The sequence below is a fragment of the Chenopodium album genome, chromosome 25 (assembly GCF_948465745.1).
Source record: "Chenopodium album chromosome 25, dcCheAlbu1.1, whole genome shotgun sequence".
NCBI classification, from domain to species: Eukaryota; Viridiplantae; Streptophyta; class Magnoliopsida; order Caryophyllales; family Amaranthaceae; genus Chenopodium; species Chenopodium album.
This window is the reverse complement of record NC_137858.1, coordinates 16,227,507-16,299,595: the sequence shown is the minus strand read 5'-3', so window position 1 is coordinate 16,299,595 and position 72,089 is coordinate 16,227,507. Positions and strand designations below refer to the sequence as shown.

General features: G+C 34.0%; 4 protein-coding genes, 1 long non-coding RNA gene and 1 pseudogene across 5 annotated transcripts; 2 read left to right on the top strand and 4 right to left on the bottom strand.

Moving 5' to 3' along the window:
- Window positions 1–21,481: 21,481 nt before the first annotated feature.
- On the top strand, window positions 21,482–26,497 carry LOC145614800 (uncharacterized). The gene is made up of 4 exons (XM_081669866.1): window positions 21,482–21,889; window positions 23,833–24,464; window positions 24,543–25,058; window positions 26,293–26,497. The coding sequence occupies exons 1-4, from the start codon at window positions 21,646–21,648 to the stop codon at window positions 26,431–26,433; spliced, it is 1,533 nt and encodes a 510-aa protein (XP_081525992.1). The 5' UTR covers window positions 21,482–21,645; the 3' UTR covers window positions 26,434–26,497.
- A 1,440-nt stretch (window positions 26,498–27,937) lies between these two features.
- On the bottom strand, window positions 27,938–28,351 carry LOC145613797 (putative 12-oxophytodienoate reductase 11 pseudogene; annotated as a pseudogene).
- A 5,625-nt stretch (window positions 28,352–33,976) lies between these two features.
- LOC145615541 (uncharacterized) lies at window positions 33,977–35,112 on the bottom strand. Its single transcript, XR_014107293.1, has 2 exons — window positions 35,026–35,112; window positions 33,977–34,022 (listed from the first exon to the last, which is right to left on the bottom strand). It is a non-coding gene; the product is annotated as an uncharacterized LOC145615541 (long non-coding RNA).
- Window positions 35,113–38,093: 2,981 nt separating this feature from the next.
- On the bottom strand, window positions 38,094–42,256 carry LOC145615539 (putative 12-oxophytodienoate reductase 11). The gene is made up of 5 exons (XM_081670611.1): window positions 41,958–42,256; window positions 40,731–40,871; window positions 40,506–40,636; window positions 39,753–39,929; window positions 38,094–38,969 (listed from the first exon to the last, which is right to left on the bottom strand). The coding sequence occupies exons 1-5, from the start codon at window positions 42,026–42,028 to the stop codon at window positions 38,377–38,379; spliced, it is 1,113 nt and encodes a 370-aa protein (XP_081526737.1). The 5' UTR covers window positions 42,029–42,256; the 3' UTR covers window positions 38,094–38,376.
- A 2,907-nt stretch (window positions 42,257–45,163) lies between these two features.
- Window positions 45,164–49,994, bottom strand: LOC145614404 (12-oxophytodienoate reductase 1-like). The gene is made up of 5 exons (XM_081669454.1): window positions 49,768–49,994; window positions 48,173–48,313; window positions 47,962–48,092; window positions 46,159–46,335; window positions 45,164–45,917 (listed from the first exon to the last, which is right to left on the bottom strand). The coding sequence occupies exons 1-5, from the start codon at window positions 49,842–49,844 to the stop codon at window positions 45,325–45,327; spliced, it is 1,119 nt and encodes a 372-aa protein (XP_081525580.1). The 5' UTR covers window positions 49,845–49,994; the 3' UTR covers window positions 45,164–45,324.
- An 8,058-nt stretch (window positions 49,995–58,052) lies between these two features.
- LOC145614911 (putative 12-oxophytodienoate reductase 11) lies at window positions 58,053–65,097 on the top strand. Its single transcript, XM_081669985.1, has 5 exons — window positions 58,053–58,123; window positions 59,415–59,555; window positions 59,659–59,789; window positions 62,873–63,049; window positions 64,505–65,097. Exons 1-5 carry the CDS (start codon window positions 58,053–58,055, stop codon window positions 65,095–65,097), a joined length of 1,113 nt encoding a protein of 370 aa, XP_081526111.1.
- Window positions 65,098–72,089: the final 6,992 nt, after the last annotated feature.

Here is a 72,089-nt window from a genome sequence, read left to right as displayed (position 1 = left end):
GAAACTTCTAGAAAGTTATAATTAATCCTAACAATTTTAGGAATAATAATTAACATTGGGCCCTCCTCTAGATCATTGGGCCGTATGTAAATAACGAACCGGACTCAGTTTAGTATTTCGGCCACGACTTCCTCAATATTCATCGGGATTGGGCTTATAATATATCGTTGGAAAGGTCTTTTCGAACCCCATCCAATTACACTATTATTGGACTCTTATTATGGACCAAACCAAACTGGATTGGCTATTTTTAATAAATAGAGTTGTTTTCAAAAACAGAGAGAAGAGAATTTTAAATAAAACTAAACTGCAACACTTGACTTTTCCACACTTTCACCTTATTCGATTATGGTTCGACGTGAAAGGCATTCATCACTGGATTTGGTTTTGGGGAGACAAAAATAGGTGTCTACAGCAGCGAGCTCTTGCTTTACAAAAAGCGAGGGACTTAATTAAACTCGAGTCAAAATTAAGGGTGGAGTTGGATGAAGTTATTGCTCAAGAGGAACTATTTTGGTACCAAAAATCTAGGGTGGAATGGATTAGGGATGGTGACCGTAACACCACTTTATTTCATTTAAGCACAATTGCCCGTCGTTGGAGGGACAAAATCTCGGCAATTAAGGATAGCATTGATGGAAATTGGCTAAATGACAAGCAGGATTGATAGGTTGTCGTACACCTGTTAAAACTAAATTCCTGACAAAATCAACTAACAATGTAGTAGGGTAAGTAGGGTCGAATCCACAGGGAGATGGTATTAATCTAACCTCTAAGAAATTGGAGAAACTAACCTATGTCACGAAATTGGGAAAGAGAAGTAGTCTAAATTAAAAAAAAGAAATAAATCAATTAATAAAAGGACCTAGGGTTATGGTTCACCATGTTTATAGTTTTAAATCTATCAAAAATCAATAACAATTCAATCAATCAATTATCTAAAGCAATTGCTAAGCCTACGGTCGGGTCTTAACGCTCTCAATTCAGCATATGTAGTTTGGTCGCTAACATAATCAGAATTGCTAATTGTAGGTAAGCCTCTAAAAGTAAGATCTTTCGATTCAAACTCTTATTAACATGAATTAATCATACAATGAGGTTGCATGATTAACAATAAAACACTATCAATTAGAGAAATCAATAATCAAAATATTAATAATATCAATCAAGATTCATAGTATAAATATGGATTCCCAAACCCTAGAAATAAACTATTCAAACATGAAATAAATAATAAAAACTAGATCTAATAAAGAAAGCATAATTGAAAGCAAGAAATAGGAATAAAAATACCTTAATGAATTAAAATAATAAACCCAAGAATCATCCATGGAAGAATCTATGGAGATGCCATGAGAAACTAGGGTTCAAGCGAAAACTCAAAAGAACGTAAACTGAGAAAAAACATTAAAAGGCATAAGGGAAAATAATTATCCCTTGAGTATTTATATTATCCTAAAACTAATCCAAAAATAAATAAAGAAAAGAAATAAGAAAATAATATGTACATAAGTTGCAATACTATTGGACCATAGACGATGACGTGGCACGTAGATGATCGATGCAAGAGGGACGAGTGAAGACGTGACAGCGACAAAGCCTCGTGGCTGCTGTTCACTCGCCAAAACCTGCGGGCGTAGGTCAGCCCCGCGGCCTGGCAGTAGCGCTGGGAAGTCGCGTGGGCGCGGGGTTTGGTCGCATGGTACATAACACGGATTAAAATGACCATAACTTCTGTTCTAGAAGGCTTCTTAGGGCGTGTGACCAATCATTGGAAAGCTCTTTAAGTCTAGTTTCCAATGCAATTTGAATCGCATCAATCAAATCTGTAGAACTTAAGTTATGATCAAAAGAGTGGACAAAGGTCAGTTTTGACACTTTGCAAACCTTCGTTTTTTCTTCGTTTCTAACTCAAATTCATTTCCGTAAAGTTCATAAGGACCCTTGTGGATTCTATATTCATTCTTCACGCATATTGATCTCATACTAAGCTTCCACAAACACATATACTTCATTGAGCGACCTCGATTCTTCGACGTTTCATCCTTTTAATGTCTGATTCTTCCATAACTACTCCGAAAGCGTCCAAATAGTTATAGAAACTACCTGAAACATTAAGAAAACACAAACGGAGTGTAACAGAGTATAAAAAAAAAAACTTATGCATTTGCGACCTACAAAGCAACAAAAGACTCAAAAGGCAACTATAAAACTAGCATAAACATGCCTATAAACTCTATATAAATATGACTCATCAAGGATGTGCAAAATAATATAGTTAGCTATTTTCAAAATTTATTCGACAATGATGAAGTTCAGCCACATAAGGACCTCCCTCGGGATATTTTCCCTGAATTTACAACCCGAGACTGGAATAGCTTGACTAGGTCGTTTCTCCAATGTGAAATTGGCAGAGTAGTGAAGGAGATGGGTGCTCTAAAGGCTTCGGGTCCGGATGGTTTTCAAGTATTATTTTTCCAGAAAATTGGGATTTAGTGGCAAAGAATGTCTACAAATTGGTTCTTGATGTGCTTAATGGGAAGGGGATGCCGCAAAGCTTGAATGACACCTTCCTTGTCTTGATTCCAAAAGTTGACAATCCGGAGGTAGCTTCTCAATTTTGACCTATTAGTTTGTGTAATGTTGCTTATAAAATAATTACAAAAGCTATTGTGAACCGAATTAAACCTATGATGCCTCATCTCACTTCGAATAAACAAACAAGCTTTGTACCGGGGTGTCAAATTACTGATAACATAGTTATTGTTCAAGAGGTTATTCACACTATGAAGTCAAAACAAGGTGCTACGGGTTTTATGGCTATCAAAATTGATTTTGAAAAAGCGTATGATCGATTACGATGGGATTTTATTCGGAATGCCCTTATGGAAATTAGATTTCCTACCCTCTTAGTAGATGTTATAATGGAGTGTATTACTACTTCTTCTATGAAGGTATTGTGGAATGGAGACCCTACCCAAGCTTTTTCTCCTAAACGTGGTGTTAGACAAGGGGATCCATTATAACCTTATATTTTTGTGCTTTGTATGGAGAGGCTAAATCAAATAATTAAAGAATCCATCATTGGAAATCGATAAGAGCTAGTAGGAATGGGCCTCAACTTTCAAACCTAGCCTTCGCGGATGACATTATATTATTTGTCGAGGCTACGGTTGAACAAGCAGGATGGATAAAGCATTGTCTAGATAGGTATTGTGCTGCTTCAGGTCAAAGGGTGAGTTATCCAAAGTCAAGGGTGTACTTTTCAGGGAACACTGATGATACACAACGACAAAGTATTACAAATTACTTGGGGATTGAGCAAACTGACAACCTTGGCACCTACTTGGGGATGCCTACTTTATCGGGTAGAGTGACCAAGGATACCTTTCGTTATTTATGCGAGAAAATTTATAGGAGACTATCGGGGTACGATGGAAGTCGAAATATGTCTCTCTAGCAGGAAGAGTCACCTTAGCAAAATCGACAGTGTCCACAATGGCTTCCTATGTTATGCAAACGGCTAGAATACCAAGAACTATATGTGATGATATTGATAAAAGGACAAGAAGATTTATTTGGGGAGGAGATGAAGAGAGGAGAAAATTCATCTTATTTCTTGGGAAAAATTGCAGCAGACGAGAGAATTTGGTGGCTTGGGGATCCGATCATCGAGACAAACTAATTCGGCTTTTTTAGCTAAGCTTGGTTGGAGGTTGCTCACCGAACCTCATGCTTTGTGGGCTTGTGTTCTTAGGAGTAAGTATTGTAAGGGGAGATGTGATGTAGACATGTTTGAGCCAAAAGCAGACATGTCTAATATTTGGAAGGGGATTATACAGAATGCTAATATAATCTCAAAGGGTGCGCAAGTGGCAGTGAGTGATGGCACAAAGACGCTCTTTTGGGACCATAGGTGGGTGTGTTCGAAGCCTCTAAGGGAGCTAGTTGTTGGAAATATTCCATTAAATATTGAAGGAGCTACAGTTGCTGAGATGTGGGATGAAATTTTGGGTTGGAAGTGGGCTGCATTCGCTGATATCCTACCTCAAGACACGCTGTGAGAAATTAAATCCCATAGCTTGATCAAAAATCCGGTAAGGGGGATCTTCTTTACTGGAAAAAGGGGCTAAAGGGAAGTTCACAATCAAATCAGTGTTGCAAATTATACGTAATGATGAAAATGAACATGATGATGGTTCGTGGGAACTTGTTTGGCGTCTCAGAGTGCAGCAACGCATAAGGTAATCTTATGGCTAGTGCTTCATGATAAGGTGATGACAATTGCAAATACGTTCAAGCGTGCTTTGACCGATGATCCGTGCTGTAAGCTATGTGAAAATGTTGAAGAAAGCACCCTTCACTTGCTGCGTGATTGCAAGGCAGCAAGGGAGGTCTGGCGCCAGGTGGGAGGGCCATCCAATGCACCTGACTTGCGCAATGTCTCCTTGCAGCAGTGGCTTATCCGCAACATCAAGGTACAATACCACAATAATTTATCTCCTGAAATTTATCCCACGTATTTTGCTATTGTATTATGGTGGATATGGAGATGGAGATGTGCAGTAGCCTTTGGTAAATCACATGAAATTCCGATTGATGTGAAGCAATTTTTACTAGAAAGGTTTGAAGAAGTTTGGAGAGTTTTGGGTGATAGTACTACTGACAACTCCCAAGTGACCCCTTGTAGGGAGGCATATATTAAATGGATTGCTCCCCCCTTTGGTTGGATGCCCTTGAACTTCGATGGAGCAGCAAAAGGAGCTCCTAGGCCTGCTGGTGGGGTGGGGGGTAGTATCAGAGATTCAACAGGTAAGCTTGCTTATGCTTATTAACTGAAGTTGGGGAACTGTAGTGCTTTCAAAGCTGAGGTCTTAGCTGCAGAGTATGGTCTTGAATTGGCTTGGAAGATGGGGATAAAAAAATTGCAAGTTCAATTGGATAACAAGTCTGTGGTGCAAATCCTAAATAATGAAGATGACTATAGTGGGAAAAGCACACATGATATCCTCCATTGTAAGAATCTAATCAAGAAGCGAGATTGGGAAGTTAACATGAAGCACATCTATAGAGAAGCGAACCAAGCAGCGGATTGGCTAGCCAACCAAGGAGTAACCCAGAACAACAAATTTCAGTTGATTCAAGTCCCCCCTTAGCTTTAGGGCGTATTATGCATAATGATGTAGTAGGTGTGGCTCTGCCACAGTTTGTACCCCCTTAGTTTCTTTGTTTTGTTTTTATTTCCCGAGGCTTAGCCTCTCATGCGCACTAAAAAAAAGGATGGAGTACGTAGCTTTTTTTTTTTGAGCCAGAGTACGTAGCTTTTAGGGGAGATAGTTTTTAGTTTCTTTTCTTTTAGTTTAGTTTTCTTTTCTTTTCAACTTTTTCACATGTTTTATTATTTTGTTTTCTTATTACTTTAATATTATTATTCTCTTTATCTCAATTCTTGTTTTTATACCGTGCTTTATTTAATTGCTTTGATTAGTTTAATTTTAATTATGTACGGGTAGTTTTATTTCTAGGGTTGTGGATATTAATGAATAATATGAAGGGGTAATTTATTATTGTTAATTGTCAATGCTTAATTAATTTCCTATTGATTGATTTAATTTCATGCAATTAGATTTGGCCAGATGTAATTTGTATGAGTTTAGTAATATTGATTCGAGATTCAAGAGATGAGAATTGATATTTAGGCATAGTTTCAATAGACAGGTTAATTTATAAACGGTTAAGTCAAGATTCAAGAGATGCGATTTAATATCGGTGGATTAATTCTGTGATTGTAATATGTAGTGAAAGCCCTTTATGATCAGATTAATTGAGGCATTGATGATTGATTGTTATTTTTTACCCTAGAGTATTATTATTGGTGAACCTATACCCTAGGCTTTTATTAATTGATTTCTCCTTACTTTTTTTCTTCTTTACTTTTATTCTTTTCGACTTTTGTTCTCCTTAGTTTAATTCCTTTTACAACAACAAATTTGATTACTTGATAATCTAGATTATATTAATTAATTAGGAATAGAAAGACTCGTTTCCCTGTGGATTCTACCCTACTTCTCTATCTATCATTAGTTAGTGGTTTTAGAATTACTTTTGACTCGGTGATACGACTTTAGCCTGTCACCTGGCATGTTAGATTTATAAACACGAAAATATTATTAACACAAATATATAAACACAAATCGTGGAATAGGAGGATTTTTTTTAATTTGGTTCAACTTAATGAGTCACTTGCCAAGTACGTGACGGTCAACGTTGGACTCCAGCGTTGACTTGTCTGAAAATTGGACTTGGTCCCTCTCCGGTCTCCACCAGACTACAACCCAAAGTGTCTTATATAGTCCTTTTAAACAATCTTTTACCTATTAGGTCTTTCTAAACAAAAGAGATCACTTAAGTGGTCCTTATAAACAAATTTTCCTCAAGAGTATTTGTTTTAGTACGTTTTACCAATTTTATACGTAAGTTTTGAATTAGAAAAATTGCTAAAAATAATACAACCTTTGATCCATTCTTTTTTAATAATAAAACCTTTTGATTATTTTGTAATAATACAACCTTTAGGGGGTGTTTATTTTAAACAAAACAAAATCGAATTTTCGATAGGTTTTGGGGTGGGAGAAGGGGAGGGGATATACTCCCCTTCCTCATCCCCACCACCAAAAATGATCCTCTTCCCTTTTCTAACCTCAAAATCCACTGAAAATTTGACGTTATCTTGTTTATAATGAACACCCCCTAAATGTTGTATTATTATAAAATAATCCAAAGGTTGTTTTATCTATCATGCTTATCAATTCATAAAGCTATTCATCAATATCTTTAATTCTTATTAATGTGTCGATCGTGAGGTTCATACGGAAATTTGAACATCACATGAAATTGTAATCAATATTTTTGGGAATTTCATAATAACAATGACGGAATTCTGCTTCTACAATAGGAAAAGGGGAATCTGGATTAGATCGACCTTTTCATGGAAATTTCTACTTTCTACTTTTTATTTTTTATTATTTATTTATTTTTTATTTATAGCCCTAAATAAAAATTATAACAATTAAATATTATGATAGTATGATTTATTGAGATGATCTACATAATCACACATGAATGTTTTACCTTATGTATGTATAGATCACAAAATGGTCAAAGATGAGTGTGTGAACCTTATATTGATCACAAAATGGTAAAGATGACTATGAATTTGAAGTAGAAATTATCTTACTATATTTTGATTGAACTACTTTTATATTACTAAAATCAAATTATTTGTTACGTATATATTTTTGCATAGGCTAATAGAGCAAGCTCCTTCCTTTTTTTAAAAAAAATAAAAAATAAAAAAAAATGGATAACCTAATAGACAAGGTCTTAACAAAGCGTATTCTGTGTGTCTGGCCACATAGCCCACACCATGTTGCCAGGTTTACTTATTCAGAGGTTACTCGATCAGTCAGGATTACTTGGTTAGGAATTACTTGTTTAGGGGTTACTCGGTCGTCACTCAAGGGTTGTTATTTGATTGGTCAAGGGTTACTCTATCGATGGTTACTCGATCGGTCAGGTATTACTCGGTTAGGGGTTACCCAATTAGTTTACTCGATCGGTCAGGAAATACCCCTAAAATAGTAATCTCAACCACACGTTATGGCCAAACATATATAAAATTTTGTGAGGTCTTAATCAATCTATTCAATTTTTATATACGTAAAACAAAAATACTACGTATTCAATTTTCGTAGAGAAAATGGGCCTAATTAACATTGTCTAGGTTTTGTTTTTATCTAGATAAATATATGTTTGTAATTATTTTGCTGATTATGGTGTAATTCCTAATGACTACACTAATTTTGTAGACACTAAACACTTGAATTTTATTTTAATAATAACCACTTATTTATTGTGTTAAATCTCATCACCGTCTATGTTTTTGCCTTAACTAGAGGGTTACTCAATTCCTAACTGTGATGATTTAATAAAGTTCATCAAGGGGCAAATTGGTAAATGTACATATTTTTCACTCTAGTTTGGTACCAAGCAAGCTAAGCTAAGCTAAGCTTAAGTTTAGAACCCAACTCAACTTTATTAGTACCAATAGAATTTTAGGAGTATGTAGTTTGGTACTCCAATTTAGTAAACTTGACCGAGTAATCCGACACCGATTGAGTAAATCCTAACCGAGAAATCCTTAACCGATCAAGTAAGTAAGTAACCCTGACCACACAGTGTCGCAATCACATATAAAACACTATGATTCAACAATGTAATGTGCTCTGTAAACAAAAAAAAAAAAAAAAACCATAAGACAAAGGCACAAAGCAATTATGAAATATATATAAATATTAAATAATGTTAAATAATCAAAATATTTCATTAAAAAAAAACTACCACAGCAACACAGAACTGAAGGGGAAGGAGGGGAAGGATTCAGGGCCTGTTCATATTTACTTAATTTTAGTTTAGTTCAGTTCAGCTCCAATCAGTTCAGTTCAGTTCAGTTTAGCTCCAATCAGTTCAGTTCAGCTCCTAATTTCTTTCTCTCATAAAATGTTCATTTCAGTTTAGTTCAGTTCAGTTCAGTTCAGTTCAGTTCAGTTCAGCTCTAATCAGTTCAGTTCAGCTCAGTTCAGTAAATGTGAACAGACCCTCAGTCATTTATTCAGTTTTTAAAACCTGTGCATTAGCACGGGCACATACTAGTTATGTTAGCTACATTTGATTATGACAGTGGATATTTGATATCTGATTTTAAAGTGGCATTGCGGTTATTGAGTAACCCAAAACGGAAACACTATTAATTTATAAGTCCCCCCTATAGGAGAGGGAAAGGATTCAAAAGAATTTATGAGTGAAAAAGAGTCGGTTAAGAAAAATAAAAATTCTTTGTACGGTATCGATTTACATACCATCCAACGTACAACGACTAAATTCTTGGTTGATTATTTATTAAAACAAGTTAAGAGATACACGCTACACGTGTACAATATAAGAAATTAGATGAAAAAAAAATCGATTCAAGAGCTGTTTTATATTTTATGGGGAGTGAGAATAATTGAATATGTAAATTTATGTGAAAGAAAGGGAGTGGCTATTATTGGGTAGTTATGATAATTTTTTTTTTTTAAAAAAACAATTCTTAGTTAATTTTGAAACTTGAGAAGGGTAATTTGGGGATAGTGAAATTTATCACCCAAAAGGCCCTTTTATTTTATATATAGGATAAGCTTGAGTACGCATAACCTCCTTAATCAACAAATTTTTTTGTTTTTGACAAAACAAATTTATTTATTTTCACATAAGATAAATTAAATACAAATAGAATAAAGTTAAATATGAGAAAGAAATTAGTTATAGAGTATATTAAGATGCACTCCCTCCGTACTTAATAAGTATTCCATTTTTCCTCGCATGTCGATGCAAATCATAGATCAACAATATTTTTAGTTACCAATGGTTGGGATATGATGTTACTATCGGACACTGTTTCAGAGAAACCAATAGAGTAGTTGATTGGTTGGCAAGCTTTGGAGTTCTCTAGGAACAGAAATTGGTGCCTTTTGAGGTGATCCAGGTGGATCTTAGAGCCTCTTTATTGGAGGACTTGCGGCAATAAGCGTGTCGCAAGATGACCTCATGCAATTAGATGACCTCGGAGTAAGGTGTGTCGGAAACCCCTGTGATGTTTAAGTTAGTACATAGCCAAAAGAGTGATATGACACATAAATATTAGCTAGCTGTAACACCCCCCAAATCTCCCTCTACGGAAATGCTTGTATAATACGTATAATTATACCGTAGAGATAGACTTAGGCGTATTACCGCCGCGTGATTACACAAGGCTACTCAAACTTACTAAATAAAACCAATACTTTGCATCGGAAACTTCAATGCTCTTCTTTATTTAATAATAGACTAAAATAGTAACCAATGTCATGAGTACTCAAAATAAATACAGGGACCAACATTTCCTAGTCTAGGTGAAACCATTCCCAGAACTCCAAATGCTCAACATTGACTCCACCTGAAATTAGTCAACACGGCTTACCATTACGGTAAATAGGGCGAACCAAAACAAAATAAAAAGTACGGGTTGGCAAAAATATGCTAAGTACGATAAATGTAAGATAATTAAACTCAATTTATTCATAAACATGCTTTTGGAATCCATTCCATCCATTCAATAATTAAACCAATAATTCCAACTCAAAATTCCAAAACCAATTTCAATAACCAATATTAATATTAATAAAACCAATTCCAATTACTTTAAAACCAATTCTTCTCCCAAGTGTCCACACCCCCCAAGCTAGTCTCCTTATATTACCAGGCTATCTTGAGGAAAGACCCGATCATACAAAGTCCAAGGCCTTATCAATAAACCAAATTCGCATAGTGGGATTACCAACATGCTTATAAAGCATTAATAATAATAATAATAATAACAATAATAATAACAATAATAATAACAACAATAATAACAATAATAATAATAATAATAATTCAATGATTTAATAAATCCTCTTTTAAATCCAATAATTCCAACCTTTGAAATGATAAATCAAACTCCTTTTTATTAAATTCAACATGCTTCCAAAATCAAACCCGTAGACACCCATTTGTGTCTCCCCAAAACCAAACCCAGTGATGAATTCCTTTCACGTCGAACCATAATCGAATGAGGTGAAAGTGTGGAAAAGTCAAGTGTTGCGGTTTAGTTTTATTAAAAATTCTCTTCTCTCTGTTTTTGAAAACAACCCTATTTTATTAAAAATAACCAATCCAGTTTAGTTTCGTCCACAATAAGGGTCCAAAAATAGTGTAACTGGATAGGGCTCGAAAAGACCTTTCCAACGATATATTATAAGCCTAATTCCGATTAGTATTGAGGAAATTATGGCCAAAATACTAAACTGGGCCCGGTTCATTATTTACATACGGCCCAATGATCTAGAGGAGGGCCCAATGTTAATTATTATTCCTAAAATTATTAGGATTGATTATAACTTTCTAGAAGTTTCTAGAAGGTTCTTTTAAATTCTAATATTATTAGATTTAATAATAATTTTAAGATGGATTTTTATTCGGAATAAAATATTATTATTTTTATTATTATATTATTATTTTTTAAGGATACGTTTTATCTTCTGTACGGATTCCGTAGATCAATTTGGTTAAAGATCGGATTCCGCGTGGAAAGCGCGTGCAAACCAGGCTGTTGCCAAACGACAAGTCTGTCGCTTGGCGACAGACCTTGTCGCCTCGCGACAGAGTGTATTTCTGGCGACAACGTGTAGTTTTATTCCTTATCAAATTCTATGATTTTCCGGACTATTTTCCTTATAAATAGGGTCCTCGACCTCCGTTTTTATTCATCAATTCTCATCAACTCTCATCAAGCAATATAGCTTAATTCTTTCTTTCTCTCTCTCTCTCTCTTTCTAAACTAGCCTTTTAAACACAATTCCGCATACACAAGATTTAGAATCATCTAGCCAAGTTCGAAGTTGCCTTCGCCCTAGACGTGCAAGGTTTAATATTTTCTGAGGGTTTGGTCCAAATCTAGTTTAAACTTTATTTAATTTGATTCTAATTTAATTCTTTAATATTTTCATTGAAGTTTACTAACTTGTGTATTTTGTTATTAGAAAGAGGTATGAGGCTTCAAAGTAAGTAGATTAGCTTACTCCCTATTTTATCACAATGTAGAAAGCATGTTTATTATTGTTTAATATTCCTAGTATCATGTTAGGATGTTTTTAATGCTTTCTAGAATCATGTTTAGGGTGCCTTTTATTATTTCTAATAGCATGTTAGTACCATGTTAGGTTTAAAGCTTTGATCTTTAATGCTTAGTGACATGCTAGGGTTTGTTATTAATCTTGTTAGTATCATGCCTAGGATCTTGCTATTATATTTAAGCTTTATTATTAACATGACTATTATTATTATTATTATTATTATTATTATTATTATTATTATTATTATGTTGCTTGATATTCATTGTTATTGCTTGATCACACCTTTTATGCATGTTTAAAGGGAATTTGTACTTGAAATCACGCCTCATAAGATAATTAATAATTTGGTTTAGGCTAATATGATTTTAACTCAAGTGATCGCCAATAATAGTTTTATTTGTGCATTAATATTCAACCAACATAGATAAGCAGGTTTAGGATTAACCTATTGTTTGCATGTTAGTCAGAAAGCGCATATGAATACGAGTAGAATAAAGTAGAGGCCTATTTTATAGGGCGGGTCCTTTCTTTTGTAGATTGGATTCGTACCCTCATCCCCGAACCCTATTTGGTTCAAGACCTTATGGAGTTGACGATCTCCTGGATCGTTTTGGGTTTACAAGTTCCTAAAACTTGTTGTCGACTCTTTTGCTCTGGCTTTCTTCCCTTTGGAACGCCACCATACTTAAGTGTATGCTCATAGTGGGGTTCGAGCTTGGGATCATAATGCTTGAAGTATTCCCTACAAAACCTTTTAAACATGAATAATAATTTTAATCATTCAAAACATGATATGAAAATCAATACTCCAATTTATTTATCGAATCAGTTTATTTAAACATGCTTTTATTTCACAAAATCATATTTCAATTCAATTTAGTTCAATCATCATGAGAAATCATTCAAACATGCTCATTAAAACCAATCTCTATCAAGGTATCTAACCACCTAACGTGCCTTTATCCTCGCTTAGTAAAACCACACAAAAGGAACCTCAAAAATCTTGATCGAATACACCCTACAAATAAATATAACCTTAATTAATATAAGGCCAGGTTAACAAATAATCACAATAATTTAATTAAAAAACTCCCAACTATATGTACATGAACCTTTTAAATTAATTCATTATAAACATTATTAAAAATTTGATTTTATATAATTAAAACTACTCATAACAATTTTTATAAGTCCCCCATAATAATTATAATTAATTGAATAAGAGAAAAGAAGAAGAAAAGATATGAAAGCAAGGAGAAGAGAAGGGAGGAGGTGGCACCAAGGCTGCCGGCGGCAATAGGTGGTGCCGGAGGTGGAGGCGGCGGCAGTGGCGGCCGGAGAGGAGGTGGTGTATGGTGGAGGTGGTGGTGCACAAGGAGGAGTAAAGAAAATAAGAAAATAATTTGAGAGAGAATAAGAGAGAATTATGAGAATTTGTGTAGGGTTTGATCATGAATTGAAGGGGTATTTATAAGCTAGTGTAAGCATGAATTATGGTAGGAAAATGTAGGAAGAATTATGGTAAGTACGGTTTAATAGATTACTTGGAGAAGTGAGTAAAAGAATTAAGGAAGGTTTTGATATTAAGGTGAGTGTGTATAATTAAATATGAAAGGTTTGTTTGTTATGAAAAATAATAAGGAAATTGGAATTACTTGGGGAATAATTAAGAAAAATAAGAGGCAAGAGAATTTGATGATCAAATATTAAAAAGATGGAGAAATAGAATTAAGGAAAATAAGAGATTTTGGGAGATAATTAAAAATACAATTTTACCAAATAAATTCCCCTAAAATAATTCAATAGCTCAGATTTTCAGATTCCTCTAGCATTATTTAGGGAGATTTGCTCGGTTTTTAAGGAATAAAATGGTTGTATAAATAAATAAATAAATAAATAAATAATTAATTAATTAAATACCAATTATTTACCAATAAATAACCAAGAAAAATCAGATTTTCCATACATGGAAAATCCAAAATCCCAAGCTCATTATTGGGGATTTTTGGCCATAATAATTAATTAATAAAATATTATTTTACTTTAACTAAAATATCCAAAATATGTAAATAATCTGGTTTTTAAGATAAGATACATGGATAATAAATCTTATCCAAAATAATGACTGGTTTTAAAAATACTTTTGGCGCCAAAATTCAAATATTATTTTTGGCTTCAAATAATGAATTTTCTAAAATACCCTTTTTGATAAAATAATTGCTAATTAATTAATTAGAAAATACGTATGGAAATATGGGGTATTACATTAGCTTAGGTGTGCAAAATAATATAAATAACGTCAATTTTCCATTAAAAAAAGATATATATTTATGTGTAAGTGTGTAACATTTGTGGGCATACATAAACATAAATGTTCTGTGAACATTTTTGCTGGCTTACCTTCTTTGGGTGTATTTGGACATGTAAGCTAGGGCCTTATGTTGGTTAGTTAGGTAGGTTTGGCTTAGTTTTTTGTGTATGAGTTCACATATGCGCAAATTATATTATGCACCATGGTGCATGTTAAACTGTGTGCACCACCAGTAATAAGATGCCATGTATTTTACAATTTGTCATCAACTCATCACTACCAACATTTATCTCTCGGTATTTTCTCTCTCCTCTCTTCTCCTTCCTCACACTTTCTTAATTTCTGATTTCCTCTATCTTCTCTCTCCTCTATTTTTCTCTCTCTTAAATTAATTAATTATTTTTTTGGATTTAATTTATTCATCACTATTTTTCATCACCATAGATAAAGATCCTTCATCTCTTCATTTTACAATTCATAATTTCTAGCTAATTTCTCTGACCTCTATTTTTCTTTTTCTTAAATTCATTCATTGTTGTTGATTTAATTCTTTCATCACCATTGTTGATCACCATATATTAATTTCAAAATTCGTTTTCTTCAACCTTCAATTTGAATCTTTGTTAATGGAGTTTTTGCAAAGAAGTGAAGTTTAAAATGGCGGATTTGACGAGGAGAAGGTGTTTAAGACGACAGAGATGATTATTTTCCAATGAGATTCCATTGTCTAAATCACTATGGCTAGGTTTGAATTTCAAAACAGGTAGCTATCATATTATTTTGATTTTTTTTTGTTAATGATATTTGTGTATTCTATTATTAATAGATCTGTTTTTTTGTTATGTTTTGGTATTTTGAACATTTTAAGTTAAACATATGAACACATGATACGTTTCCTATAAATATATATTTTTACTGACATATATTTTTGGATTTATGAACATCTTCATTATAATTTTGAACGTGTGATACATTTCTAATGAACCTTTTTTTGATCTATTTATTTTGTAATAATTTTTAAAAAATTGGTATTCTATACTTTATAATTTGTATAACTGAACATTTGGTTCTTTGCATATGAAAAATTATTTTGTTTTCGATTATGAAATTTTAAAATCTTTTTATGTTTCGTAATTATGAACCTATTATGTTAGATATTTGAACATGTATATGTTTTTTTATGAACAATTGAGTTAGATTGATTATTTGAAAGATATTCATATATTTAATGTTATTTAAGCTGTTGAAAGAGTGTAGAGTTTGATTTTTGATTTTAATTGCTAATTGTTTTTTTTTTTGATGATTTTAAGTTTCATTATAATTTAATTGTTAAATTGATGCTTTAATTTGTTATTTATGAATATAATTTGTTTATATCATGTATTTGAACATTTTGTTCATATAATTTGAGTGACGCCCTTTTCACTGTATTTATTATCAAAATTGTTATTAGCAGTATCATATTATGAACATTGTTTTGATTTAGGTTACTTTAATGGATCTTTCCGTTTTACATAATTCTCTGGTTATTTATATATGCTTTTTAGAAAATAATTGTAAAAGTAATTATGAATATTTTTTTCCAGTATTTGAACTTTGTCGTTTTATTTTTGAACTCCAGTAATGATTATTATGAACTGTGTTTTTTTATTGCAGTTAGAACGTATGAAGTTACTTATAAGGAAAGTCTGAAGGCTGAGGAACATTCCGAGCAGTGTCTTCAGGTCAAGAAGTTTTTGAAGGGTGTTTAGTGGTTTGTGGTTGGGGTTCAGAAGTTTATGTAAGGTGTTCAGTGTGTGGTTGGGGTTCAAAAATTTTTGTAGGGGTTTCAAAGGTTTTGTAGGGTGTTTAGTGGTTTGTGATTGGAGTTCAAAAGTTTTTGCAGGGGGTTCATAAGTTTTGGTAGGGTGTTTAGTGGTTCAATGGTTGGGGTTCAGAAGTTTTTTGTAGGGTGTTCAGAGGTTTTGGTAGGGTTTTCATTAGTTTGTGGTTGGGGTTCAGTGGTTTTTGAAGGTAGTTAAAATGTTTTCGAAGGTGTTCAATGATTTGTAATTGGGGTTCAGAAGTTTTGTAGGGGGGGTCAAAGGTTTTTGAGGTGGTTCAGTGTTTTCTAGTGGCTTATCAGAAAATTCTAGGGGCTTATCATAAGTTTATGGGGGCTTTTGTGTTGCTTCTGGTGTCTTATCAGAAGTTTCTATAGGATGTTCAGAAGTGTTCATTAGTTGGTCTATAATTAAATATTAAGCAACAAAAGAAGGAAATGTACAACATCCAAATAAATTAATATTTCATAACAAAATACTTGATAAAAGTTATACGCAAATTATTACTTCATACATCACATATATATAGACATAAAAGACAACGTGCATGAATATCAAACAGGAAATTTATGAACAAAAAAATGAAGGTAATGGATATGGAACGACTAACATCAGATTTGCTAATTTTATTGTACAATCCACCAAAATTGGTCAAAAAGTTCCAAAAAAAAAAATCAGCAAATCTCCATTTTTTTCTAACAAAATACAAGAAACTTTATGTTAAAGTAAATATAAAAGTAGAGTTTTCCCCATTGTTGAAAATTTTAGAGCTTCCAATAATTTATAGGTAAAAAAGGGAGAATCAAAATTGTCAAAACTGAGGGAAAATAATTTTTTTTTTTAAAAAAAAAAGGAGAGAGAAAAATCGAAGTAGTTGTTGAAAATTTTAATTTAGGTTTTCTAAGAAATTAGAGGTAGAAAAAAAAAGGAGAATATCAAAATTCAATGGTGAAGAAAAAAAAAGGGTTGGGCTTCAATCTGTTGGATGCGGGCTTATTTCTACTGGGCGTGAATTTAATTGGGCTGGGCAGCAGATTGGGCCTGGTGCACCTAGTTCACATATTTTGCATAGGCTCAAGTCCTTTAAGGCCTAAATTCTATAAGGCCCAAAGTGGGTAGACCATTTTGGTACCCAAAAACAACAGGCCATTTACGTTATTTATCCCCTCTCCAAAGCTTACAAACACCACATCAAGAGCTCAAACTTTTAGAAAATTTGAGTGTATATTAAATATTATAAGACGGGTATATAGCTACACTAAGGTGTTGTTTGGTTAGAGGTAACTAGCATGGAAAATTCTATTTCCTAGATGTGTTATTTGGTTGACACAAATTTATCAAAGTGAGGGAATTAAAAATTCCAAGGGAAATTTCACTTCCCATGAAACATGGGAAATAACTTACCAAGCCCCCCTTGGTAAGTCACAATTCCTATGATTATTGTGGGGCCTACTTGCATCATTATCACTAATAATTTAGGCGTTGTTTGGTTGTCTTTAGTTTTCATGGGCACTCAAAATTCCTATGAATTTCCTTTTGGGAATGTTGTTTGGTTGACATTAAAGCAATAATGGGAGAAGTCACAATTCATGAGAATTTTCATTTCCCACAAAACATGGGAAGTTACTTACCCACCCCTCCCTTGGTCATTTACAATTCATAGGATTAACAAATTCCCACATGATAACCAAACATATTTATGTGATTCTTAGAAATTTTAATAAAGGATGTAATAATTTCCCATGAATTATAATTTTCCATGTGAATTTACTTCCTACATAAACCAAACAAGGACTTAAACTCTTTCTTTTTCTCCCCAAAATTGTTAATTTAAATAAAAATTGATCAAGTTAACTAATAAAACATGAATGAAATACATTCCTAGGAGATCAAAGCTCCTATATTATCGACCAAACAAACTTCAATAAAATCCTAGGAAATGGAAAAGGGAAATTACTTCCTGTGGGAACTCATTTCTCATGTCAACCAAACAACACCTAAAAATGATCAAAAGTCAACCTAATATATTGATAAAGTTTTTTTATTTAAAAAAATTTCACCTTTTATTTAGATAATTCTAAATGTAAAAAGTTATTCATATAATCTTTCAAAATATTATCTGTTTATAATCACTTGTAATAAACAAGTTAAAACTACACGTTGTATGGTGACTTATTATATACCCATTGGCCACTACACACATTTGCGAAAATAGAAGTTCCTCATCTTAAGAAACGTAACATTCCAAATTTTAGCCAGTAAGTTGGAATTTATATTGTACTTTTGTCTCACAAATCAATGGAATTTCAAGAATGGAATAGCTTCAATGAAGCAATCAAAGATGACAAGCAATTTCAATAGAAGATTACCTTAGGGTTAAGTGGTTAATGATGCCCTTTATTTCTTTTTTTTTCCTTAGGATTTTTGTTTATTTTGGCAAAATAGTGGAAAAAATGGTGGTTCACGAGCAGCTTTAAATGGACGAAAGCACAAGCAGCTTCAAGGTTTTTTTTTTGTTCTTTTTTTTGAAACAAATCAATTCATTAATAAAAAGTTATCCTTCATCTACAAATGAAATTTAAATTAACATATACATAAATTTGAATCAAATTAGAGTTTCCTTCATCAAAGCTACGATCATTAAAAAGATCTTGAACTGTGGTACATCTCTCGCACACATCGCTGGAATATACAACATTTTCGGAGAGATGGTCTAACGATTTGTTGTAGCCGTAAGGATGAATTTCATTTGATTCGCTTGATTGTATTTGAAAATTTGACAACCACTGCGGTCCTGAACAAATCTATACCAACGAACTGACAATATGGCAAAATATGATTACCTTTTTGATAAACTCGGCCCTAACACACAAACAAACCTTAAACATAAACAAATAACTAAACTAACAAAAACTAACGACTCCACCATAGGGAGACAGACGAATATCTATACTACTTGTGTATATTTATTGAAACCTAAATTGCAAGAACTAAAGAAAATTAAGGGAAAAGGGTCGAAAATAGACTATTTCCATCCTAAACGGCTAAGATTTTGGAGAAACCTTAGAAGATAGGAGGAGAGAAGAGAAGAGATGTTTCTTGGTTTAAGGTTTATATATACACCCGAAAGGTTTAGTTTTTGTTTTTTTTTTCACATTTGATATTATTTTGCTCATTTTAATCTTAAAATGAGCAGAAGATATTAAATGAGTAGAAAATACCTTTAAGTGTATCTAGTACTCGGGTGTATAATTTAATTTCTTTATTTAGGGTTTTGGGTGAGGAACAAAGGAAAGTGGTGGGAAGAGGAGGAAGATGAAGGCGGGGGTGTGTAGTGGGTAGGGATGAAAGGAATATGAAGGAGGAAGAAGGAGATAATTAATGAAGAAAAATCACTACAGCAATTAAAGCTAGTATAATACATTGATACAATTTCTTTTACTTACGAATCTATCCATTAATAACATATTACTAAAACAGACATCAAGAATGACGTGTGTTACTTTTTGGTGCTGTTTTTTCCCTCCAAAACTTCCTTAAAAAAATTCACTTTTTACATAATTGTGATTCACTTCCTTGAAAAAAATATTCACCAAATCATATAATTGTAATATTCACTTTTTTAAAAAAAATTCACATATTTTCCATATCTTTTAGGAAAATTTCACATTTGCTACCAGGGAAACGACCCTAATTCACATTTGCTACCCCTTTAATTTTTTATTTTATATTACTACCACCTAAATCAGAGTTTTTTAAAAATCACTACCACTTAACGGAATCCGTTACGATTTCCGTTAGGTTTATTAAAAAAAAAATAAAAAAATAATTAAAAATTAAAAAATAATTAAAATAAACCACCCTCCCCCTCCCCTGCCATCCCCTGCCCTCCCCCCCTGCCGGCGTCCGGCGCCCAGAACTTCAGCCAGCGCTGGCGCGTACCCACCCCCTCCCTTTCCCCCACCCCTACACAGCCAACGCGAACCCCCCTTCCCTTTTCCCGTTCTCGCTGCCCTGACCAACCACCGCAAACCGAAACCAAAACCACCCCCGGAATCCGCCCCTAACCCCGTTCCCTCCACCGAATCGACCCCCCTCCCCTTCCTCGTCCCCCGTTCCCTTTTCTAGCCGCGTCGGCGTCACTTTATCAGCCACAATCTCAATTCCCTACCACCAAAACCACCCTAAGAGAAACCCTAAAACTTGTTTAGGGTGGTTTCGGGCAGGGGGTTTAGGGTTAGGGTTGTTAGTTTTGGGTGGGGAGGGGAAGGGTTTCAATTCCGACCAATATTGCCGGCGTCGGCTGCAGCTTGGGCGCTAGTTGCCGGTAGGGGGAGGGGGGAGGGTGGTTGACGGGGAGGGCTAGGGTTTTTTGGGTGGGTGGTTTTTAATTTTTTTTTTATTTTAATTTATTTTTTATTTTATTTTAATTTATTTTTTTAATTTATTTTATTTTTTAAAATAAACTTAACGGAAATCCTAACGGATTCCGTTAAGTGGTAGTGATTTTAATAATTAGTGTGTTTGTGTGGTAGTAATATAAAATAAAAAATTAAAGGGGTAGCAAATGTGAATTAGGGTCCTTTCCCTGGTAGCAAATGTGAAATTTTCCTATCTTTTATTTAATACAAAATTATTTTATATTTTTTACTTTTTGATTCGAAACTCAATACTGGATATAACTTAAGAGTCAAACTTTTTCAATTTCATTTAAATATATGAGGATTATTTTTTGGTAGATTTTGAATAAACATTATAATTCATTATAAAATTTTGTAAAAATCGTACGTGACACGAGATTTAATCTAGTCAAGTAGTCATTTGATAAACAACCCATGTTTCCCATGTTGAGAAATTAGGCTCACCCCATTTGCCTAAGTAAACACTATTATACACTGAGGGCCTGTTCATATTTACTTAATTTCAGTTCAGTTCAGTTCAGTTCAGCTCCAATCAGTTCAGTTCAGTTCAGTTCCAATCAGTTCAGTTCAGTTCAGCTCTTAATTTCCCTCTCTCATAAAATATTCATTTCAGCTCTATTCAGTTCAGTTCAGTTCCAATCAGTTCAGTTCAGTTCAGCTCTAATCAGTTCAGTTCAGTTCAATTCAGCTTAGTTTAGTAAATATGAACAGGCCCTGAGGGGGTGTTTGGTAAGTGGGAATTGAGGGTGGGATTGAGAGTTTTAATCCCAACTTAAAAAATAAGTCTTGTTTGTTTGGTGGGAATGGGAATATAATGGGGTTTGGGAATGAGATTATTTATGGATAAATTTCCACCATTTTATTACATAGGAGGGTAGGTAATAAATGGATGAGAATGGGAATAGGGTAAAAATGACATTTTTGCCATTAATGAAAAGAATGAAATAATAATCTTAGTAAGGATATTTTTGTAAAATTGTTATTTATTCCCTATATATTTTCACTCATTATCCAAACAAAGTATTAGCATATTTTCATGTAAATCCATCAATTAATTTCCAATCTCATTCCTACTTTTTAATCTCCAAACTCCCATTCCCACAATCCAAACACCCGTGAATGGATAAGATTTGTTACAATAAAGTCTCACTTTCACCCAACAAGAAAAAAAAGTATCAATTTTACAACACTCATTCTTCCCTTTCAAACTTGAAATTGACAAAGAACCTAAAATTCATTTGCTTGCCTTATAGAGTAAATAGTGTAGTCTCTCTCACTAACTCTCACTTTCCTCAATATAAATTTCTAAAAATAGTAAGAATTTCTTAAACCCATCAACCATGCCTTTGCTCTCTTCTCTTCAGCTATTGCTATTATTACCATTGCTGCTCAATTTATGCAAATTTCCAACAAATGCCTCAAAAAATTATATTTCAGCCATTGGAGACCCAGGAATGAAGAACCCAAATGCCAGAATTGGTTTTGAAGCTTGGAATTTCTGCAATGAAGTGGGGTTTGAGGCTCCTCAAATGGGTAGTCCCAGACTTGCTGATTGTGCTGATTTGCAATGTCCCATTATTCATGGTATAAATTAATTAATTCCTCTATTATTAATTTTAATTTCATTTTTTTCTTCAAGTTTTGAATATTCATTATGCAATTGTTAAGTTATTGGATTAAATCTTTGTTATGAGTAGTTTGGTGTGGTGTAGAAGCGTTTATTGTGCTATTCAGTGTTTTTATGAGCCACTATGTCATCACATTGTACAAATAAGGAGGGATTCGAAGTTTCGAACCATCGTACACAGGCCATCAGTCTTTGCCACTAGGCCAAAACGTCATCGATTTATAAAAAAAAAAACTTAGGGAACACAAACTTTAAATACTTGCTAAAGTATAGTATGATCCTATAAAAATTAAGTTTAGCAACTTTCAGGGAAAATTTAGAATGGCTGACGTATTGTTACCTAATTCGCTAATCTGTCCCACGAATTCTTGTTATAAGACTACATTGAGAGGGTATTAAGAACTGTGTTTATATTTTTGTTAATAAATGAAATGTAGTGCCTTAGGATCATTATATAGATACCTATACAATGGAACCACATTACAAGTTACAACTCTGCTAATTATGTTGACTTATACTATATTAAATAATCATTATGTTGACTTGAAGATGAGCCTTGTAAAGATTTGTTGGACTTGGATTAGATAAATGGAGTGAACGCGAGGCCTAACTCGAAACCCATCTGGTTGTTCCAACAATCTGGAATTTTATCATTTGGCTTAGTGGAACACTTTTAAACCAAATTAACAGAATTAGGCAGTGAATTATGTCCTTGTACTCATTCAGTGTAACATTGTGTATGGTGTACCTCAAATTGGGAGAGACCGATTTGGCTTAGCGACAACACTTTTTGTGACTTTTGAATGATGAAATGTACAATGAACATGTAGAAGAGTAGTATGTTTCATGAGTTGAAGGTTATTATGAATTTATGAGAATATCAATTATGTGAAAAGACTGGATTTCTAGCCGTGTAAGAGAAATTTAAAGCAATTTCCCTCTCAGATGCTATATAATCTCCAATTATTATTGATATTTTTTGTAAAACTCAACAACAGTTAAGCTCAATGTATGTCTGCTAGCATGATAGTTTGATGAAAAAGAGAAGAATGGACTTGGTATTGACTGCAGAATTATAGTTGCATCATTAGCTAGTCTCTTCATATTGTCTTTAAGTGATTTGATGAAAAAGTGAAGAATAGACTTGATAATTGCATTTAGAATTTTTTTTCTCTTGCAAAAAGGAGAATACTACAAGCCTCTGCAATTTTTTATTCCATTGGCATGCAACACGGCATCAGCAAGTCAGCAACTCTATTATGTGCATTTGGGACATTGTATGCGCATGTTCCATGTCTTAACTGATACAAGTAACAGTAAGAGTTAAGATCTGATAAAAATTGATGAGGCATTTTTCAGCTCAGATTTTCATTAGGATATGAAAAGAGAGTTTATTTCTACTTCCATTAATCTTATAGTCTGTGAGTAATACGCTGCCTTTACATGACACAGGAGATAGTCTCTTGCATACAAAACTTGGTATGGATTATTTTCTTCTATTTTTCCATTTTGTTTACACAAGGATTTCTATGCTTGCATCAACTCAGGTTTCTCGGTGTTTGAACAGGTGTGTATAACTTGTAACTTGCTAATACAGTGTGAACATTTCATTAATGTAGCTGCTTACTTTGGTTGGGCAGTATAGCCCTTAGCCTCATATATATGTGATACACGTTATTTTTTTATTGAACATTTTACATTCAACAAACTATATCTTTCAACTGTTTAGGTGGTAATGTGGTATCACCCTAGGATATTGATCTTTTTTGTTCTTTTTCATAAAAATGAAGCATTATGCATTGCTATGATGTATATATCAGCATATGGGTCGGTTTTTGTGTACTCCATTATTTAAGGCATAGGTACCTATAAAACCATGTTTGCCTTCATTGCTTCCCAGAGGTTGTAAATGCTGACATCGTAAACAAAGAAAGTGTTTGCAAAGTGCATCACAAAATAAAGCCCTCGGACAACAGGTTGGGGGCAGGTGACAACTTTCCTATTCCTGGTTTTCAGCCTTATCCTGATCCTGACTGCTATGCTGTTGAAAAGGAGTTGTATCTTGCTTCGCTGTGTGAAGTACCTGATTCTGGAGACCCATGGCAATTTTGGATGATCATGCTTAAGAACGGAAATTTTGACAAAAATACTACACTTTGTCCTGAGAACGGCAAAAAAGTTGCTAAAATAGTTACAGACAGAAAATTTCCATGCTTTGGGAAAGGATGCATGAACCATCCTCTTGTTTATCATAATCAATCAAAACCTGTTTTCAACAAGCAGCATGAAGCATCACTAAGTGGAGGATTTTATGGTTCCTATGATCTTGATGCGGATTTCAGTCAAGGTGTGGGAAACAAATCATTTTTCTCTGTTTCCTGGAAAAAGAATTCGACCAGTGGAAGTTGGATTATCTCGAACGAATTATCAACATCTTCCAAGTACCCTTGGCTTATGCTGTACTTGAGGGCAGACTCAACCAGAGGATTCAATGGAGGCTATCATTATGAGGGTAGAGGCATGCTTAGAAAGGTATGTTCATCACTATTTTTTTCTTCCTTGCCTTAAAAATGTCAGCTTGCAATAATAACAGATTTTATTTTCTTAAAGCTGCCAGAATCTCCTAACTTTAAAACAAAATTGACGCTTGACATCAAACAAGGTGGTGGCCCTAACAGTCAGTTCTATCTCAGTGACATTGGAGGTTGCTGGAAAAATAATGGACTTCCATGTGATGGTGATGTCTTGACTGATGTAACCAGATATTCGGAGATGATCATTAACCCTGAAACTACCAGCTGGTGTCGAGCAGATAACCTTATTTCATGCCCACCGTATCATCTTAGTGTTACAGGAGAGGCTATACACAGAAATGATTCATCTCGATTCCCATATTCAGCATACCATCTTTATTGCGGCCCAGGAAATGCTAAATTTGCTGAGAAACCAGTTGATATCTGTGATCCATATAGCAATCCACAGTCGCAAGAAATCTTACAGCTTTTGCCTCACCCTGAGTGGGCTGTCCATGGATATCCTGAAAAGCAAGGAGATGGTTGGATTGGGGATTCAAGAAGCTGGGAGCTTGATGTTGGGGCTCTTTCAAATCGGTTGTACTTCTATCAGGTTATCAATTCTTATCTCAGTTACTTCTTATCCATATAGTAATTTGTAGTGTCTGTTTCGTTCTGTGATGTTCACCTCTTCTGAAGAAAAAAAATCATTTCTGAATCTGACTCCATTGTTTACTAGGAAAATCTTAAGGTAGTCACTAGTCAGGGTACTTTCTTGCAACATATGATGTACTTCCCCATTGTAGTTTTTTTTTTTTTTTTTTTTTTTTGGGAAAAAAGGTAAAAATATTATTAATGAATCAAACAATACTAAGACATCACAGGAAACTAAGCGTGTCCTCGTCCAACAGCCCTATACAAAACATCTATACAAAAATCAAAACAGACATAACCAATAGAACCAGCTGACCCCTAGCTAGAGAAAAGGTCCATAAACCACCTTAATTGGTTCTGCTAGTTTTAACAGGCATCACAAAAGAAATTCTCTGATATAAATCAGAGAACAGATCCCTAATAACAGCTTCAGGCTTCCTCAAGCATTTACTCTAGACAACTTTGTTTCTCTGAATCCAGATATTATATAGCAAACCAGCGTAGCAGCTCTGCAAAAAGTATCTCTGAAAATAGCCCTTAATAGCCAACAACATTCTATTACAGTCCTCAATGGACTTGGAAATATGCTGATGCTTCACTCTATTTTGAAGGCAGAGCAACACATTCTACTATACTAAAAGTTAAAAATAAATGATCTACCGTCTCCTCACCATTATTGCTTAAGGGGCAAGCAGCATCACTTATAATTCCCAGTTTAGCTAACTAAGATCGAACTCTCACCCTCCTCCACACTATCATTTAGCAAACGAAGCGAAGCTTAGGAATATTTAACCAGTTGTCTTCAAAAAAAAAAAAGGAATATTTAACCTGTTCTACACCCAATCACACCACTCAACTTTCCCATGTTGTTGGGCTAACCACTTATGGCCAATTGGCCACTAGCAATCCTTATGATTAGCCATCCACTTCTCCGCTGTTGCATGTTCTTATCTGTTTGAAGACATACAAAAGCTTCATTTCCTACTTTTGGAACTCTCTTTGTTAATATTATTGATAAAAATTATTTAGGTTATGGCTGCCTTTATCTACTTAATTTCCTAACTGCTTTTCGTAAAGTTGCTTTTCATGTTTTTTTAACTCATGCTCCATTTCAGCCAAAACCTTCCACATTCCACCTTATTATGCTTTTTATGATAAAATTCACCATCGCTAACAAGCATGTAACACTGCAGGATCCAGGAACAGCACCAGCCAAGCGCATATGGTCATCCATCAATGTAGGTGTTGAAATTTATGTTAGCAACAAAAGAGAGACTGCAGAATGGACTGTAAGCGATTTTGATGTTCTGCTTCCTGATGAAAAGCAACAATGATTGTCAGAGAATTCTCTTCAATCTTTAATGAATCGGCACACCTGCAGTTAGATATACGATTTCACTACTCAATTCTATGTAATATAGTTTTTTTTTTTTTTTTTTTTTTTTTTTTTTTTTTTTTTTTTTTTTTTTTCTCTATTTGTTGGTTTACACATGTTATGTAATCAATGTACAGAAATAAACAAAGTGGTGTATGTTGTGTTCTTGCAGCTTAATAAGAATTGGTTCAGCTATTAAAAGAGCAGTCTTTTACTGATTTTGGAGCTCATTTGTTACTAAAATTTCAACTTATGTTCTAATTGCTGTGCTTAATGCTCTGAATATCCTTTTGTTTATGTTAGCTAAGATGCTGCTTATCAGAGACAGAAAACACAAATGCTGATAGAGAAACTCTAATCCTTAGATAATCCTGTAAAACTATTATTATGATTGCATCCTACAAACGAACTATTCCAAGTACGAATTACTGCAGAAGTTCAGGCCTCTTGCCAATCCTAATAATTTGAGCCAAAAATGAGAGTGTATGAAATTTCCAAGGTACAGTCTAGTACAAAATGGAGTGACTAAAACTATTTTGAGACTGTTGAATAGATATCGGGTAACTTTTAGTATTTCACAATAAGTTAGTCTGAGCTTAATACACCTCTAAATTGCTATCAAGTTCATCTGAAAAATTAAAAGGCCTTGCCAAATATATATGCTTATTCATCATCCAGATGCTTATTCATCATCCAGAAACACAGCTTCTTAAATCACTGGATGTCGAAAGTATTCTTTCCCTGTATCTGTTATTGAAATCAGCAGAGTTCCAATAAAAGAATTTCTTCAAATTCCATTCCAAGCACAGAATTTAACTGCATCGCATTGATAATCATTTCATAGATCTTGGAAGTCAGTATAATAGAACTTTAGAAGTCAGTCACACTAAGTTTATAAATCCGACCAATAAAAAGAGCAACAATTCTACAAAGCCGAACAGATTTACAAACTAGATCCATGGTTTGTACGCAGTAACAAGCTGGCATGGACACAAAACTCACATCCAATGCACCAATGGGCATACTATCGATTAACAACATACACAGTACACAATTTATTTACTTTCAACTCGCAAACTTTTTACTAACATAAATACAATTGACAAACAGGAAATAATGTATCAGTAACCACTAACCACAATACCACAATAAAAAAAACTGAATAATGAGTTTTACTACAATGATAGTCGTATATCCATTTACATCATATTGTACACTTTGTGGCTCTCTTTGAACCTAACAATAGTACAAACAAGTTACTACACCTTTCACAAATTGATCGAACAAAAAAAAAAAACATAATTGCAATACTGGTGTCTGGACTACACTGCATCTCAAGGAATGAATAATCAATGTAGCAAACAACATGAACAGACAAAAATATATCTATGAGATACTTATTCAAACCCAAATTAAGCTGAAATTGACCAGGAACAACATAGCTGTAAATTTTGGTGTCTGGACTACACTGCAACTTCAAGGAATGGATAGTCAGTATATCCAACAACAGGATCAGAAATGTAAAATGTATCTCTGTTATACTTATTCAGAGGCGCATCAAGCTCAAGTCTTTTAGGCAAATCAGGATTAGCCAGAAACAATCGACCATAAGCTACAAGATCAGTGTAATCCTTCATCACAGCCTTATTTCCATCATCCTTCTTATAACCACCTGCAGCAATGAAAGTACCATTGAAAGCCTTCCTCATGGGCAGTAGACTATGTGGACATTCCTGTATCTCGCCAACAGTAATCATCCTAGGTTCGATTACATGGCAATAAAGGATTCCAAACTTGTTGAGGGCTTTAGCCATATGTAGGCCTAAAGCTTCAGAATTTGAGTCCCCTGATTCCAAATAATCGGCAAAGGGAGACATTCGAAACCCAACCCTACCAGCACCAATCTCGTTCTATTGGGGATATCCTAGTATATCTAGGATATTATTGTTATGATATTATTGTGCATATTTTAGGAAACATATCTTGTGAAAAGATATGATAGAATATTTAGGGTATTATTATCCTAGTATTATATATACATGTATTGTGGCAGCCATTGTGAATGAATGAAATACACAGAAAGTATTGTTGATGATTTGTGCTTGGTTTAACATGGTATCAGAGCCTAGTTAAGGTCTAATTTTTTTCTTTATGACGATGCTCATCTATTGTGGAACAACTTGAAAAGTCGTTTTTGTGTGGTGAGTGGCACTCGAATTTGCCAATTGAAGATGTCCTTGGGTGAATGCAAGCAGGGCAAGACTGATTCGGTGGCTGCTTATTTCGGCAGAATTGCAAAGCTTTGGGATGAATTACACACGTATATTACCGTACCTTCTTGCTCATGTGGTGCGTGTAAGTGTAATATTGTGGCTCAAGTTGAAAAATTGAGGCAGGAAGATTTCCTTCATCAGTTTTTAATTGGGTTAGATGATCCTTATGGCTCGATTAGGGGTCAATTGTTGGCTCAGGATCCATTACCGTCGGTTGATAAGGCGTATCAACAAGTTATTCAAGCCGAGCGCTTAAGAGGAGGTGAGGTTCGTGAGATTCCAGTGGCTTTCAAACTTCAACATGACACTACTACTAAACCGCAACGCTCAACGAGTGGCTCCGATAAATTATGCAACCATTGCAATCGAGCAGGACACGATGAGACGGACTGCTATCAGCTCAATGGCTACCCACCTTGGTGGGGTGATCGTCCTCGTGGAGGTAGGGGTCGGGGTCGTGGTGACTCGGCCTCTGGCAGAGGGGGAGGCAGAGCAGGGGGTCGAGGAGCTGCTGCTGGTCAGCAGGTGCGCGCCAACAAGACTGTTGGGCAGTCGTCCTCCAACTCCACACAAGGCGGAAGTGCTACGGCTCACGATGGGGCTGCTCTTGCGGGTGTTTCCTCTACCCAAATTCAGCAACTTATTGACCATTTGAACAGTATGAAACCAAAATTGCAGGGTAAGGATGAATTAGGTTGGATCGTTGATACCGGCGCATCCAACCATGTGACTTGTGACTTGACTTTGATGACGAATGTGGTTAATGTGCAACATTGTCCGGTTGGTCTTCCGGATGGGAAGAGTGCTAATGCATCTAAGATTGGCACGGTTATTTTACAAGGGGGATTGAAAATTAATAATGTTTTATTTGTGCCCCAATTTAATTGCAATCTGATTTCTGCAACTCAATTATGTGATGAATTGAATTGCACTTTGAAATTTACTAACAAAATTTGTGTTATACAGGACCTCATGACGAGGAAGGTGATTGGAGCGGGTGAACGCGTGGATGGACATTATTATTTCCGTGGTGTTCCCAAGGCGAAAGCTTTGAAGATAGATGGTGTTCAGTCGACAGAGTTGTGGCATCAACGAATGGGACATCCGTCGAAAAAAGTATTGCAACATCTTCCGGTTGTGAGTAGTTCTACTAGATGTTCTAAAAATAAGTCTTGTGATGTATGCCCTAGAGAAAAACAACATAGGAGTAGTTTTCCCATTAGCAATAATAAAGCTAGTCGTATTTTTGAACTTATTCATATTGATTTATGGGGTCCTTACAAGATTCAATCGACTTGTGGCTCTCATTATTTTTTAACTATAGTTGATGATTTTTCAAGAGGTGTGTGGACGTATCTAATACGGAATAAAACTGAGGTTCAATACATGTTTCTCAATTTTGTTGCTTTGGTAAAGCGTCAATTTGATTGCGAAATTAAAGTGGTCCGTAGTGATAATGGAACAGAGTTTAATTCCTTGAAAAATTATTTTTTGTCTAATGGGATCATATTTGAAACTTCTTGTGTGGGTACACCTCAACAAAATGGGCGTGTTGAGCGGAAACATCAACATATTCTTAATGTCGCTCGTGCCTTGCGGTTTCAAGCTAATTTACCTCGAAAATTTTGGGGGGAATGTGTGCAAGCGGCTTGTTATTTGATAAATAGAACTCCCTCTAGATTGCTTGATTACAAAACCCCGTTTTAAATCTTGTTTGGTAAACAACCTTTATATGATTCCATTAAAGTATTTGGGTGTTTGTGTTATGCTCACAATCAACAAAGCAAGGGTGACAAGTTCGCTAGTAAGAGTAGAAGATGTGTATTCTTGGGATACCCGTTTGGGAAGAAAGGTTGGAAGGTGTACGATTTGGAGACTAAGGAGAGTTTTGTCTCACGTGATGTGCAATTCGTTGAGGGTGAATTTCCGTGGTCTAACCTTGCTCTAGACAATACCCGTAGCTATGCTCATGTGCGAGCTTCGGAGTTTGTGGGAATTGATGGTGCAGGGGGGAGCGATGAGATGAGTGTGTGTGAGGAGGTTGATGAGCAGCCCCGGGCAGAGGAGGCCACAGGTGGCTTGCGGCAGTAGCCAGCCTGTGGCAGGGTCTGCCGAGGCTGCCCAGGCTGCTGGAATTCCAGCGGCAGCTGGGTGCGAGGACAGCAGCACTGCCCAGGCTGCTGGAATTCCAGCGGCAGCTGGGGTTGATCCTCATGGCAGTGCGCAGGCAGCAGCTCCGGAGGGTACGAGTGTGAGTGACCTTGAGATTCTCGAGCATGCTGAAAATACAGAAAATATGGGTAAAGGCAAGCGTCAAAAATTCAAGTCGAGCAAATACCGTGATTTTGTGACACACACCATTCGGAATAAAAGTCCATCTCCACCTCATCGTTCACCTGCGACATCTTCCTCAGGTACTGTTTATCCCATAACACATTTTGTTGATTCTCACCGGTTTTCTGTGAAACATAGAAAATACATTGCAGCAATTACAGGTGGCAATGAGCCGAAAAATTTTAAAGAAGCTATGAAGCATGAAGGTTGGAGGAAGGCGATGGCCGATGAGATTCGAGCACTTGAAGAGCAAGGCACCTGGGTTTTGGAAGATCTACCTCGTGGTAAAAAGGCACTTGGGAGTAAATGGGTCTACAAAGAGAAGTACGACGAGCATGGGAATCTCGTAAGATTGAAGGCTAGACTTGTGATATTTGGCAACCATCAAGTTGAAGGTCTAGATTACAACGAGACATTTGCTCCCGTGGCAAAAATGGTGACTGTTAGAACATTTCTTGCGGTTGCAGCAGTGAAGAATTGGGAAGTTCATCAAATGGACGTTCATAATGCCTTTTTACACGGTGACTTGGAGGAAGAGGTGTACATGCGAATTCCACCTGGTTTTGACAAAAATAAGTCTGGGAAAGTATTCAGAATGAAGAAGTCGTTGTATGGCTTGAAGCAAGCTCCTCGGTGTTGGTTTGCAAAACTGACAACAGCTTTGAAGAAATATGGCTTTAAACAGTCATATTATGATTATTCCCTTTTTACTCTGACAAAGGGGGAAATGCAACTTAACGTGCTTATTTATGTTGACGATTTGATTGTTGCAGGGAATGATACATCTGCTTTGTTATCATTCAAAACATATTTAGGGAATTGCTTCAAGATGAAAGACTTGGGTGTTTTGAAATATTTTTTGGGGATAGAGATAGCCCGTAGTAAGCAGGGTATTTTCATGTGTCAGAGAAAATATGCCTTAGACATTATTACAGAGACAGGGTTGCTTGACGCAAAACCAGCAGATTTTCCCATGGAGCAGAACCACAGGTTAGCTCTGGCAAATGGGGATTTTTTGGGTGATGTAGAGAAGTATAGACGTCTTATAGGACGTTTAATCTATTTAGCTGTCACTAGGCCAGACTTGGCCTACTCTGTGCATGTTTTGTCTCAGTTTATGCAGAGTCCGAGGGTAGAGCACTGGGATGCTGCCCTGCGAGTTGTGAGATATCTGAAGAAGAGTCCGGGTCAGGGGATCCTGCTGAGGTCTGATAGTGCTCTACAGTTAGAAGGATGGTGTGATTCGGATTGGGCGAGTTGTCCATTGTCTCGGCGTTCGTTGACTGGTTGGTTCGTGTTTCTTGGTCTCTCTCCTGTGTCATGGAAGACCAAGAAACAACCTACGGTTGCTATGAGCTCTGCCGAAGCAGAGTATAGATCTATGTCTGCTTGCTCTCGTGAATTGAAGTGGTTGAGGAGACTTTTAAGAGATTTAGGTGTACGACATGATAGTGGCATGCACCTATATTGTGATAGTCAGTCGGCATTGTATATTGCGAAAAATCCGGTGTTTCATGAGCGAACGAAACATATTGAAGCTAACTGTCATTTTGTCAGAGATGCAATTAAAGAAGGTCTTATACAGCCGTCGTATGTGCCTACGACGCTTCAGTTGGCTGACATTTTCACGAAGGCTTTAGGAAAAGTCAAGTTTGATTTTTTACTCCGCAAGTTGGGCATCTATGATCCGTATGCTCCAACTTGAGGGGGGGTATTGGGGATATCCTAGTATATCTAGGATATTATTGTTATGATATTATTGTGCATATTTTAGGAAACATATCTTGTGAAAAGATATGATAGAATATTTAGGGTATTATTATCCTAGTATTATATATACATGTATTGTGGCAGCCATTGTGAATGAATGAAATACACAGAAAGTATTGTTGATGATTTGTGCTTGGTTTAACACGTTCACTACTGCTTCAACTACTTCTAGAGCAAATCTACAACGATTTTCTATAGATCCACCATATTGGTCTGTTCGGTCATTTATTTGGTCTTTCATGAATTGGTCAACAAGGTATCCATTAGCACCATGGATTTCAATACCATCAAAGCCTAAAAAAGTTTAGTTTCAGTTATATTAGGTAATCATGAGACACAAAAAAACATACAACCATACCTTTTTACAAGAATGAAACTTAATTAAACTTGGCTGGTTTTGTAAGCATTTTGTAATCAATCAAACAAATATAAAGATAAAAATAAAAGTAAGAAAGATTGTAACAAGAAATTTCATGGTTAAGATGATGATTAAATGCTACCATCTTGGCATGAATAGAACACACACTCGAAGTTATTCTCAGGATAAGCGAAAACTTACCAGCTTCTATAGCATTCCTAGCAGCAAGTCTGAAATCATTCACAACTAAAGGTATCTCATCTGTTGTTAATCGTCTTGGGGTTGAATATTCTTCAGCTTCAACTGTTGTTAAACGCTTATCTGTGCAAGAGATTGGAGCTTGGCCATTTGGCTGGTAACCTGGCAACAGGCAAACTTGAGTTTTAAAAAGCTAAAAATTTAGAAATCGAGATGATAAAAGAGTAACATTCAGGTTATTGACCTTCATTAGAAACTCGTCCAACATGCCATATTTGACAGAAAAATGTACCGCCTTTTGCATGCACAGCATCTACAATTGGTTTCCATGCTTCAACTTGCTCTTTTGTCCATATACCAGGCGTATCCAGGTATCTGCATAATCAAAGAGGTTTGAAGCTTAGGAAAGAATTTCATGTTTCTCTTGTTACTAATAAGTGTACGTGGAGCTAAAGCTGGCTGCCTCGGACGTACCCTTGAGCAGTGTCTGAAACTCCTGTTGCTTCAGTAATGAGCAAACCTCCATTTGAAGCTCGCTGGGAGTAATATAAGATTGCATGTGGTTGAGGAACATTTCCATATGACCTTTGTCGGGTCAATGGAGCTAAAACAACCCTAAGGAAAGTGATAAACATATATAGTCTTTAGGGTTATGTATAAGAAGCTTTAAAAAAAAAAGATATTGAGGATAGATTAACATTAATTAAACTAATCTGCGCGTGATATTCGTGAATTATTACTTACTATGAATCTCAACAATTAACTTAATTGTCACATTTAAGTATGACAAATTTTACATCATACATGACATAACACACTTTAGTATTAGCCAACCCACTTGGACCCAATCTATCATTAAAGTTGACACACACTCACTAAAAAGTACTTTAATGTTACAAAAATAAAGAATCTTAATAATGTAATATCAATCAAGATCAACAAAAATATACTTTTTTTGAGGAGCATATACAATGGAAGGAGTACATGGTCTTGCTATTTACTCCTTCCATTGCAACATCTATGCTATTAACCATTACTAAAATAGGACACACGTCATATTCTGTATACAAAAATTTCTAGCCTAATTATTTTTGACATCATCCTTTTTTCCTTATTTTTTCCTCTTAAGTTTCAAGACTAAATAAATACTCCCTCCATCTAATAATGTTAGTCTAATTTTGAATCTTTGGAGTATTAAAAATGATAGGGAATCCTCTATATCTTTCTCTATATATTAGATTGAATATAGTCATATGAAATCTAAATCAATTTGTCTTGGTGAGTACCCAATTTTTGTAATTTTTGATAATATGAGATTAAAAATATTTGTGAATTACGATAAAAGATTTATAGGGCTAACATTGTGAAACTAAGGGAGTACTTCTTCTAATTAAAATTAATGAGATTATAGATACATATTTTTCAAATGAAGAATAATGAGTTCTATCTAATTTGTGGAACTCACGAGGTTAACCTAGCATTGACAAATATTAGTCCGTTTGTTTTTTTTTTTCAGTTAATTGTAATTGAAAATTTGGGACATTCAATTACAAAAAAAATAACAAAAAAAAAATAAAATAAAATAAAATAAAATAAAATAAAAGAGGATTAAGCTCACCTATGAGAAAGATGGAAGTTACCCATTTGATAAGGGGTCAGGAGAGGGATAATTGCAGAATCTAAAGCCATTTTTCTTAATTTTCTTTCTAATTATTTACTCAAAAACATCTGATTAAGCATAAAAATTCAATGAAATTTATAAGGATTATGGCGCCAAAACTGTAGAGGTGAGGTGATTAGTGGGTATAATGGTGGGTCCACAGGCTACATAAAATTATGATAGAAAGAAGAATTAATTGAATGGTGGATCCAAAAATGGAGTTAATTATTGTTATTAAGGTTCATTAATTGAGAGATATTACTGTGTATGATACTAGTACACCTCATCCACGACCTCAACAGATCATCAAAACAAAGTATTTAAGGTTAATGAAATCAAGTGGATTTCTTTTTGCTTTAGATCTATTAATACAACTCTGACAGCAGCAGTGACCTATGCAGGCTGCGGCTCTTTATAAAGAATACTCCCATCCCATTTTATTTCCAATAATAATATTTTGTGTACCCCTCGTTTACAATAATGGTTCGGGTTAAACAATGTAGTCAATAATTTGAGTTTGTACCTTTAGGGCCTGTTCTCATAAACTGAACTCAGCTGAACTGAACTGAACTCAGCTGAACTGAACTGAATATTTTATAAGAGAAGGAAATTAGGAGCTGAACTGAACTGAATTGAGCTGAACTGAACTGCACTGAATTTCAACGTAAGAGAACAGACCCTTAGTTGGGGTTTGAGGACGAGCTTGACCTAATTTAGTGTTGGACTGAAGTTAATCTGTATCAATGAGCACATTGACTAGATTTGAAAATCTTGACTCGTACCCGATGATCCGATCAGAAAGACTTAACTCCTTACCCGAAAAGAACGACCTAAAACCTGAAATATACCCAACTCGAAGTGGAATTGACTTGATCTTGATCCAGGTACCCGATCTGAATCGACTAGAAGTTGACCCGAAATCTAAATTGACCTGAATCGATAACCGAAGTGACTTGACCCGGGTTTTACTCAAATAATGTGATTCGAAACAGATGTTGATTCCTGAAGTAACCAGAAGTAAATTTACTTATATATAAAATGACCGTACCCGAAGCAAAATAACTTGACACCGGAAATGACCCAATCAATTTAACTCAAATTACTATTACTTGACCCAAATAGACCCTAATAAAAATTTTTTTAACTTGAATCAAAATGGCTTGATTTTTATTTATTTATTCATTTATTTATTTATTGTCAAATTTTTCGTATTTTCATTTTATAATGCCTTAATTTGCTGATTTTGACTTTTGAGTATTCCTTAACCTTCGCACTTTTCTCCATTAAGTTATAAACTTATAACAACTCGGTGAAAAGATTGACAATCAACAAACATATTACAAGATCTCTAGTAGTAGATCAAGTTGTTAAACAAACTTTAAAAATAATTCTAAAACATTAGTTCAAGTGCTTGTAACTTTGTAAGTACAAAAACAGTAATGTAACAAATTAATGCTTAACTAGTCACAACTCACAAGTCTTGAAAAACTTTTTATTTGGTTGGTAAGAAAACTCATAGGTTCTCCTAGTCCGAGTTAGTGGACTAAGTACTTGGAAGTGAGGGGGGAAGGGTAAGGGAATCCCTACTCCAAAGTGTCTCTAATGGGATTCGATCCCACAATCTCATGGTTGTGAGATACTACAACCCTTACCATTAGACCAAGCTATACTTAGTAAGTCTTGAAAAACGTTACAATAACATCTACTCCATACTTTATTATTCTGTACATAACAAAATATGCAATACCAAATAAATACAAGTCCTAATTGGCTCTCTTTATATCTGGCTTTTGTTATGTTATGTATATTCTGAAAAGCAAGGATGGATTGGGGATTCAAGAAGCTGGGATCTTGATGTTGGGGGCTTTTCACCTCTTCTGAGAAAGAAAAAAAAAATCAGTTCTTTTATTGTTGCATGTTATTATCTGATTGAAGACTTAAAAGCTTGTTTCCTGATTTTGGAACTCTCTTTGGTTGCCTTATCTACTTCTTAATTTCCTAACTGCTCTTCTCAAAGTTGCTTTTCATTTTTTTTTTAGTCATGCTCCATTTCATGCCAAGACCTTCCACCTGATTATGCTTTTCATGAGCAAATTCACCTGCTGTCAAAGTGTCTAGCATTTGAGCTAATTCTTACTAACCATCGCTAACAAGCGTGTAACACTGCAGGATCCAGGAACAGCACCAGCCAAGCGCATATGGTCTTCCATCAACATAGGTGTTGGAATTTATGTCAGTAACAAAAGAGAGACTGCAGAATGGACTGTAAGCGAGTTTGATGTTCTGCTTCCCGAGAAAAGCAACAATGATCGTCAGAGAACTCTCTTCAATCTTTTAATGAATCGGCACACTTGCAGTTAGATGTATAATTTACTACTCAACCCTATGTATTAGAGCTCAATTGGTGTATGTTGTGCTCTGCAGCTTACTAATAAGAGTTGGTTCAGCTATGAAAAGAGCAGTCTTTTACTGATATTTGGAGCTCATTTGTTTACTAAATATTCGATTTTTGTTCTACTAGTTGTGCCTAATGCTCTGAACATCCTTTTGTTTATTTTGAGCTCATATGCTGCTTATCTGAGACAGAAAACACAAATGCTGCTAGAGAAACACCAATTATTACATATTGCTGTAAAACAATATTATTCCAAAACAGTTAATGTTGTCTATTTATTCAGAAAATTGTAAGATTACAATAGCATCCTACAAATGAACTATTCAAAGTATGAATTACTGCAGAAGCTCAGGCCTCTTGCCAATCCTAATAATTTGAGCCAAAAATTGGAAAGTTTGTGTATATTACCAAATGACAGAAATTCCTAGGTACAGTCGAGTACAAAATGGATTGACTAAAATTATTTTGACACTGTTGACTTGATTTCGGGTAACTTTAAGTGTTTCACAGTAGGTTAGTCTGAGATAGTCTCACCTCAAACTAAATATTCAACTCCTACCTCGGATAGTGTAAGCACACACCATGAAGATTTGCTTTATAACCTGCAAACACTATAATATAAGTACGAATGGAACTAATAATAATGTGTTGCTGGATTCATATAAATGATCGAGAAATGAACAAAATGTATATTTAACTGCCATAAACATGCCGCAGTTATAAATTTATTTTTGTAATGGGACATAGAAATGGAATTTGATCAACATGATGCTGCACACTTACAGACAAGTCATCAACATCATATTGCCTTCTGTAGCTTTGTGAACCAATAAATGGTACAAAGAAGTAGCTGTAGTACTGTAATTTCCACAAATTGGTTGAATAATACATGATTACAAAGTTTGCTATCAGGGTTACTTGTCATTTTCGAGGAACGGATAATCTGTGTAGCCAACAACAGGATCAGAGATGTAAAAGGTTTCTCTGTTATACTTATTCAGAGGTGCACTACGCTCAAATCTTCTGGGCAAATCTGGATTTGCCAGAAACAAGCGACCATAAGCTACAAGATCAGCATAACCCTTCATCACAGCCTTGTTACCATCTTCCCTGTCATAACCTCCGGCAACAATAAAAGTACCATTGAATGCCTTCCTCATAGGTAGTAAACTATGAGGACATTCCTTCTTTTCACCGACAGTTATCATCCTAGGTTCAACTGCATGGCAAAAGAGGATTCCATGCTTGCTGAGGGATTCTGCCATGTAAAGGCCTAGAGCTTCTGGATTTGAGTCACCTGATTCCATGTAATTGGCAAAAGGAGAAATACGAATGCCAACTCTATTTGCACCAATTTCCTTCACAACTGCTTCAACTACTTCTAGAGCAAATCTACAACGATTCTCTAGAGATCCACCATATTGATCTGTTCGGTCATTAACTTGGTCTTTCATAAATTGATCAATGAGGTAGCCATGAGCTCCATGGATTTCAACACCATCAAACCCTGAATAAGAAAATTTTACACGATAATTAGGTAAGCATGAGGCACAACAATCTAAAGATCAACTCTCTAGAAGTGTTAAAATTTTAAATTTAAAAACAATATATTGAAGGTCGTTGCAGCCATGTTCATTTGACACAGGAATGCAATTCCACCAAAGTTTTGCCATCCTAAATACCTCAAGACCCTCAAGATGCATGGACTAACAACAAAAACAACAATCTAACAAAGCCAAACAGATTAAAAAACCAGATCCATAGGTTTGTATGCTCTAACAAGCTGGCATGGACACAAAATTCATATCCAACACACCAATGGGCATAAGAATCAATCAACAACATACACAGTATACAATATATTTACTTTTAACTCAAAATCTTTTTACTAACAAAAGTACAAATGAAATATAGGGAATAATGTATCAGTAAGTCAGTAACCACAATTATAAAACTATATTAAGTGAGCTCTACTACTGTGATACTTGTATATCCATACATCAAAGATATGTATGTTGATTGTAACATTCTTGGAGGATATATTATTAGAATATAATCAACATGATGCTTCGTTCTTGAAGACAAGTCCCATCTACATCATATTACACACTTTGTGGCTCTCTTTGAACCTAAGAATCGTACAAACAAGTGATCATACAAACAATGTAGCCAACAACAGGATCAGACATGTAAAATGATTGATTAGATGCTACCATCTTGTCATGATTAGAGCACACACTCAAAGTAACTATCTCCCACCAAATATTCTCATGTTTGAGCAAAAACTTACCAGCTTCTATGGCATTCCTAGCAGCAAGTCTGAAATCATTCACAACTAAAGGTATCTCATCTGTTGTTAATCGCCTTGGGGTTGAAAATTCTGCAACATCTATACCATTGGCCCGAACTGTTGGTGTTAAAGCCTTATCTGTGCAAGAGATTGGAGCTTGGCCATTTGGCTGGAAACCTGGCAACAAGCAAACTTGAGTTAGAAAAAGCTAGGGAAAATCGAAAAAAGAGATTAAAAATGGACCCAACTAAGTGAATACTGTGTCTCAAAAAAAAAAAAAAACTAAGTGAATACTGAATAAACAAGAAAAACAAAATTATGAAGCACTAAGTAAAAGTAATTAGAAACCAACCAGTAAACAGTCAACTTACAGAAAATAGAATTGATATAAAATGTCCAATCGATGACAATACAGCCTAAATATGAAATTCAACAAATAATTTAGACCATGCTACATAAGTCATTAAGAGAGTGAGTAAAATGAATTTAAATATTTCATACACATGATTAGCAAGTCCTTTTTCGGTAATGAAATTAAGAGGGTATTAAAAATACCACCCTACATGAGAGAGCAAATGCAAATTCAACCTAACTGTAAAAATTTACAGAAACACTCTAAATCTTTGTTTACAATACCACTCTATTCATTAATATGCTAACAATTCTTCACAATTGAAAAAGATTGATAATTGCCTATAATTTCAAATTTAGCAACTTGAAATAATAAAAAAGAGTAGGATTCAGGTTAGTGACCTTCATTAGAAACTCGTCCGACATGCCAAATTTGACAGAAAAATATACCGCCTTTTGCATGCACAGCATCAACAATTGGTTTCCATGCTTCAACTTGCTCTTTTGTCCATATACCAGGCGTATCTGGGTACCTGCACAATCAAAGAGGTTTGAAGCTTAGGGAAGAATTTCTTGTTTCTCTTGTCACAAAAAGTGTGGAGCTAAAGCTAGCTGCCTCAAACGTACCCTTGAGCAGTGTCAGAAATTCCTGTTGCTTCAGAAATTAGCAAACCTCCATTTGAAGTCCGCTGGGAGTAATATAAAATTGCGTGTGGTTGAGGAACATTTCCATATGACCTTTGTCGAGTCAATGGAGCTAAAACAACCCTGATATCAAAAATTTCATCAATAAACTTAATTGTCACATTTAAGCATGACAAATCTTACATCATACGTAACACACACACACACACATATACACATGAAAGTTGAGCCAACCCACTTTGTTCCTACTAAGACCAGATATATCATGAAAGTTGAGACACACACACACACACACACACACTAATAAATTGTCAAATCCATTGAGCAATTGCAGAAGTACTTCAATGTATCAAAGCTAAAGAATCTTAATAAAGTCATAACAATCAAGACCAACTAAATAGACCAGAGTCCAATTTTCAAATTCTTATTAGGGAAACAAAGTGCTACCTTGAGATCATCTTACCAATGGTAGAATAAGATCTCCAACCATAGACTAAACTAACGAGTAAAATGTCATTTCCACCTAACCTCTATGTAAACGACGTTGATGAGTCAAATAGCAAAGAACAGGCCATGTAAATTTATTTTGAGGAGCATACACGCGACTATACTATAGGCAGTACTCTACCTTCCCCCCTTCTACTTGGCACATATCCGAGCCACTAGAGGCCATATCCTAATGATTCCATCTTGAAACTCTAGCAAACTATCTTGAATTGAATTGCTCAAACACCACTATCCTAATGTTTTCAATTCAATGATCACTGATGTAATTCAGAGTTAACAAGCATAATGCTATAAGATTTATGCAACATATTGGTTATCAATTCTTACCACATTCCTTATGACAATTCATGTTAGCCGACCCCAAATCACCGTGGGACTAAGGCTTTGTTGTCGTTGTATTGGTTATCAATTCTTATCACATTCATCAAATGACTTTATTAATTTTATTACTACCAACAACAATTTTAAGCGATTCAGAACAATCCCATTACACATTATGTCCTCACTAATCTCTTCCATAGCAATAAAATAATTAATACTTCTAATTTCATCAAATAATTCTACTCATTCCACCCTTACGAATATGGAATTTATAATTGTTCAAAACCAAACAACAATGATAATAAGTCTCATAAATTGAAATCCAAAATTACAAAACTTGTAACAATTGATACTTAAATAAAAATGAAGAATTAAGCTCACCTATGAGAAAGATGGAAATCACCCATTTGATAAGGGGTCAAAAGAGGGATAATTGCAGAATCTGAAGCCATTTTCACCCAGAATTCCCTTAATTTTTTTTATTTATTTTTTTTTTATTTTTTTTTTCTTGTTCTTCACTCAAAAACCTATGCTAAATCAGGAAAAATCAGTGATATTTATAAGAATCATGGCGCCAAAAAAACTGACCAAAGTTTTAGAGTTGGGTGTATTGGTGGGTCCAAAGGCTACATAATAGTGAGAGAAGCAAGAAATAATTGAGTATGGCGTTCTAAGAAAGGAGTTAATTATTGTAATTAAGAGCAGTAATTGAGAGATATGATGATGATGTACATCATTCATGAGCTTAGCTTAGTCAATGGGTCAACAAAACAAACTAAATAAGGTAATGAAATCAAGTGGATCGTGTGATACTGCTTTTTTTTTCTTGATTTAGTACACCTCTGACACCAGCAGTGACGTATGAAGGCTGTGCCTCTCTATAATTGGCTAATATAGTTTGGATCATTTAAAGTCGGGTCAATCAAGCTAAGCTAAGCTTGGTCTAGTGGTAAGGAGTAGAGGTGATCATTAGACAGGTCGGGCAGGATTTGGGCCGAGCCGAAGCTAAAATATTATGCCCATTTCTCGTGTTGGGCGGGGTCGGGCCAAACTTTAGGTCGGAATTTTTGTGCCCAAACCCGCCCAAAATGGTCGGGCCGTGCAGGTTTTTTGGGTTAATTTTGGGCCAGGCCTAAAAATCAATTAAATATGCGTAATAACGTATTCCCAAACCCGCCCAAAAAATTAATTTTTCGGCCCGATTTCGGGCCAAAAAATTCTGCCAAAATCGCGTTGGGTCAGGTCGGGCTAACCTTGATCACCTCTAGTAAATAGGAATGATAGTGGGTCGGGTTAAATAGGAGACCCGCCCCATCCCCGCCCAAGTGGGACGGGGATATGGAGGGAGGTTTGGCGGGTGATGGGGCGGGGATGGGTATAAAATGTGTACCCGACATGGCCATGGGTGATGGGGCGGGTGTGGATTTTAGAGTAGACCCACCCCATATCCGCCCCACCCCGTACCCGCCTTATAACCGAACCATATTTCCTTTAGAAGAGTTTAGAATTTATGAAACTTGATACACCCTAAGACCCAATAAGCTTGAATAGTGAAATTCCCAATTTTTTTAACCTAATTTGATATTGTCATATTTTTTTAACACAACACAAAGTATGGATTACTTGGGCGAGACCCTAAACATTTTCAACCTAATGTCCATTGATTTGAATAACCCAAAATACAAATCAAGGACCATGCTCAACATACTAATATAGCAGGAAACATAGAAAGTGTTTTTACATCGCTGAAGATGACAAAAGACAAAGCTAAAAATCCACATGCATGGAGTTGTATAATACACTGTAAAGCAGCAAGATCAGCTTCATAATTAGCAAGGACACTAGTAGGGACTGTATAATGTGGCACATGACCTATGTGCATGCGCATGACAAACTGACTCAAAGTCAGGTCAGGTCGAATTATTTCGGGTTTTAGGTCGAGTTCCGGTCAATTGATTATCAAATCAAGTCGGAAATTGGGTCAGCACTTAGGTAGATTTTGGGTCCAATCAAGTTCGGGTAGATAGTTTCAGTTCAAGTTAGTTTCAAAACGATTATTCAATTCAAGTCGAGCCAATTTTCTAGTCCAAATGTCAGGTCATGTTCGTCTCAAATTCCTATCGGTAAATTTATTTATGTTATTGCTATAATTATTAGTGTTTTTCTTAGGAAATATAATTGCTAGTGGTAATATCATTGTTATTGTTGTCATCAATATTACTTCGTACAAGATTTAGGTCTGTCCGGGTCAAGTAATCTAAGCTTAAATATGTTAGGTCATTTTGGCTTTCGGCTTACCACTTTGCGATCTCGCATAACTTTTTACCAACGAAACAATTTCACGACAATCCTTTAGATCTACAATCACATATTTAAAACTAAAGAAAATTTCTCCCACGTATGAGATAAACCTTATCTTTCGAAGGAGGTCTTTTACACCCAAAATTTAATTTTTTACTTTTCCTGATTTCAACCAGTTGACCAAGGGAAAATCGACTTTAGGATTCTGCTTAGGGCCTTAGTCCAAGGATGGAAGTAAAGATGAGTGGGCCAAGCCTAGTCAAAGGCCCAAATCAAGGAATGAACCTGCTTTAAAGCAAACGAGGCATCTATACTATCTATTAAAAGGCGTTCCTAAGAACGTCGATGTGCCACGTAGTCCCTTTTTGTTGCGCCACGTCATCTTTCCAATATCTTATGATGTCACATCATCACTCACTCAAACAACAACACATCACTTGAATTTAAAAAAGTAAGGATAAGGAGGATCGAACTCTCAACCTCGCATACCAACTATAACCAGTTCACCATCTTAGCCAATTATCAGTATGTTATTAATAAGTAAAAAAAATTATATAAGTGCAAAACACAAAGTTCAATTAAAAGAGAATAAAAAATAAATAAAAAATCAATTTTAGTTTGACCATGACAACTAAAATTTTAAAAAGACTTAAAAAATTATCGATTGCATGTGTACAAGAGTAGTAATCCGAGGCAACGCCCGGGCTACTCACTATTTTAACTTGAAAAGGAGAGTTGGCGCTCTTTTTCTTATTATAAGAATATGGAGGTAACCTTTCCTTCAACTTGTACAATTATAGACCTAACTTCATTTTTCAATTAATGGATAGCATTTGCATCTTTTGTCATACATTTATCTACTTGTTTCTTTAGCAATCTAACTTGTTTAATTTTTTCTTTAATTATGAAAAACTTCTTTACTATTTGTTTTGTCACGTCAGCGAGGTTATCAACCTTTAGAAACCAGTAACAAGAAGGACAACCCTTATTTAATACTCTAGGACAAGATATATAGGTATTTAACTTGTTGGTAAAGAATAAAATTTGCATCAACAAGGTCGAAAAACCCTTATTTTTTTGAAAGAGATCGAAAATCCTTTTTTTTTTTGAGGAAGAAAAGTTCCTCTCATAAAAAGGAATCATTATTATAAATTAAAAAAAATAAAAAGAAGAAATCAAGATTGGGGCTTTCCACAGGTTAAAACCGATAAAAACTCATTCAAAAATCGACAATGGAGGCTAGGGTTTAGAAGAGAGGAAGAGGAAGAGAGAAACAAACCGTCATATAATACATAGTCAAAACAATCAATCTGACCTTTTATTTTTTACTTACACAAGCAAATGTTATTAAGATACAATGTTAATTAAACCAGTGCTTGCAATTTTTCTACAATACTTATAGTCCAACTATTATTGAAAGAGTACAAATTTCAGCATCTGTTTCAAGTTATATAATATCTTCGAGGAATGGATAATCGGTATATCCAACAATAGGATCTGAAGTATAGAATGTATCTCTGTTATACTTATTCAATGGTGCATTAAGCTCAAATCTTTTAGGCAAATCTGGATTAGCTAAAAACAAGCGACCATAAGCTACAAGATCAGTGCAACCCTTCATCACAGCCTTGTTTCCGCCTTCTCTGTCGTATCCTCCAGCAGAAATGAAAGTACCATTGAAAGCTTTTCTCATGGGTAGTAAACTTTGAGAACAATCCCCTTTCTCCCACGCAGTAATCATCCTAGGTTCAACCACATGGCAAAAGAGAATTCCGCACTTGCTAAGGCCATTGGCCAAATAAAGGGCTAGAGCTTCCGGGTTTGTGTCTCCTGATTCGTTATAATTTGCAAAGGGAGATACTCGAATGCCAACCCTATTTGCACCAATCTCTTTTGATACTGCTTCAACTACTTCTAGAGCGAATCTACAACGATTCTGTATAGATCCACCATAATTGTCAGTTCGATCATTAACTTGGTCTTTTATGAATTGATCAATGAGATAGCCATGAGCTCCATGTATTTCAACACCATCAAAGCCTACAAAAAGGAAAGATACACTTTTACTTACGTTGTCTAAGGTAATCACGAGACACTTCAAATTACTGATCATGATTATATTATATGCTATTATTAACCAATAACCGATCATAACCATTCTCATTTTCTTTTTAAGTTGTAACTAATATTTAACGGAGGTATATCTTTGGTTATCATGCCCTCATATGCAACCATAAATTTATTTTTTATTTTATTTTTTTTCAAATTGCAAAAAACTTACCAGCTTCTATGGCATTCCTAGCAGCTAGTCTAAATTCGTTCACAACTGAAGGTATCTCTTCTGTTGTTAGCCGCCTTGGGGTTGAATAATGCACATTATTTATACCCGCAGGTTGATCTTGTGGTGTCAAGGGCTTATCAGTGCAAGAGATAGGAGATTGTCCATTTGGTTGGAAACCTGTTACAACAAGAAAGTTTTGTGATATAAGCACAAATGCACAATTAGTCTAAGGTGCACCCTTGTGCACCTTAGATAGGTGCAACAACGTAAAAAAAATCAACATTATGCTCTACAAAATGAACATTTAGTAAAAAAATATGAACATTTAGTAAAAAAAAATATGAACATGAAAAAAATGAACATTTAGCAATAAAAAATGATCACGTAAAAAAAAAACATTTAATACTTATAATACATATGTTTCATAATCATATTAATTTTTATTTCTTCAAATTTTATGTTCATAAATAAATGCATTATATTCATAATAATATTTTATATGTTCATATATAATTTTAAATATTCATAATGTAAATATGTAGTGTTGTTTATGAAATATTAATTAAATCTCTTTATGCATATGTTGTCTTTCTTAAATGTTTATGTTCATATTTTTTTACGTATATGTTCACCTTTTAAATGCTTATATTCACTTTCATTTAAGAAAACCAATGCTTAAGTTCATATATTGAAATGTTATGTTCACTTTCTGAAATGTATAAGTTCATATTTTTTATGCCTATGTTCGCTTTCTGAAAAGCTAATGTTCACATTTAAGGGAACCTATGCATATATGTTCATATTTTGCATGATTATGTTCATTGATAAAAAAAAATGCAGAAAATCAGATAAAATTCAATTCATTAGAATTAAGAAAATGATATACGTAGTATAACCTAATCAATCGAAGTTAATCACAAAGTCACCACATAAGAAATCGAAAATCACACATTTTTATGTCTATATTCACTTTCTGAAAAGCTAATGTTCATATTTTTTATGCCTATGTTCACAATCTAAAAAGTTAATGTTCATATTGTGCTGTTGTTACACCTATTTCTAGGTGCATGAGTGTGTACCTAAGAATATGAGAGAAGCCAACAAAAAATAAAATTGCAAAAGTAAACAAGTGAAAGTATTTGCGTGCAATCGTGCCACAAGTGATTTCAATTAATTTTTGAAATCAGCCAACTTGGTTTAGGCAAATTAAGTAGAATTGAAAACAAGAAGTTGAGAATCACATACATGGTTGATGAGGCGCACTTATTAATAGCAAAACAAAATAGAAGTAATTAATAAATCTTGCAACAAAATCGGCGCCTTTAATGCATACTTTTGGTCACCTTATTTCCACTAATTTTTAAGAAATATAGATTCAACTCATTCAAGTAAGTTAAAATAAGTTGAGATATAAAGGTTAATAAGGAGATAGGTTCGATTATGATAAATTCAAATAGGTAGGTGAAAATTAGGTGAATAGAATACACCTAAGGTAAGTTACTCATATAAAAATCAATGTCTAATATACACCCTAAGCTATATTTGCAAGTTACTCGTATAAAAAGTCTAATATTATTATTTGGCATGCAAAACAAAAGGGGATGCCCCAATTTCTCATAGTGAGAAACATGACATTTTTGTAAATAACCCAACAGTTTTATTCAATTGTGGAGCCCACAATAATGAAAAAATTGTTGATTTATTCACGAAAATGTCTTCATGAGAAATAAAATTTATCATAGCAGAAAAAAAAAACAGTCGAGATAATTCAAAGGAGTGTCAAAGTTTAAGTTAATTAGTTACTTTCATTCGAAAGTCGTCCAACATGCCATAGTTGACAGAAAAATATGCCGCCTTTGGCATGCACAGCATCAACAATAGGTTTCCATGCTTCGATTTGCTCCCTTGTCCATATACCAGGTGTGTTATTGTACCTTAAAAAAACAAATTGCTTCGAAGTTAAGAAACAAATTTTTTGTTTGTCACTAGAAATAAGGAGTTTCCTCAAACTTACCCTCGAGCACTTTCAGAAATTACAGTTGCTTCGGATATGAGCAAACCTCCATTTGTAGTCCTTTGAGAGTAATATAGAATTGCTTGTGGTTGAGGAACATCTCCATATGATCTCATTCTAGACAATGGGGCTAGTACAACCCTAATAGCATTTAAAAAAAATCGATTAACAGAAAACAAAAAACCACAGTGATTTCAAAATCACAGTGATGAGGAACATTTCATATGATCTCAATTTCTATATGATTTCAAAAAACAAAAAACCAAAAAACAGAATATCACAGTGATGCCAAACGAACCCTTAATATAATTATTCTGTAAAAAAATTTAAAAAAAAAAACTTAAATATGACTCTCGATTATAAAGGAAATAACATATTGTTTACATCATTTGTTATTTCATAATTTTCAAAATGTTTGAATGAAAATAGTTTATATGTGTTATAAATTATAGAAGTTGATATTATAATTATACACGAACTATGTTTTAGAATCAAATAAGATCTTATGTGAATATATTCTCACTTTAAAATTTATGAGGATTCATGATTAAAGTTGATGAACTTTGACTTTAAAATGAAAACCTACATACGTACAATAATTAGGAGTGAAAGTAATAAGTGGGACAAAATTAAGTATAGTATTGGATTCTTGGAAGGCTAAAGAGTTTAAAATCATGCAAGATTAACAAAGTAATTAGTGCATACACATCTAAAAATTTTATTGCAAAGACAATATACATAGAAAAATGAATAAAATTATTGGATAGTCTTCAAATGGAATAATAAGTTTTAGTCATTATACTAGATTAAATCTCAACCATTAATTAAAATTTGACTAATCTAAACCTTTTATTGGGATGACGTTTTTTGACCAAATTTTTAAGAAAATAAAAAAATAAAAAAAAAAGCCAACTACACGTTTTTATTTACGGTTTTTATCCTTCAATCATACTTTGTACTTCTTCCAAAAAAAAAAAAAAAAAAAAAGAAAGAAAAAAGAAAAAAGAAAAATTCTCTGTACTTTGTTTTGCTCCGTTCTCCTTAGCAATCCCACCTTATTGATCAAGAATTTATTATTTGCAATTACTTTTTTTTTAATGAAAATAAATTACAATTCCTCACACGTAGTACATGGGATGATGGGAGTTGGGTGATTTTAATTTTTTTAAAGGCATACATGATGATGATGAATGTTTAGTTTGGGTGGGAAACAATCCAATTTGTTAAATCTTAGTTGTATAATCATCTGTGTTTACATTATGCCTAACAGCCTATATGTATATAAGATGGAGATGTCCTTTAACTTGTAGGTAGAGAAACCATAAACCCAATTTGTTTTTAGTATGAAAGACAAACGATTTTTTTTTAATATGGACGAACTAGATTGATCCATTAAATTTAAAAGGTCAAGATTGAAAACAGTTACAATGGCTACATTTTTATTGTAGCCATTGAAAAGTTTTCTTAAAATTATGCAACAACATCTAATTTCCAATTTCATAATTCACAACATTGCAATATGAAGATAGATTAATATACTGATACAAACGATATTTAACAAAATCAAAAGGAAAAAGAAGAAGAAGAAAGTTGACCTGTGGGAAAGATGGAAGTTACCCATTTGATAGGGGGATAAAATTGGGATAATTTCAGAATCCGAAGCCATTTTCATTCGGTGCTCTTCAAAGCTTATCTATAGTACATTAGTACAAGTATGATTGTATGATGAAACAATATAATGTTACAATGGCACCAACTTAATTAATTTAAAAAAAAGAGGACAATTTAGAGGTGTGATTTGGGCCCACACTGCTGTTTTCCGTGGGCTTTGCACAAGCCTGCCAAAGAGTTGTTAGAAGATTCTACTTGTCATTGTAAATGTTTGGATGACATCTACTCCAGTACAAAGACAATCAAGACAATCAAACTTCGATTTGCTTACTTCTCCTTAATTACTGTACGGAGTAACAGATAAGGTTTTATTTTTAAGTTATGGTGTTTTGTTATCATTTAAAATACTCCCTCCTTTCTCTATTGATGGTCACTTTTGCTAAAAAAATCACAGGAATTAAGGATAAATTAAGAAAGTACATTGAAAAAGTAAATTTACATTGGGTATGCAAAAAAGTAGAGAGAGATTGTAATTAAAGTACATGGGAAACCAAAATTTACATGAAAAAGTTAAATTTGCACAAATATTTTTGCAAATGTTAGAGAATTTTGGTAAAAAAATAATATTAATGGTACTTAAAAAAAGCAAATGTGACTAACATTTTAAGTCGCCAAAAATGGCAAAAGTGACCATCAATAGGGGACGGAGGGAGTAGGATTTTCATTAATGTAGGAGAAAATACATGTTTACTGGCTAATGAATTAGATTTTGGTATAAAGTTTATCCCTTTGAGGCTTTGACACATTGGTTTAAAAGATTTAATGAGTATAACTTAATTACGTGTAGGAAAATTGGCTTAAAATGATCCCAACTATTAGCGGTGGGTGCAAAAAAATACGACCTTAATTATTCGCTTTTAATGGTACCACCTTTTGTTATATTTATGCAATATGGTACGCCAACTATCGAAAAAGGTATCTCGAGTATTTACAATAACACACTATTTTGACATGACACATACTTTAAGAGATATTAGTAATGATAAACGGACAAATTAATCAACAAAATTTTACCACCAATAAGAAGAAAGTGTCATGTTTAACAAATGAAGAAGAAAGTGTTAAGTTACTACAATTAAAACTTGTAGCATACTTTGTTCGCTTACATAGTCTAATCATTTTTTCAAATAGCTTACCATGTATTTCTACTTTGGCGGAAATGGACCTCTCTTCATGATTAATATATGCTCTATCTTTCTTTCAAAAAAAAAAAAAATAAAGTAACAACCTGTTGTAGTAATTGTTTATGTTAATAAAATGTTAAGTATATGGACAACTAATTTTTTTTTTTATATGTAAACATTAAGAATCGTGTGGGAGATGAAGATGAAGTTCATATTATTTTTGTTAAATGATCTACGAATCTAAGGGAAATTGAACATTTAGCTGATTGGCGGATAAATAAATCTTAAATTTTTTATCCATTTGGCTAATTCGTTTGAAAATCAACGCATTTTGTGGGTGGTGAGACAAAGTAAACTCTTTAACGTTAACTGAGTAACCCCTGTAATACTAACCAGTAACCCCTAACACTGACCGGGTAACCTTCTATAACACTGATAAAGTAACACTGTAACATTTTGACCGAGTGACTATTATACCCTAACAAAGTAACCCCAATGGTGGTTGGCCACACACATATAAAAGTTTGTGCTCGAGAACAGAGGAAATAAAGTTAAAGAGTAAATATTTAAATTTCTTCTCTCTTCACCTTTTTCTTACTAAATTGGAATTATTTCACTGAATTGTAAATATTTAACTGAAATATTCAAATTATTTTTGCTGAACATATATTAGTTTTACTTGATTGATACTTATTTTACTGGTTCTCTAATATATAAGTTTTATAAACGTACTATTTTTTAATAAATTGAATTTTTTTATTTAATAATTTATTTATACTAAATTAAAATAATTAACATTGTACTTAAATTACTTTTATTGGATATTACGTAGTATATTTGAATAAAGTGAAGAGAACAAGCTAGGCGGCAACAAAAAATAAGGGCAAAAAATCAATCAATCAATACTTACTACTCCCTCCGTCTCTTAATACAAAGCCTCTTTCTCTTTATTATGTGAGTAATAAATGCTAGAAAGAGGCTTTGTATTAAGGGACGGAGGGAGTATATACTAAAGTAATCACCAGGAATATTCTAGAAGTACATGTGTCATGTCTACCTTAAAAATTTCCTGCCAAAACTTTTTATTTTTTATTTTTTATTTTTTCCTTAAAAAAATAATAAGATAATTGATGGAAAAAAGAGCATATACAGTCTGAATAATAGAACAATAACAATAACTTTAATAAAATTAAATATATAATAATATGTGAATATAAATTTTTTCTTGTGAATATCCGAGAGTTGCTCGGGTAAAGAAATAGTACATTATACCATAAATGCCCGCTTCAACTAGAAATTAAATAAGGGTTAAATCTTTTTTTTTTTTTTGAAGTTAAGAAAAAGATAGGAAATTGATTTTGGCACACCCTTTATTGATTTTGGCACACCCCTATGTGAGAAGAGCATAGAAAATTGTGCTCTCACATAGGGGTGTGCCAAAATCAATTAAGGGTATGCCGAAATCATTTCCCAAAAAGATAACATTAGGAGTGCAATCACTTAAATGTCTTATTTTGTACTTCCTCTGTTCCTAATATTTTGTCTCATTTGACTTTTCACGGTCACCAAGACGTGTTTTAAAATGATTTTATCTCTATTTTCATATGTGAAAAGATTATAAAAACTAAATATTAATAAGATATACTACGTACAATGAGACAAGTTCAGCCAACGAAATCCCACAATATTATATTATATTATTTCTTACAAATTTTAAGTATTTTATGGTAAAAAATTTTAAAGTTTGACCATATTTTAGAGTAAGTATGGAATACTAAATTGTCACACCAAAGCTAAGTTTTGTACAAAGCACTCATTAGTCACAATTAATAGCTTTTAGTGTGTTAAAACTCAAAACATTGCTAACTTTTATACCAATCTTATTAATTGGCCAAATCTATCTTTTTAATAAACAACATAGTCATAATTAAACGCAGTAATTTTAGACTGTTTTGAAGTTAAGAGGCATGTATTAAATATTTGATGACCACCATTGGTTTGGGCAACCAATGACTTTACTCTTAAAAGTGATTCAACCAAGTCAAACCACTACTTAACAAAAAATATGAGTGTTTGGCAACATAGTAGTTGGGGTAGATTTTAGTGGTGAAGGTACCTTCTATCAAAAGTTAAAAATATTAGCTTTTGAAGTTAAAATTAGCTGTTGAAATTTTAATTTCATATACAGAATTACAGCTAGTTAGCTACGTTTATAACTATATTTTGTTTGTCGAACACGGCCTTAAGGGCATGTTCTCATTGACTGAACTCAGCTGAACTGAACTGAATTGAACTGAAATGAATATTTTATAAGAGAAGAAAATTAGGAGCTGAACTGAACTGAACTTATTAGAGCTGAACTGAAAATAATCGTATGAAAACAGGCCTTCAGTAGCTCTAATAAGTTCAGTTCAACTCTAATAAGTTCATTTTATTTCAGCTTAGCTCCTAATTTCATTTTCTTATAAAATGTTCAGTTCAGTTCAATTCAATTCAGCTCTAATAAGTTCAGTTCAGTTCAATTCAGCCGAGTTCAATCAATGAAAACATGCCCTAAGGGCCTATTCTCATTGACAGGAACTGAACCGAACTGAGCTGAACTGAACTGAACTGAAATAAACTGAAATAAACTGAAATGAAAAGAACTGAAATGAATATTTTATTAGAGAATGAAATTAGGAGCTGAACTGAACTGAACTGAATTGAATTTCAACGTAAGAGAACAGACCTAATTCTTTACTCCCCAATTCAACCATCCTCTCACAGCCCCAAAACATGAAAAAAAAATCAATTGACTACAATCGAGAAAATACTGGTTAATATGCCATATTAACGAGTAACGTTTATATGAGGGTCAAAAGGTCATTTTTACCTATTTACTAAGGGTAAAGTCGTAAAAATGCGGAAGGAGCTTTAACATCATACTACCGGCGTTAACTGCTTCCATATCTACACTCCGTTGCAACACCTATTGTTACTCCGTTCTCCTCACTCTTCTGACTCTCCTCCCTAAGATACTGGCCATACTGCAATTCGAGAGCTTCTTCTCTACAAGTCCGGTATGTCGCAATTCGAATCGAATTTCAAATTAATGAGGCGGTTGTTCTGGCGAGGAATTCTGGGTATGGTGGTGGTAGTGGTGGCGGAGGGGGGAAATAGGAAGGGGAGGATGAAGGAGTAGATGAGTATGAGGAGGAGGATGGTGGAGGGAGAGAGGATGCTAGTGGGCTGTCGAAGAAGATAAGAGGTATGGTGATGGTAGTGGTGGCGGAGGCAGAAGCGAGCATGATAATTATGGGTTTGGTGGTAATGGTGGCAAAGGTGGGCTTTCTGGAACCAATTTGTTCCCCTTTCCTTTATATTTGACTGTGAATGGTTGATTATGCAAATTTACTGCAAGTTTTATTGGACTTGATTGTTTAACGGTTGGTTTTATTGATTTGATTTTATGAAATTGAAATTGACGGAATTGCAAATGGTGGGATGTTATAGCTATAGTATGATTTAATTTGCTTTGGTAGTTGAATGATTATGTTTCCGTAGTTGCTGAGGTTTGTTCAATGGAGAATGTTTGCTAAATTACAGAGAGAGGAGAGAGGAGAGAGAAGAAAGGAACGGGTGAATGATGAAGAAACGGAGTTTGTAAATCGTTAGAAAACGTCCAGTTAATGTCACATCATTGAAATGCATAAATAACATTAAAATATTTTGCTCATTGCTCATAATTGCGAATATGCCACTATATTAACAAAGTTGGTTAATATGGCATATTAACCGGGTACAGCTCCTGCACAATATATAAGAAAAAAGAATAGGAAACAAACCTAGAGTTATTACAAAACACCAATATCCATACTATTATATACTAAATGACCCGCCCACCTACAATAGGTGGGTAGCCATTTCAAAAAAAAAAAATACTAAATGACCCACATTTAGCAATCTAATCCGCTGCACGATTTGTCTCACGAGTCACGATAAACGTGCTGGATACTCTGATTGCGAATGGAGAAAGGAGAGAACGAGTGTCTTCGATAATATGCGCGAATGCGCGATCTGCCAAAGTTTTGCCCAAATGTGTTTTATTGAGTTGATGACTAATAGGTTATCACCTTCAATTTCAATGTTCTAAATGTCACATGGAATAGCTAGTTGGACTCCTTTATCAAGAGTCGTAGTTTTCGCTATAAATACTTTGGCTTGTCGAGATTGAACGTACATGCTATAATGAGTGCTCCGCTGCTATCTCATATAAAAACAAAAAATGGTATCACAGAAATTTACTCAGGAGATACAAAGAAGAACAATTGCAATCACAAGTAGGATGATTACAATACAATGTAATTAAGCCTTTGGATTACAATACAATGTAATTAAGCCTTTGGATTTATGATGATGATAATTAAACTTGCAAAATGGTTTCAAGAAAAATAAAGGAACTAACTATTTTCCTCAAGTTCCCATGAAGAAAATAAGATACCGCACCTCTTCCTACTTGAAAAACCTTCTAACAACCTATGTTCATTGAACATAATTATATTAAAGCAAAAGGCAACCAACCGGCATGAAGAAACCTCCAACAATATCAAAGGAAAAAACCGTCAAACACCAAACAGCCTATACACGCGTCCGATCGGGCTGCGGCCGCCCGACCGGGCGGGTCTGGGTGATGATTTCTGAAGCCTCTCGTGCCCGGTCGGGCGAGCACCACCCAGACCGGGCAGCAAGAGGACAACAACTTTGGCTTCTCTAAACTGAGATTTGAGCTTCTCTTTACCGAGAATCCCCTATTTTTTCTTCAATGGGTTATTAGCTTTAATAATCTTGATTAATTAATTTCCAACACCATTGCCTAAGTAAATTAAATATTAACTTGAAATTTGTCTAAATTCTCAAAATCATTCAACAAGTGTAAAATTTATCCCCATCTAGGCCTGTAGGTTATAATTATCCTTACCCACTGCTTAAAATCCATCTCAATCCTGACTAATGCTTGTATGAGTGCTCATAAATATTTACGTACTCCTTTTGTAATATTTGGGAAAATTAAGTTTTATTAATGTCAACTTTGAGTTGGGTTACAAAAAAAATTAGCTCAACTTTGAGAAGTGTGTTTTTCTAACTAGGTATGACCGATTAACAAAAGTCAATGACCTATTATAACAAGTTATTTAACATGTGTCAAGCGCTGATTGATCTAAAAAATAAAAATTTATTATTTTTTTGGCAAAATAGGTAAAAATATTCCCAACTTTCGCTCATTTGCTCAAAATAATCTCATGTGATCGGTAACTTGTTAAAGAGGTAATATTTTGTTTTTTGATTTAAATAACAATTATCACCACATGATTTGGTTAAAATACATTTTTATTTTTGGATAGTATGTAAAATTATTATACCCCCACTTTTTTAAGTTAATTCATTGTACTTCTTTATTTACCCTTGAATTTTGCACATGCCCGGTACTTTCACCTTTATTAATGTATTTCATCCACTATCTTCTCCTATTTCTTAAATACCGTGAAAAAACACAAACAAGAACTATATGATGGGATAGGGGGAGTAAAAAATAACAACCAAAAAAAAAAAACCAGCTCCTACCCACGCAACTTCAACCACCAACCATGATTTTCCGGCAGCGTCCTCCCACTCAGCCCAGCCAAGTCTTCCGGCCCAACCCTACATTGCACCTAGAACGTCCTCCTTACGCCACCAACGATTCCTACCCCCGGGCCTGCTCGTCCCTAAACTACCACCCAAAACTCATATTCCCGACCCTGAAATCCCCCCTTCCCCCACCGTAAACCCCCAGCCGCTCCTCCCTCACCCTCGAAATCTCTAGTCGCTAAGGTTCTGAGGGTTAGGGAAGGCCAACTTGGGATTTATATGGTGATTGTAGGATGCGAAATGGTGATTACAGGGGCTGATGGCCTGGTGATGGTGGTTGTTTGGTGTTGCAGGATTGGTTGTTGTGGGGCTGCTGAATGGTGGTTGTGGTGATGTATGTGTGTTTGTGGGATGGGGTGTCGCCGATGAGGTTGGGGTATTCCGACAGGTGGCCGTGGGTGGGACTTGTTTTTTTTTTTAATTATTATTATGTTTTCTTTTAAAAAAAAAAAAATTGAACTGTTTTTTTTTTAATTTTTTTTTTCAAACCAATTACGTGGTGACACATATCACCTTTACCTGTTATAACAGGTTAGATGACCAGTTGAGATCATTTTGAGCGAGTGACCCTTAAAATTTGGATTATTTAAAAACAATCCAATCTAATATATATATTTAAAGGGGAATTATTTTCTCGAGTTTTTAGAGAGCCACGTAGGATTTAATTTTCTAAGCGCGCCATGTATGATTATAAATGTTAGTAGTAACCAATTAAATAAGAAATTCTTATTTTCTTTTAGAATTAAATAATTCAAATGCTACGTAAGCAAAATTGGCGAATGAGATTTTTATGTTTAAATTAATTAAATATTAATTATTATCTTTTAATATTAGGAATTTTATCTAAATATATAACAAATTTTAGCTCATAAATACAACAAAAAAAACAAACAAATCGTGCATCGTACTTTTTCTTGAGCATAATAACAATTTTTACCAATTTTTCCTTTTTTTTTTAAAAAAAAAAAACAAAACTTTGAAGTGGAAAGAAAAAAAGACAAACCACCACCACCAGCCCTCACCCCCTTCCCTCACCAGAAAACACCCCACCTCTCTCCTACCTCCCGCCAGAAAACACCGCATTTCCTTACCCCGCCCTTCCCCAGCCTCCATACGTAAGTACGTAACTACTACTGTTAGAGGTGTACTAATTTTTTTTTTTTTTTAAAAAAGAAACAAAAAATAATAGCAAGATCACACAATCCACTTGATTTACTTTAATATGTTCCCTTATAATTGACTAAACTAAGGTCTATAAATGATGTACATCATATCTCTCAATTACTGCTCTTAATTACAATACTTAACTCTATTCTTAGAACACCACCATACTCCATAAATTTCAGTGATTTATTTTTTATCAGAGGTTTTTTGAGCGAAGAATTAGGGGAATAAAAATAAGGAAATTTTGTGAGAAAATGGCTTCAGAGTCTGCAAATATCCCTCTTTTGATCCCTTATCAAATGGGTAATTTCAATCTCTCTCATAGGTGAGCTTAATTCTTCATTCATTTTTCAATTGTAAAAGTATTACAATTTTAGTATACGATTCACGAGACTTATTTTCATTGTTGTCTGATCGATTTTGAAATATCTTTAGTTTGATAATGGTAAAAGTGATCAAATTGTAAAATTATTCGACGAAATTAGAAGTTTTTTTTTTTTTGGAAGACGTAATGGGATTGTTCTGAATCAGCTGACATTTTTTTTGTTCTGATCAGTTGACTTTTTTTCAAATGTTGACTTTTTTTTAAGGCATTGTAGTAGTAGTAATAGTATTTAGTACATGTAAGTCATTTGATAAATGTGGTAATAAGAATCGATAACCAATATGTTGAAATGTTGTGAAAATCATATAGCATTATGCTTGGTAACTCTTGATTACAATCATTACATTATTAATCATTGATATGAAAACAAATTTGGAGCAATTCTATTCAAGGTAGTTCTCTAATCAAAGTTGCATTGCAAGATCTTAACACTATGATATATTGATATAGCCCCTAGTGGCTAGGCTATGTTACAAGTGAAAAGAGGGGAAGGTACGTATGTAGTGTATCAACTATGGTATAGTCGCTTGTATGCTCCAATCCTCAAAACATAGAGTGATAGAGGTTTAGGTGGAATTGGCATTTTACTCCTTAGTCTCTATGTGGTCTATGACTATGGATGGAGATCTTATTCTACCATTGGTAAGATGATCTTGTGTCACCACTTTGTTTCCCTAATAAGAATTTGAATATGTATAAATGGAGATCTTGTGTCACCACTTTGTTTCGCTAATAAGAATTTGAAAATGTATAAATGGAGATCTTATTCTCCCAATCGTAAGATTATGAAATTATCTAGTTTGTTGATCTTGATTACTACTCCGATCCGTATGACTTTGATAAGATTCTTTAGCTTTGCAACATTGCATTAAAGTACTGTACTGCAATTCCTCAATAGATATGACAAATTTTTTTTTTCCCAACCTTTTGGCTAATCTGAATTTGAGAACTAGTTGTGGATGCTTAGATTCCTGTCCCTTAGACCCTTACCAATGGGGATTGAACACGCGGTCCTCTCTACCAAATGTAGCTCCAAGGCTCCCAATCACCACTATACCAACAAGCAATTGGTAGATCTGACAATTTTATTAGTGTGCGTGTTAACTTTCATGATATATTTGCCTCAACAGGAACAAAGTGGGTTGGCTAATACTTAATTTAAGTGTGCTATGTATGATGTATCATCCGTGTAACTTAAATTAAGTTAATCATTGACATATTTTATCATCAGGGTTGTTTTAGCTCCATTGACCCGACAAAGATCATATGGAAATGTTCCTCAACCGCATGCAGTTTTATATTACTCCCAGCGGACATCCAATGGAGGTTTGCTCATTTCTGAAGCAACTGGAATTTCTGACACTGCTCAAGGGTACGTCTAAGGCAGCTAGCTTTAGCTCCACATACACTTATTAGTAACAAGAGAAATAAGAAATTCTTCCCTTAGCTTCAAACCTCTTTGATCGATTGTGTAGGTACCCAGATACGCCTGGTATATGGACAACAGAGCAAATTGAAGCATGGAAACCAATTGTTGATGCTGTGCATGCAAAAGGCGGTATATTTTTCTGTCAAATTTGGCATGTTGGACGAGTTTCTAATAAAGGTAACTATTTTTTTTGTGAAATTTGTGTGAAACAATTGAAAGTTTGATGATTACTTTGAAGAGGGGGAGTGGAGAAAATTGGATTTTTGGAGTGAGAAAGAGATGGGGAAAAGGGAAGAGAAAGTATAAAAGATGGGTAAAACAAGAGGTGGGTGAAAGATGGTGAAAAGAGATTAGAAGAATCTCTTCTAATCTCTCTCTTTTTCTTTTTTTTTTCTTTTTTTTTTTGAAAAAAAAAACAAAAATACTCGGGTTGCCTACCGGGAGCGCTTCTTTAATGTCAGTAGCTTGACGAAAAGCCGAAGATTGGTTTCTTCACTAAAACCTACAACAACAAGTTAGTCAAAGAAATCAAAGAAAAACAAATCTATACAAATGAACCAGTCTCACATGTTTCACAAGTAACTCAATGCTCAACGCCATTCCCTGGCAATGGCGCCATTTTGGTAGAGGAAATAATCTGTCGTTGGACAATCACCCTTAAGCCAAACACTATTTCTACCTAAACTAACCTAAGACAAGTCTAGGGCAAGTAAAGGATCGTATCCACAGAGAATGGGTATGAGTACACCGAGAATATGAAACGGTTGCAATCTAGTTCGGTCACAAATGGGAGGTTTGATTAAATAACTACTATATGGAGACAAACACTAGGGGGGAAATGGGGATCGACACCAACCAAACCAATGGATCAAATCAATAGGCAAGCATGTACACAAATTGGGTGATAGAAAGGGCACTCAACATTGTCTTCTTTTGAAGTCACCACACTAAGCATTCTTAAACCAAACTCAACTAGCAAGATAGGTCAACCAAGTCTTAACAATAGGAAGTAGACTACTAACTCGGGTTTGTCTTTCGATCGGTTCGAGATAGTACTAAGGCACAAATAATTGGGATTTCTCACCTAATTATCGCAACTAAGACTACTACATCATCCAAACAAGGAACCGTAATCAAGATAGAAATTCGGTCTAATCGTACAAGAAAAGGTTCACTTCTCTCGAAACTACAACACTAAGCATTCCTAAACTAAACTCGACTAACAAGATAGGCCAACCAAGTTTTAATGATGGGAAGTAGACTACTAACTTGGGTTTGTCTTTCGATCGGTTCGAGATAGTACTAAGGCACAAATAATTGGGGTTTCTCTCCTAATTACCGCAACTAAGACTACTACATCATCCAAACGAGGTACCGTAATCAAGAGGAATTTAGCATAATCATACAAGAAATGGCTCACAACTAGACCTCATCTTTCAATGCAAGCATAGAAGTGAATACATGAGCAATAAGTGACCATCCAATTACACATGCAATTAACCAATTTTTTAACAATCAATCATCAACCCAAAATGAACATGCAAACACAAACATCAATTAACCCATGGTTTGGTTGGGTCTTCACCCAACCCCTAGTTAAGAAACTACTCACTAAACATGGTGAAAAACATTCTAACAACAATATCTAAGTTCAAAATTAATCTATCAAATTGAAGAGAGTAGTAAGAACAAAGTAGATTGAACATGCAACAACAATTAACCAAGATTAAGAGAGAAATCTACAATTCAAGCAATTAAAAACAAAAAATAAAGAGTAAGAGATAGAGGAAAGAGATTACTAATGAAGCTTCAAGGTTGAGAAAATGTTGAAAGTGAGAATGCAAACTTCAATTCATCTACTTCAATGATAGAGTTTGAGAGAAACTAGACTAATTAATAAGAGTTTAGAGAGTTAAGGGCCTAAGAAGACTAAAGGGAAGAAGGTGATCTTCTCCAAGGAAGAAGATGCAGAAAACTGAAGCCAAGGGTCGTATTTATACACCCCGAAATAACATTGTAAATCCGCCCAAAAAGTCAGGTCTGTATGTAGGAGCGCTCGTCTCTAAGGCTGGAGCGCCCTCTCCTGTCTCTTGCGCGCCCTCTCCTCCTGCAGCAATTTGAGGCAGTTTGTGGAAGATCGGGGAGGAGCGCCCGCTCCTAGATCTTGCGCGCCCTCTCCTCCTGCAGCAGTTTGAGGCAGTTTGTGGAAGATTAGGGAGGAGCGCCCGCTCCTACTATGGTGCACGACCTCTCCTAGCTGGGAATTAAGAGAGGCATATTGTGAAGCTTGGGGTAGGAGCGTCCTCTCCTTATCAGGGGGTTGCACGCCCTCTCCTCTTGTGCATTGCTCCCAATATAGTTCTTCATGTTCATGCTATATGACCAATTTCTCCTTGCATCTACAAACACGAACACACACATAAAAAGGAATGGGGAAGCCAAAAGTTGTAAGCATACACAAAAAGGAGTCGGAAAGGGGGTAAAGAGAGGAAAATGACAACAAAATTGTGTTAAAAATGCCATGATAAGTGGACAAATAAAACACTTATCACCAATAGACCAAAAAATCGGTTACCAGTTGAAAGGTAAACTTTTTTTTTTGTTTTTTTTTCTAAAATAAATGCCACATGTCAGCACATGATTAGGGAGTTTTGCTAGCGGATCTAGGTGGAAATGAGGGTAATTAGGGAGGTTGGGGTGGTTTCACGAGCGAGGTGGTTGAATTCGGTGGAGTGGAAGGGGAGGGTGGCGGAATCCTGCTGGGCGAGGGGGATGTGGGGGGTGGTTGGTAGGGAGGAGAGGGGTTTTTTATTTTTTATTTATTTAGTTATTAATTTTTTTTAAAAATTGTTGTTTTTTTTATTAAACCAGTCACGTCATGCCACATGTCAAAGCGACCTGTTATATTAGGTTGATGACCGATTGGGACTGCTAGAGGAAAATTGGGTCAATAGTTAGGATTATTAGAAAATAAACGTTAGTTAGGACTATTGCAGGTAAATCGCCAATAGTTGGGATTATTAAAGTGTATTTTTCCATTATTAAATTTCGTATTTAGGTTGTATTGTCATTGATTGGACATTTTATGTTGATTAAATTTTCCTTAAGTTGATTAATTGTTTTTGGTTGGTTTCTGATTAATTCTACTTGTACTTCATAATTTTAATTTTTTTTTTCTTATTATTCAGTATTCACCTAGTTGGGTCCTTTTTTAACCTCTTTTTATCGACTCTCCCTAACTCAAGTTTGCTTGTTGCCAGGTTTCCAACCAAATGGCCAAGCTCCAATCTCTTGCACAGATAAGGCTTTAACATCAACAGTTCGGGCTAATGGTATAGATGTTGCAGAATATTCAACCCCAAGACGATTAACAACAGATGAGATACCTTTAGTTGTGAATGATTTCAGAATTGCTGCTAGAAATGCAATACAAGCTGGTAAGTTTTCACTCAACTTGAGAAAATATCGTGGGAGACTGTATCTTTGAGTGTGTATAACAAAATGGTAGCATGTAATTTATATCTTTATATGTCTATCTTTATTTGAGTTCCGCAAAATGCTTATAAACCCAGACAAATATAATTCAAGCCTTTTTATAGCTTTGTGAAAGCCAAAGCCTCCGCGGCTTAATAAGGTGTTGGAGGGGGAACATGCACGGGTAAGAACATACTTATGTTTTCTATTGTGTTTTGTTTGAGTTTATTTAGTAAGTATATACGATGTTAGTTTGACACAAGACATTGTTTCCTTCACCTAATATTATTTATCTAGATTAAAACTTATACTACTAAATACAAATTTCTCTCTTTAAAGATGATAAATTATTTCCAATGTTTCGGCAATATGCCATACACAAAAACTATTGCCATGTAGTCGAACCTAGAAGGCTTGCTCTAGAAGAAACTATTGTAGGTTTGCTCTAGAAGTAGTTGAAGCAGTAGTGAAGAAGTAGTGAAGAAGATTGGTGTGATAAGGGTTGGGTTTCAAATGTCTACCTTTGCCGATTATATGGAATCAGGAGACTCAAATCCTGAAGCTTGGGCTTTTATATGGCTAAAGCCCTTAACAAGTTTGGAATCCTTTATTGCCACGTAATTGGACCTAGGTTAACTATTGTTGACGAGATAAAGGAATGTCCACATAGTTTACTGCCTATGAGGAAGGCTTGCTTTCAATAGTACTTTCACAGTCCCAAAAAGATCATCCCATTTGCATTAAAATAACCACCAATTTGCAACAATATTTTTGCAAATTAGTTTCTCCATATAAAATTTTGTTTTCCACATGTACTTTTATTACTTTCTCTCTCTACTTTTTTACAAACCCCATATAAATTTATTTTTTCAATATACTTTTACTTCTTTTTATTTAACTTTCTTAATACCCGCGCAATCAGCCTAAAAGAGTCGTTCTTTTTGAGACGGAGGGAGTATATGTCATCATTTACATATATGTTATTAAAAAAGTTTGTGAGTTAATAGTAATTAAGTTGTGTACTGTGTATGTTACTAATTGATTCGATTCCCATTGGTGCACTGGATGTGAATTTTTTGCTCTTGTTAGGCCAGCTTGAAACCCATGAATATGGTTTATGAATTTATTTGGCTTTGTAAGATTGGTGTTCTTGTTGTTGGTCCATGCATGTAGATTTGATATCTTGATCCTACTAATTTAATCATCTCAAAACCAGTGAGGGTCTTTAGGGATTTAGGATGGAAAAAACTATGTTGGAATAGCACCTGTGTCAAATGACATGGATGCAATAAGGACATGAAAAACCTTCTATTAAGTGTTTTTGAATCCCTTTAAATTTTCACTCTTCTAGAGAGTTTGATCTATAGATAGCTATGCTTCATGCTTACCTAATTATCGTGTATAACTTTCCTTTTTAGGGTTTGATGGTGTTGAAATCCATGGAGCTCATGGTTACCTCATTGATCAATTTATGAAAGATCAAGTTAATGACCGAACAGATCAATATGGTGGATCTCTAGAGAATCGTTGTAGATTTGCTCTAGAAATAGTTGAAGCAGTTGTGAAAGAGATTGGTGCAAATAGAGTTGGTATTCGTATTTCTCCCTTTGCCAATTACATGGAATCAGGTGACTCAAATCCAAAAGCTCTGGGACTTTATATGGCAGAATCCCTCAGTAAGCATGGAATCCTTTATTGCCATGTAGTCGAACCTAGGATGATAACTGTTAATGAGAAGACGGATTGTCCTCATAGCTTACTACCTTTGAGGAAGGCATTCAATGGTACTTTTATTGCTGCTGGAGGTTATGATAGGGAAGACGGTAATAAGGCTGTGATGAAGGGCTATTCTGATCTAGTAGCTTATGGTCGCATGTTTCTGGCAAATCCAGATTTGCCAAGAAGATTTGAGCTTAATGCACCTCTGAATAAGTATAGTAGACAAACCTTTTATAACTCTGATCCGTCTGTAGGCTACACAGATTATCCGTTCCTTGAAGATGCAATGTAGTCCTGAATCTCCTGATAGCAAAATATGCAATTATGGCTGTTCTTCTATCAATTTGTGGAAGGTATTGTTATTTGCTTATGCAATTATTGGTTCACAAAGAGCTACAGAAGGTAATTTGATGTCGTTGATGAGAACTTGTGTGTAGTGTGCAGCATCATGTTGATCATATTCCATTTCTTTATCCAATTACAATAATATAAATATATTCTTGCGGATTGGCTTTAGCAATAAAATTTATAATTTGTTCATTTCTCCATCATTTATATGAATGCAGCAATACATTATTTTTAATTGGATTTTTTTGTCAAAGACTACCTAATAAAACTCAAATTTTATATATATATATAAAAAAAAAGTTACTCCCTCTGTCCCAAATTACTTGCAACGGTTTGGCTTTTTGCACTATTCACACGTCTCCCTTTGACCATCTTTTTTAACTATTATATGAAAGTCAACGTAATCATGCATGTAAGATGTTGTTGGGTCTATTTTAATGTATAGTTTCTTAATATAAACTTTTTATAACTTATATAAATATATAATAAAAAATATCAACGGTCAAACATGTGCATCAGTAAGCGTGTCCATTCAAAATGTTGCAAGTAAATTGGGATAGAGGGAGTACCTAATAAAAAAAATGTTGTATAAATTATCTAATAAAAAGTAAAATATTGTAAGAAACTACCTAATATATACTTCCTCCGTTTTCTTATAGATGCAACACACACTTTTTCATGGTATTTAAGAAATGTGGGGTTCACATGATATAATACACTTTAAAATGGGATGAGTGGTTGTTAGGAGTGTAATTTAGTGGGTCATGTGCTTTAAATAAGGGAAATAATATAGTTTTTCTCTAAAGTAACTTTCCTTTTATAGTGTGTTGCAAGTATTGTGACATTTCCTTTTTAGGAAAGTGTTGCAAGTAAAAGAAAACGGAGGAAGTATAATATAAAATGTTGTAAAATACTACGGGCCTGTTCTCATTGACTGAACTCAGCTGAACTGAACTGAACTGAACTGAGCTAAACTAAGTTAAACTGAACTGAACTGAAATGAAAATTTTATAAGAGAAGGAAATTAGGAGCTGAACTGAACTGAGCTGAGCTGAGCTGAGCTGAATTTCAATGTATGAGAACAGGCCCGTACCTCTACGGAAAATAAATCCACCATTGACCCACATCAAACACGCCCAAAACCAGCACTTTCACCCCAAAACCAACACAACCTACTGGAAATTGCGTCCACATTTACAAAACAATTTTCAATCCCAATACCACCACCTCTAACCCCAAAAAACAAACATCCTAAAACATGAAATTACTCTCACCAACTCGGAATATCCTCTAACTACCCTGAAAATAATCTTACTACCATGAAAACCCACTCCCATGGCGGTTTTGGCCTTTGGGGGTGTTTTGAGTGTTAACGCCATAAAATTAGGTTAACGGTGGAAATTCAGCCAAAGGTAGTATTCTACAACATTATACCACTTATTAGGTAATTTATACAACATTTTTTTTATTAGACCCGAAACCCGAAATTGACCCGACGCGACCCATACCCGACCCGAAATGGAGTTGACCCGATCCTGACCCGACACCCGAACTGACCCAACCCAAAATCGACCCGAATTGTTTGACCCGAACAGACCCAATACCTGAAATTGACCCGAACTAACCCAATACCTGAAATGACATGAACTAAAATTACCTTATAATTGAACTTAAAATGTTTTGTACCAAAAATAACTCAAATTGTTCATCTTTAATCGTAGATAAGCTCATAAACTGAATTGGTAGTGTTGTTAAAACAATAACAAAATATATACAACGTATAAAATTATTGATTGGAGCTTGATTCACAAATGAAACAACCCGAACATGACCCGAACAGATTTTGACCTGACTCGAATATGACCCGAAGCATACTTGACTTGAAATTGACCCGACCAGAACATACCCGACCCGAAATTGACCCGACCCGAAATGGACCCGATTCCTGACCCGAAGTTGACCCAAAACCCGAATCGACCCGACCCGAATGTTAGCTGACCCGAAATGACCCGACCCGAATGACTCATTTCCCAGGTCTAGTAATGATCCCCAACGCCACCATCTTCTAATATTTTAAAACTGACATTATTACAATTTACGACATTCACTACGAATATTGCAATTTTATTTTCAGGAGAAATACAACCAGGCTTTCATAATAGTATTTCTTTTTTTTTGACAAAATAATATTATTTCTATTGCTCACTAAGACCCCGTTCTTTAGAGCTGCTCTACTCTGCTTTGCTCTGCTGAAATCTGCTCTGCTTTGCTCTGCTCTGCTTCAATCTGCTCTGCTCTACTTAAAATTAATACTTAATATTGAATTATTATAATAATAATAATAATTAATATTTAATAATAATAATAATAATAAAATTATATTTAATAATAAAAATTAAATAATATTTAATACTAATTATAATAATAATTAATATTTAATAATAATAATAATAATATTTAATATTTAATATTTAATATTTAATAATAATAATAATATTTAATAATAATAATAATTGATATTTACTAATAATAATAATGATAATAATAATAATAATTAATATTTAATAATAATAATAATAATTAATATTTAATAATAATAATAATAATTAATATTTAATAATAATAATAAATAATTAATATTTAATAATAATTAATTTTTAGTAATAATAATAATAATTAATATTTAATAGTAATAATAATAATAATAATAATAATAAACATTTAATAATAATAATAATAAATAAATAATTAAAATTTAATAATAATTAATATTTAATAATAATAATATATAATATTTAATAATAATATTATTATGAAAAATTAATATTTAATAATAATAATTAATAATTAATATTATAATAATTAATATTTAATAATAATAGTAATTATAATAATGATAATAATATTAATAATAATACTTATAACTAATAATATTAATTATAATAATAATACTAATAATATTAATAATAATAATAATAATATCTGCTCTGCTCTGTTCTGCTGAAATCTGCTCTGCTGAAATCTTCTCTGCTCTGCTCTGCCCAGAAGCTCAAAAGAACATTGCCTAAGTCACTATGTACGTTGCTTGATTGCGCCAGCCGGATCGTTAGGCAATTCATGAATTCATATTATTGTATGCTGATTAACAAAATTCATAATATAAAGACTTTAACATTAACTAATCATTCAAATATATGCTGTCAAATTGAAGATACAATTTCCAAGATTAACAATAGAAAATACCTAATTAAAATATCTAGTCAAAGTATTTGGCGGAGAAGATTGATGATTAATAAATATAACAAAATAAAAAATTATATAGGTCATGTTTAATTCACCTAATTTTTCCATATTTAAAAAAAAATTCAAATCACATCAAATCAAATAAAAGAAAATAAATTCAGATTAGACCAAACAACAAAAAATATCACTTCGTAAGTTTTAACATACTTTATCATTTTATATGAGGCTATTGAATGCTAAATATCTTTAATTTTGTCCTAAAAAAATTATGAAAATTATATATTAATAAAATACACATTATTTTGAATTTAACAAAACCCCAAATGACATATTTTTTTCTTTATAAATTATCATGCACATAAGGTCAAAGCTTGGTCTAATCAGACAATCAGACAGATCATAACAGATCAGGTCAGATCAAAAAAGCAAAAATAAGGTGAAGTAAAAAAAAAACGGTGGAGTATCTAATCTGCTATGGAGTATGCAAAATGGTCGATCAAGTCTATATTATGTTTTCATACGAAGTACGTACTAGTATAATTAGACGATTCTTCAAACTTATTTTCAAATTTGATGGTTTCAATTTTTAGTCTATGACCCTGTTGACTTTACCCTATTTTTGTTGAATTGAAATTAGTTTTATTGAACTTAAATTATTTTTGTTGAACTAAAATTTTTTTTTTAGTGAAATGACATAATTTTTTATGAACTAAAATTATTTTTACTGATTCCGTTTTTTATGTACTTATTTAAAGTTACTGATTTTGACTAAACTTAAATTATTTTTGCTGAACGAAACTTATTTTTTACTGCAATGAAATTATTTTTACTAAATATTATTATTTTGAGGTGAACTAAGCACGGCCTATGACTATTGTTTAACTAAAAATTTCATATAAATGATATCATTTTCAATTAGGATTGAATTTAGAAACTGTGAAGAATTAGTTTTGAAAACATGAATTTCCTAACAATAATTGGTGCAAATGATGGAGAGAATAGAATATCAAATATAGCTATTTTTATAATTTTGGACAGCAATATTTTTTAAATTATAACTACTTTAACACTCCTCGTTTATATTTATTAATATATTGTAATAACGGATTTTTCGCCATATGCCCTTGAGTTTTTCGTTTATTCACCATATACCCTTGAACTTTTTAAATTCATCATATACCCCCGAGTTTTCACAAAAATACACCATATACCCTTGATGACTAATGATTGTTAATTTCGTCAAACATTAGGGTTAATTATGAACCGAATCTATCCTAAATACATTCCCCTACCCCTAAACCACCCACATTCCTTTTTCCCACCCCAAAACCGCCCTAAATTTTCTTTTTCACATCCTCACAATCAAATATACAGATGTGATTATGGAGAATTGGCCTGGAGTGGTTTTGGAGGCTTGAGAAAGGAGAGGAGTGGTTTTGGGGATGAGTGGGAGAGATCTGAGGTGGTTTCGATATATAATTAACCAAATTCCACTCATCTTATTTTCATTAGGGGTATATGGTGAATTTTTATAACAACTTACGGGTATGTGGTGAATTTGAAATTTTTCATGGGTATTTGGTGAATAAACAAAAAGCTTAAGGGTATTTGGTGAAAAATCCGTTGTAATAATGTACTACTCCCTCCATCCCTTTTTTACATTTCCATTTCTACAATTACACGGGAATTAAAAAAGCTTATAATAAAACAAACAACAATAAAACAAAGTACAATGGGAATTACAAGACATTAATTGATGTCTTTGAATATAATAAAACAAAGAACATCTATTTCACCAAATGCCACTGAGTATTTATAAAATTCACCAAATGCAATCAAGGTATTCAAAATTCACCAAATGTCATCGCGCTTTTAAAAAATTCACCAAATGTCATTAATGACTAACGGCCGTTAATTAGTCATTAAAATTAAATCATGACACGTGTCATGATAAGATTGGTTCATTTTAATAATTTATTTTAATTAATAAAAATAATACTTTTTTCTTGATTTTCGTGGCAAAAATTGCTCGGGTATAGTTTTGGGGGTCATTTTGATCATTTATGGGTACAAATTAAGCTTGGAATTGACAATAAAAAATAACGTAAATGCTCCATTTTGTGTTTTGAAAAATATTTCGATTAGCGTGTCGTGATTTTTTAACCATCAAAATTGATCAGGTAAGGTTTTAGGGGTCATTTTGATCTTTCGTGGGTATAAATTAAGCTCAAAATTGGCCAAAAAAAACATAAATGCTCCGTTTTACGTGTCCAAAAATATTTCGATTAGCATGTCATTATTTCTAACCATGAAAATTGATTGGGTAAGGTTTAAGGGGTCATTTGATCCTCTATGGGATCAATTTAAGCTCGGAATTGACCAAAAAAAATAACATATATGCCCCGTTTTGTATGTCGAGATTGTAATTTTATTTCGGGAAAAAATATAAAACGGGGTATATACGTTATTTTTTTGTTGATTTCGAGTTTAATTTGTACCTATAAAGGTTCAAAATGACCCCCAAAAACCTTACTTGAACAATATTCGTCACGAAAATCGAAAAAAGTGTTATTTTTATTCATTAAAATAAATAATTATTGTGTATTAATTTTAAAAGTAATTAAATAATTATTGTGTATTAATTTAAAAAGTAATGATATTTGGTAAAATAATTTTCCAAAGTAATGGCATTTGGTAAAATAAGAATTGCATTAATAGAAAACTAACGTTCATATGCTATTAGTGGCATGAGGTGTCATTGTATTGTTTGTCAGTTGCATTTGGTGAATTTTGAAAGCCTTGATGACATTTGGTGAATTTTGTAAGTACTCAGTGGCATTTAATGAAATAGCCGAACACAGAATGAATAATATTTAATGATGCACATGTCATCGATACTTTGAAAAGAATAAGGACCTATCATATTCATATAAAGTGATGTACATGGATTTTGAATTTTTTAAAGGTATTAATAAAAGTGAGAATGAGAAAATAAGAGTGAAAAAATAGAGAAATCATTAATTACAAAACAGAAAATTATGGATAATCTGAGATATTTGGTAAAAATTTACTTATTAAAAAAGAAAAGTAGGAATATAATTTTGAAATACCAAAAAAGAAAAGTAGAAATGTAAATAAGGGATGGAGGGAGCACACTTTTTTTTTTTTTTGAAAAAAAGTCGTCTCTACTAAACTTGATGCACACTTTTATAATTTTACCATAAATCCATAATGCAACTTGTCTGATTTAATACTCCATAATTTTTATTAAAAAAATTGTTTTGAGGTGATTGAGTCCTATAAATGCTCATAGGCATCCAATGATACTTGAAAAGACAATTATACCCCTAGCTCGTTTTTAAATACTTGCTCCATTTTATTTTTTTGGAAAGCTTTTTACAATATTAAATTAATTTCTCTCACCTAGTGGACCCATCATAAATCATATTTTCATATTCTCTCTCCTCCAATTCTCTCCACTACTTTTGCTTTTTACAATTTTTTATTCTTCCACCAACCCCACTACCTTCATATTTTATTACTTTCTCCAATTTCTCCGCGCATGGAGAAATGGAGCAATTATTTAAAAATGGAGGGAGTATCTCACAGTGGTATAATATTAGATTTACCATTTATATACTTATTTGTACTATCAGCAAAATAATTATACCATTGTAACATTTAATGGTACTA

Bases quoted from the DNA above. Each gene is read 5' to 3' on its own strand.
- LOC145614800 (XM_081669866.1), top strand. From the start codon at position 21,646: ATGCCTTTGCTCTCTTCTCTTCAGCTATTGCTATTATTACCATTGCTG. The intron at 21,890-23,832 runs GTATAAATTAAT...ATTGCTTCCCAG, and splicing joins GCAATGTCCCATTATTCATG to AGGTTGTAAATGCTGACATC. The intron at 25,059-26,292 runs GTTATCAATTCT...GTAACACTGCAG, and splicing joins ATCGGTTGTACTTCTATCAG to GATCCAGGAACAGCACCAGC.
- LOC145615539 (XM_081670611.1), bottom strand. From the start codon at position 42,028: ATGGCTTCAGATTCTGCAATTATCCCTCTTTTGACCCCTTATCAAATG. The intron at 40,872-41,957 runs GTGAGCTTAATT...TTTTGATATCAG, and splicing joins GATTTCCATCTTTCTCATAG to GGTTGTTTTAGCTCCATTGA. The intron at 38,970-39,752 runs GTAAGTTTTTGC...TTTCTTATTCAG, and splicing joins TAGGAATGCCATAGAAGCTG to GGTTTGATGGTGTTGAAATC.
- LOC145614404 (XM_081669454.1), bottom strand. From the start codon at position 49,844: ATGAAAATGGCTTCGGATTCTGAAATTATCCCAATTTTATCCCCCTAT. The intron at 46,336-47,961 runs GTAACTAATTAA...TTGTTGTAACAG, and splicing joins TGGACGACTTTCGAATGAAA to GTTTCCAACCAAATGGACAA. The intron at 45,918-46,158 runs GTAAGTTTTTTG...TCCTTTTTGTAG, and splicing joins TAGGAATGCCATAGAAGCTG to GCTTTGATGGTGTTGAAATA.
- LOC145614911 (XM_081669985.1), top strand. From the start codon at position 58,053: ATGGCTTCAGAGTCTGCAAATATCCCTCTTTTGATCCCTTATCAAATG. The intron at 59,790-62,872 runs GTAACTATTTTT...GCTTGTTGCCAG, and splicing joins TGGACGAGTTTCTAATAAAG to GTTTCCAACCAAATGGCCAA. The intron at 63,050-64,504 runs GTAAGTTTTCAC...TTTCCTTTTTAG, and splicing joins TAGAAATGCAATACAAGCTG to GGTTTGATGGTGTTGAAATC.